Genomic DNA, 60,948 nt, shown 5'->3' with positions numbered 1-60,948 from the left:
ATACTCATCATATGTTGAAAAATTATCTTCAAATCTGTGCTCTGACCCAAATTTGGCACAATTAAATCATACATAGGTCAGACACAAATAGTCACACCTCAGCATATGACAAGATCCTGAAAGTAGCATAGCAAGTTAGCTATGACATCATTTATTAAACTCTCACACTGAATTGTAATCTGAAGTTACACACACCACAATACACCTTTGCACAGGTAATTTTATTCTCTCCTGTGGGTGTCAACAGTGCTCACAGATTGTAATTTGAAACATTCAGAAAGCACATACCTGAATATCGTCACATTTCTTTACATCACGATTCAGTAACTATGAAACAATTACGTTTACTACATACAGTGAACAAAATGGTATAAGTGTTTACACCATTCCCTTGTAAACAAGGCTTTTGTGCACAATAGGTAACAAATGGAATTAATGCATATCACAATATCAATGAGGAAAGACCTTCTCTTTAAATAAACTATTCTGTTTATAAATAAACTCTGATTTTTTTAGTACACATTTACAGACCTGATCAATAAAAACAATCAATATATATATTTTCTTTAAAAAGAAAACACTGACATATGGACCACTGTGGGAGAACTCACTAGGGACGGGTGGGAGCAAGCAAAGGACAAGAGTTAAAAGTATTATGAGACTGCAGCCTGGTTCTGCTAGCACACACCAACAAGCACAGGGCTGTATGAAGGGCTGTAGTTTTACTTGAATTCCAGCAAGTTGCAATCAATCTTGTAGTACACATAGGGGTAGTATTCCTGCTGGCTCAGGTTTAAGCCAGGAATATCCATGGGAGCCTATGGAAAAAAAAAAAACAAAGACCAGGCATGTTCTTACAGAACTCGGAAAACAAAAAGTACTACCCTTCACCTTTTACTGAAAGACTGTTAGTGCATTTATGTTAATTCAATCAGAGTTAGGGGCACTCTCCATTCTGCAAATGAGGAAGCAGTCTCTAAGAGGCTGACTCAGGAACAGTGCGTCCTAGAAAAGCCAGGGTCAAATGCTGCCTCCGAAGCCCGTGTGTCTACCAGCCCACCATCCTTTTCCATGCATGCTGCAAAAGTGACTTTTTATATCTCAGGCTTAGGATAAGGGCTTATGAGAAAATGCTGTACAAAAATGAATGAAGTAAGTCTTGAAAGGTATCACCTATGTGTAAGAATTTACTGCTAGAAAATTATGTATCAGTTAGACCTCACATTTTATCCACCATTCCATGAAAATGTAGCAAGTCATTTCCCCCTTTCCTTTTGTCAAGAAAAAACTGCTTTTTCATAGTTTTAACTAGTACACATATAGTATACTACCATCCTAAACTAAAGAGAAAAAAAAATCAGCAAGATACATGAAATCAAATATCTAAAACAAAAGCCCACTAAAAGGTTAAACAACTGTTTACACTAAAGAAAAAAAAAAAAAAGGTTAAACAACAACAAAACACACCCATACTTTATATCTTCTTCTGGTTTAAACCATTATAGAAAACTGATAGTTCCCTTTAAAAAGGTTATCTATTGACTCCATTTCTTCTACCAAATAAAACAACTACTTATTTTCTTCCTCTCCACAATTTATAGTTCTAGCAAACAAGTAGCAAGGTTATTTCTGTATTTCTGCAGCTATAAACAGCTGATATTCAGCCAGATAATGACTGGCTTTTAGAAATATCAAAAAGCAAAGCACGGTTCTAACTAACAGAGAACAGGGTAAACACCTAAATTACTTGCTTTGTTTGTCTAACAAACTGAGAACATCAAAGTAATAAAAAGTGATTATCATGATACATATTTACCTCCCCTTTTCTATCTTCTAATAATGTTTTTTCGTCATTCCAATTTCCACTCTGCCAAGCTATCTAGTAAGTACTTACATCAATAATAGCTGCTGCACTGCTGTCTAGATGTTTATACAATTCATATAATACTTCTCTCAGTTTCTTCATTGTCTTCTTATTAGGCTGAAGTAGCATTGCTTGGAAGTTCACTGGCAAACCATACCTTGTAAAAAAGAAATACAGTGTGCAACACAAGTTCATAGATTTCCTTTATAGAGTAAATATCCTACTACTACCCTTCAATCATCATTAATGGGTAGAGGGCATCTCATTTTAATGACTCCCTTCACAAGTTCGAATAATAGTCACAGAAATTTTTGTTATATTTTTATTTTGGGGTACTGGTAATTGAACCCAGAGGAGCTCTATCACTGAGCCACATCCCCAACACTTTATATTTTGAGACAAAGTCTTGCTAAGTTGCTTAGGGCCTCACTAAGTTGCTGAGGCTGGTCTTGAACTTGTGGTCCTCTTGACTCAGTCTTCTGAGTCTCTGGGATTATAGAAGTGTGTACACAGCAGTCACAGAAACTTTTACATAGAAACACAAACCTCCTCTGGTCCTCAATGCCCACTAGAAACTTCTATTTTAAAAATGAGTCAATTACTTGGAACTACTTCAATACTATTCCATTTTTAAGGTAATCTATGAATACTCTCAGGAAGTAAAGATAACATGTAAGGCTACCAGATATTTTTATAATAAACAATGAGATTACCCACATATACTTTGAAAAATTTAAGGAACCTAAAAATAGTGAGTATGGCTACAGATAAGTTTTTTAAAAATATATATATATTTCTAATCTGAGTAACATGTATAGAGGATCACAAAATGAAATTTTAAATATCTCAAAATAATAGAGTATTTCAGGTTAATATGAAATGATTTCAATAAATCATTAATATACTATGTACCCAAACTACATGTAAAATAACTGAAGTATCTTCCTTTTAAACAAACATTGGCTAATATTTTATAATCTACTTTTAACTAAAGTCAAGTGCTGCAGATTGATGCTTTTCACCAGTGACAGCATGTATGCTGTAGTCACATAAGATTACAATGTAGCTGAAAAATTCCCATCACCTAGTGATGTCACAGTCACTGTAATGCACGACTCATGTCTGTGATGATGCTGGTGCAAACAAACCTGTGCTGCCAGTCATATAAAAGTACAGCACATGCAAGCATGTACAGTAAACAAGATGCGATAATAAATGACTGCTACGGTTTAGTGTTTATTATACTTCTTATCACTATTTTAGGAAGAAGTACTTCTCATCAGAAGTTAAAAGGAAGTTTACTATACCACAGTATGCCCTGTACAAGCAACAGCGCTTGGTTACTGGATCTCTGGCCCGCATCAAGGGGCCATGTCATGTGACTGACCCGTACCACCTAGGCCTGTGTAAGGGCATTCTGTGGTGTTTGGACAAGAATGAAATCAAGAATTTTTCAGAATTAAGCTTGTTGTTAAGCAGTGTGTGATACACCTAGAAAAAGAGCCAAGGAGTAGAGCAGCATGTGTCACTTTTTCTAAACCTGGTATTAAAGGACGAAACGACATGCACTTAAAACTGTGTAACCCTGACAGTATTCCCTCAAGACTGGCTTTTTGGTTTTTCCGAATCAATGTCATGGTGCTGGACTGTGTTATAACAAAAAGGTTCAAAGTACCCTTCAGCATCTATGAACTCTTCAGTTCCAAGTTTCCCAACTTTCTTTACCTTAAAACAGACTCAACAAAAACCCTTAATGCTTTCACATGAATCCACGCAATAAACGCCTCACTGAAATTCACTTTCAGCCACCGCACAAGTGGTCCCTTTAAAAAGAAAAAAAAAACACAAAGTTTGATCTTACAATTAGATTTTTTTTTTTTTTTTTAAACTCAGGGGTGCTTTACCACTGAGCCACAACTCCAGCCCTTTTTATTTTGAGGCAGGGTCTCACTAAGATGTTTAGGGCCTCCCTAAATTGCTGAGGCTAACCTCAAACTTGTGATCCTGCCTCAGCCTCCCCAGTCACTGGGATTACAGGTATGCACCGCCACACCCAGCTAGATAAAATATTTTTAGACTTAACTAGCTACTGAGAATCTATAGGAGAATTAAGTAATGTAATTCACTTTTTAAAAGTTTAAGTATTATTTTAGTTATACTGGATATCAAATTATCTTATGTCACTATCCTAAATTAGATTAAAAGGCTAGCCAGCACTGAGTAATCTCAATAGACACTAAAATGAATTGAAACAACTCCCTAATATAGTAAGTGACCCTCTATTCTGTACCAGTTTAGACTACTTTCATAAACATATAAAAATATAAATATTTTGTGAAAGTAGTCTGAACTGGTACAGAATAGAGGGGTACTCTGGATGTGAACACCAAAACATAAAAAAATCTGAATTTACTATTCAATACTCTACAATATTTAATATATTTATATAGAATTTAACTTACAAAGAACTTAGGTTATTAATAAAGATAAACAATTATGTAGGCAAGTCATTCAATATCCAGAGCTCTTAATTTTCCCTAATAAGGGAATTCACCTAGCTCTCTGAAACCTCTTCAAGTTCTAAATTTTCAATGATTCTATGATGTAGTAAATTTCTTTTTGAACTTAAAATATTTATTATGATTAAATGTCTCTTTAAAGAAAAAAATTTCAAATACCAAAACCTCTTCTCCACACTCCAGCTAACAAATACTTGGATAACATCAGGAAGCTCATTGGGATATACCAATCAATTAATTTAAGCAATGAGGACAAGAAAAAAATGAGATCTTTGGTCAAGACATCTATTCTTTAAGGAGGGTCAGGATCTTCCCTAACAAGTTGGTTATGCTGGACATCGCCTGGTCAAGGATGGTTTTCTCCCATTCGAGAAGGTGTGGTTTATGAAGCACTAGGAAATAATTTTCAATGAGATCTGCTTCTATTTCTCCTCACTTTACCAGAGCAACACACTTTTTAACTCATCATGCTTCCCTCTTCTTGTAAGTTTTTAGTATTCAAAATAATCCTGCCCTTGAAGATGGCAAGAAAGTTGGTGCCATCTTTATTTTCCAAATCCAATCGTCTCTGTTCTCTGTTATACCTAGAACATACCAGCTCTTAACAGTTTAAATACAAATTGCTTCATAAAAAGACTGAAGCACTGAAAACACTTCCCTTAAGAAAATGAATATTCTTACTGAAAACAGAACTTCATTACTTAAGAATCATCCTTCTCTACAAATACATTAACCAAAACACTTATATATAAAATTAATTTCTGACATGAACATAGTTGGAGTATTTTGTTTTTGGTAAGTATTTTACGATAACTACAGATCTAAGCCTATTTAGAGGAAATTCATTCTGATTATTCAACAGAAAAATAACTAAAAATGTCTTTAAAACAAAATCAAAGAACTTTTGCTTTTTTATTTTAAGTAAAAGAAAACAGAACACATACAAACTGCTTTTTCTTGTCAGTAGAAAGCCTATTCATTTCTTCTTTATCTGCTTTCATCTCCTCTTCATTATACTGGAAGTCACGAACGATGAATCTAAATGTGGGGATGGAAAAAACTTGTTCATACCATATACAGCTAATCTAACAAATTAAATAAAACAAAAAATAATCTTACTTGTTTTCCCTGGCTTTATGTCTGAAGTCATCAACTGCCTTCCTAAACAGGGTGACATTACAAAGGTAACTGTCTTGGTCCTCTGAGAGAACACTAAGAAAAAAAAGAAGTTCACAGTTTATTTGAAGTTTGACACTTTCTGCTCGCTTTCATACCAAGGGCAGAATTCAGAAACAGGAGGAAGAGGAGCGGCAGTGGGGGAAATGGCCCTTCCCAAACCACCTGCATGCTCTTATCTGTACCACCTCAAAACACAGAGGACATTGTACGTTTGCTTTCTGGTTATGATGCCTTCACATCCTGTATTTCATTTACTTCCTTTTAACCAACAGAATTAAACATTAATTCAATAAAGCATCCAAACTCTAAGAAGCACAATCTTCAGTCTGTCAGGAGGGCTGGTTAGGACATCTCTTTGCCGAACATACTCATCATTTCTGGAAACCTAATTCTCTCCTCTCTTCAACACAACCCAGTCAGCCCCACAGAGGCCTGGCCCAGCCTCTCTGCATGACCACTACCTCATACCTCAGATTCTTTCCTTTTCTACCATCACGACCCAAGTCAAAACCATAAACACAACTGTCTAAATAACCTGTGAATAAAAGCATCTGGGTGCATCTGAGGCTCCACTTCAGGCTTTAAAGATACTCCTGAGGTGGAGCTTCTATTTAGTCACAGCTCGGTGGACATCACTGGGAAAACCTTTCAACACAAGTGCCAGGAAATTTTAACTGTCATATAAATTTGTAATGCGGTGGGGCAAAGTCCACTATTTGGAAGGCCAACCTGTATGACTCACCCGACATGTAATTTGGCTTTCAAAAACTACCAGCAGAAAAAAAAAATTATTGTTGATAGCTCCTTCGCACAGAACCCCCACATGTAAGGTCTATGAAACGGTACACTCGACCGTTCAGCAGTGATGACCCGGGGGCAGGGGAATGTTACAAGAGGCAAGGGGCTCCTTTTCGTTCCTGTATTGAGGGTTTACTAATGTTTATGTCTTTTCTTAAAAAAGGTGCAACACGGGGCTGGGGAGATAGCTCAGTCGGTAGAGTGCTTGCCTTGTAAGCACAAGGCCCTGGGTTCGATCCCCAGCACCAAAAAAAAAAAAAAAAAAGGTGCAACACATAAGAAAACTGTACGTATTCAGTGTGTACCATATGAAGCCTGGACATCTACACATGACCAGGAAACCAACACCACAGTCAAGGTGATAAGCACATCCATCATTTCCAAAAGTTTCCTTGGACCTTTTGTTATTTTAATGTTTAGTTTTTATGGTACTCTGGAAATCAAAAAACTGTCTCACAAAACGAAGGGAATGCTTATGGAATTTAAAGACGACTTATTAAATTTTATTTTTTAAAAAAGCAAGTTTTGGGGGCTGGGGAGATAGCTCAGTTGGTAGAGGGCTTGCCTCGCAAGCTCAAGGCCCTGGGTTCAATCTCCAGCACCACACACACACACAAAAAAGCAAGTTTCATTTTTCCCAGATGCCTTCGAACTGCCTGGTTAGCTGAGTAAATTTAGGCAGCAACTACAGTGCTTAACTAAAGAATGGCTTTCAGATCTGAACCCTTGCTGGCTCTTGGTGGGCCAGTCAGCAGGGGCCACCTCCCAAGAGTAAGACCAGAAGACACTGTGATCACTGATATGCTGAGGAACTCAATTATACTGGATTTAAGTCCTTTAAAATTTTAAACTATAATTTAAAACTGTTATCCTTAGTTCTTGCTCCTAAGTGCCTTTTAACCCCAAAGCAGGGCAGCTACCAAGTGGACAGAACTCAATTTAAAAAAAGTTTTTAATGATCTTTTGGTTTGCCAACATTGACTTGGTGATGTGCAAACTGGTTGAGATCAAAACAAATCCAAATCTAACTTGACAGGCTATTTCAGAGCCATAAAAAATATTCCACCATTAACACATCAATCTTATGCAATACTTTGCAAACTGAAGGCCCCTTCTAAAACATCTGATGCTTGACAACCAGCAGAGTTATACTTCTTACTCAAAATCCTGACAGAAAAACCAAGATAAAAACCCAATCTTGTTTTATGATGAAATCCTACTGTGTCACCTTATCAAGAAAAAAGTAAATAAAAATGACCTGGCTTTCCCTCTCTCCTCCAGGAAGGGTATTTCTTAAAGCCTTATAAAAAATAAACAATGAGTCCTTAACATAAGGAACTTTTTAGTTGTTAAGCATGTACTGGAGTACTATACTGTACCAAGCTCTGATGAGCTACTAGGAGTAAAACCAATTAAGACCCCATTCCCTGATCTCAAGGGAAGGGTTCAATGAAGGAAAGAGACGTAAAGAGTAAGTACGACACAGCTGTAAGTGCTATAATAGAGAATGTGCATGGGATTTGGGGAATGATACTTTTATCTGGGTGAATATAAGAGATTCACAGAAGTGGTGCCAAGCAGAAATCTGGAGAACAGGCAAGAGAATATTCCATGGGTCAATGAACACAGGTGGAGAACAGCACAGTGCACTTGGGGAACTGCCAGAAATAAGCATAGCTGAAACACCACATTGGTGGTGAGGGGGAATGTTGAGTAGGGGCAGTAAAAGCAGGGAGGAATAAGCAGAGATTTAAAAGGGCAGCAGGGAGTGGAAGGGTAGTTCAGTAGTGGAGCATTTGCCTTGTATGTGGGAGGCCCTTGGTTGGATCCCCAGCATTGCAAAAAATAAACAGGGCAGTAACAGATTTACATATCACAAGGCAAAAATGGCAGTATGTGTGAGAGGGAAAAAGGAGAACAGCTGATGGCCATTAGAGTGTCCACGATGGAGATAAGAGGAGTCTGAACTGAAGCAGCAGCAGGGGGAAGAGTTGAAGTAGAATAAACCATATGAAATTGGAGATGTTTGGCCATTTTGATTTACTGAACAAATTTCATATGGTTCAACCAACTACCACAGAAAGTAGAAAGGACATGATTGACTGGATTAGGGAAGCGGGTGAGGGAGAAGAGTCCATACTTTTTTGTCTGAATCAATTGGGGAGATCATGTTGTTTTCTTATACAACATCACATGGGTACCAGTGGGGACCCTGTATGTGAGTCTGAAGCTACAGGGTTCATGCAGGATACAGGTGGAGCTTTAAAAATTCTTAAGTTACAGTGAAGATAAGCGCTATGGAAGAAGACTGCCCTGACACAGAACAGCCTGAGTCTGGAGTGGCTACCAGAGTCTCTTCAGCTCACTCAAGCAACCCCAGTACCGAAGCCACTGGACTGCATTAAAGATTAATTTAGGGTGTGAGTTTGCAGAGCTGAAGGCTGAAGGCTCTGCAGATGAATGGCTAATGTGATCAGCAGAGTCCAGGCTAACCAGGAGACAAAGCCTGATCAGAGGAAATCAAAGTCAATGCAAACCCAGGGTTAGGGGTTGAGGAGGTGAACAAGGTAAAAAAGCAGGAGGAGGAGGTCAGAGAAGGTCTGGTAAAGAGCTGGATAAAAGATCTGACTCCAGAGGTAAACTTTTCTAGATGTCAAGGGTGAGGCAAGAGAACAGTTTGCAGAAACCAAGCGGAAGTGATGAGAGCATCAGAGAGTCAGCAGATGACAAATGGATTTCAAACCAAGGTAAATACCATAAAAATCTTAAGTGATACGTGAAACCAAAGTAAAGTAACAAAATGAAAGCCACAATGAGAGAAAAAAGGTAAGAAAATCGCATTTCTTCATGAGTCAACATAAACCTGAAGTATCCCCAGATACAATGTTGGACAGGAGGCTCAGTCTAACTCACCTTGAAAACGCCCTACCAGATTCAAATAAACGAGTAAACTCACTCCCTCCTGAGGCTTGGACCTGTCATGCTCTCTGCTCCCTGACCAACCCACCTGTTTCTTCCCTGCTCCATACTTCATACAAACCCCCAAAAAGAGAAATGTCTCTGCATAATGGCTGGTGTAATTCTTTCTTCACTTCTTAGCAAGGTTCTTCTGCAACTCTAGCTCACTGAACAAATCCTCTGTGAAGCTCCACTGACTGTGTGGTGGTTTCCAAGGAAAGGCAAATGTTAACCCCTGATCTGACCCAATCAGACAGTGCCCCGACCCCCAGTGCTGGGTGTCACACCCAGAGCTCTGTGCACATGAGCCAAGTGCTCCACCCCAAACTTTACTCCCAACCTTCAATCAGAAGGCTGTTATTTTTGTAATAAGCAAAAGTAGGCAGAAAAAAAGGAAAGTGGTAATTCTGAAAGTACAAATAAAAAGCACCCCTCTCTGAAATATTCCAACAAAAAGAAGCAGAACAGCAACCCAGCCTCTACTTCCTGGCCATGGCCTTGACAAGCATTCATATACATCCTGTTTTTCACCACACAACAAAAGCAATATTTCAAATTGTTCAATCTTTTATGATTCATGTAAAATAACTTATAAATACCTAGATTTATAGCCTCCTTATTGGTACTGGGGATTGAATCCAGGGCAATTTACCCACTGAGTTACATCCTCAGCACTTTTTTGAGATAGAGTCTTGCTAAATTGCCCAGGCTGGCCTCAAATTTGCAATCCTCCTGCCTCAGTCTCTCAACTCACTGGAATAGCTAGATTTTAAGCACTTTAAAAATGAAATCATTTCTTTCAGAGTTGAGGATGATATTTTTTTAATCTATTCTTATACCTCAAAATTTCACTTTCATCTTCACTGCTTCCAAGACTTATCATCATTCAGGTACCATGATAAAAAGTATCAAGTGAAAGTGTCACCACATATAATTATTTGACTTAATTTGTGGAAAGCACTCAAAAATGTTAGTTTTCATGAAAAAAAATAAAAAATCAGCATCAATCCTAAGGTTGTTCCTACACAGTGGAAGAATGTCGAGTTGACCCTGCAGCCTATCTGCTCTACCTAAGCTACAGCTCTTCCTGCTGCTACCTGAGCTCGTGCCCTGTTCTTTATGATGATATTTAAACAGCTAGGTTTTTGAGCCAGTGAATCCATTTGTACTTTGGACTGAGAAATAGGTAGAACAGATGTTTGCAACAAGAGAGGAAGGGCTGGGGACTCAGGTCGCCATTGTGCACTTAGAAGTTTCTCAGAGGCCTGCATTAAACTCTTCTTGCCTGGCGTTTTTTCCTTTAAACTACTATGGTGATTTGCAAGAGGTAAATTTCTGAAGTAATATGTTTAGTTCCCCTTTCAGAGTAAATTTGAAGCTACTTAGCTAGCCTACACACCAACCCCTGGAAACCTGGCTGGTATGTGTCCACTTGGAAGGCAGTCTGTGCATCAAGTCCTCACCCTCCTCCTTCACTGACTCCTGGGCACAGTCAACCCCTACAGTTTGAATCCTCTGTAGATAAGAAGGCGTTATCTGTCAGGATAGCCAAAATTGAATCTAATACCAAGACACCACTGTAGACTCTAGTTAGCATGTGAAGGGGCTGGTTTGCATAAAAGGTATTCCCTCCAGTAGGAAAAAAACTCATGACAGGCGCAAGTTTGTGGTTTAGTTCTCAAAAGATCAATATTTGTGAAATGACTGCAGTACTATCTTATATATCCTATCAAGCTCTAAACTAACTTACTTCATAACATATACAAAGAAGGTGCTATGCTCATTTTACAAAGAAAATGAGGCCCAGAGAAGTTAAAAGACTTACCCCAGGTCACACAGCAAGTTGGTAGCAGAACCAGCAATAGAACTCAGATCCCTGGGTCCAGGACTCTTTCCAAAATACTAAGCTACCTCCCATATGACACAATGAAACTGGAAAAGAAAATATTTCATGGGCCTGACCTTACTAATTCCAAATTTTTTTTTTTTTTTCCTTGCAGTACTGGGGATCAAACCCAGGGCCTTTTTTGCACTCTACCAACTAAGCTAATCTCCCCAGCCCTTCACTATCTCCTACACCTTTTTTTCAAAAGGTTATCTCCTCTTCAAGCATTTACATACAAGGAATTCTTTGGGTGTATATACACTATATTGAGTATTTTCTCAAAGAATGTCTTGAGTGATAATGGCAGAATATAGGGAATATGACATGGAATGGTGTAAGAGAATATGGGACCTAGAGTTCAAAGATCTGAGTTCTGGTCCTAACTCTGCCACTGTACACTTACACAGCCTATGCTCTGGGCAACAATGTATCTTCCTCATCACTGAGAAAAAAGGGTGACTGCCCAAACTGCTTCACAGAATGAGTTTAAATATCAAATTAGACAAAGTAAACTTAAAAGAATTTAATAAAAAGAATTTTTTACCCAGTAGTGGAGATTGAACCCAGGGCTACATGCTAGGCAAGTGCTCTACACACCCAGCCCTTCCTTTTTATTTTGAGATGGGGTCTCACCAAGATGCTTAGGCTGATTTCGAACTTGTGATCCTCTCATCTCAACCTCCTGAGTGGCTGGGATTACAGGCATGCATCATTGCACCTGGCTTCAGTTTTTTGTTTTTTAAGAAATGTACAGATTTGGCAAAATCCATGCTCAAAGTGATGATGAACATATGGAGATCAACAGCACTCTAAAAGTCACCTGGAAGGTTTTCTTTGCAAGGTAAAATGAGGAATTACAGTCACACAGTGAATGAGGACTGTTACAGCAGAAAAAGCACCACACCAGAGACCTGGTTCCAGTTCCAGTCTGCCACTAATGACATGTGTGACTCTGGGCAAACTACTTCACTTCACTGGCCTCAAATTTCTACGTCTATAAACATGAGTGGGTGAAACAGACTGTGCCAAGTCCCTTCCAAGTCTGACATTATGATAGCTACTGCTAATATATTTCACTTATAAGCTAAAAATGATCATTTTAAAATTATAAATCTACCATAAAGGAAAGATGCAAAGATATTTCCTAATCTAATAACCAAGCTCTCAGAGGAATTCTAGGAAATAAAGTTTTACAAAGACTGCTACTTACTTGCTAGACCTTGGAACTACCATTTCAGCTAGAGTTTCATACTGCTTGATCCAGTCATTGTGGTTTAACCTGCAGAAAAGATGCAATAAGCACTGGAAAAGAAAAACAAGTCCTACTTCCTGCCACATCCAGGAAGAGAAAAAATTATGAGACAAATAGGAAATGTAGCTACAGTGAAATACATCAAATATACGTAACAAAAAATTTCAAGTTTCCTACTGAGAATGAATTTCAGATACACTGAGTGATGCAGGAAGTAGGGATCACTACCCTTTTATATCCAGTAACTACTGCAAAAGCAGCACACCCTAGAGCTAAGTATGGGAAGGAAGCAAAGCACCATAAACATTCTATATTACTTTCAAACTATATGGTTTCTAAGTATTATGCCTCATTTAAAAAACAAGAAAAAGGCCATATTGAAATCACTGTCATTTCTATTCAGTGGCCATTATATATGACTGAATAAAACTACAGTGAGCAAAGAATACCAGGAAGTAGCAAGTAAATGAAGTGACAGTAAATTATGTCACCACAGAACATTGTGCAACCACCTTCTCTAGAGGCCACTGGCTTCTGGAGGTGTGCAGAGAGACAACTATGCTGGAAACTTAAAATAATTATAGTGTTTGTAGGCCAGGATAGAGACTAATTCATTACGTAAAGTGTCCTATGTAAGTTTAGTGTTTCAAATATAAGGTATGGAAAACTATAAAAAGTTCTGGTTTCAAACACAAAATTTAAATAAAGGATGAGAGAAATATATAGGCAAAGGTTATTTTCTTACATAGTATAAATTTTTCTAGACAGTGTAAAAACACAGATACACAGAAATTTACTACAAATAACAGAGCTCCAATATAGCAGGGGAGTTATATAACTAAAACATGAAATTAAACGTTTGAAGCCAAATCCCCTTAGTTTTAAGCTTTTCTCCGCGTGTAAAGCAAAGTCCAAAAGCCTAGTTACTGCAGTAACAGGGAAAAAGTGTACAAGAAAGGTTAAGGTAGCCACTGTGAATTCCATGGAGGTGCTTTGTCTCTCTTTTCTAGGATCCATTATTGTGTCTGTGGCTGCTTCAGCTATCACCACAAAGGTGACATGGTAAAGCTGAGTAGTTGTGACAGATCAGACAGCTGGCAAAGCCCAAACACCTACTATCTGACCCTTGACAGAAAAAAAAAATTTTTGCAGATCTAACCATTTTGCTGTTGCAAGCTACTATTGTTAACTGCTATTGTCTATACTGTTATGTGTAAGAGTATAAATATATTTATTATGTTTGTAAAATTCATTCTGTATAACTGCAGATCAAGAATACTCTTCTATGATATACAGGTTGTTATGTTTTAAAGACTATCTTAAAATACAATTAGAGAACTTAGTATGTTCATGTACTAAGATCTATTTTAAGTTTGATATTTTAACTGCAAAAACTTTAGAGTTTCTTCTTTTATTTCTTTCTTTCTTTTTTCTTTTTTTTTTTTTTTTTTTTTGTGGTGCTGGGGATCGAACCCAGGGCCTTGAGCTTGCAAGGCAAGCACTCTACCAACTGAGCTATCTCCCCAGCCCTAACTGCAAAAACTTTAAAGATGTTATTTTAAAAAGTAAAACAAAAAAATTTTGCTCACCCCAATCTAACTCACTCTTTGCTTCCTACAGGGTTTAAATTCATCCTAACTAGTCATATAGATTTTTTGGAAAAATAAATCCAAAGACTTATTTTGAAAAAAATATATAATCTGCATTCTTAAAAATCCAATAACTTGGCGTTAATTTTTTGATGATTCAACTATACCAATCTCAGTTTATAATTGGTATCTCTATAACCAGGTTATAAATGAAATTCAACTTTATGAGAAAATGTTGGTGGACAGAATGAATACCAAGGTTATACTTGTTTTACACTTGGGTTTTAAGGAAAACTTCATATTGCAATACCAGATACTAATCTTGTATTTTAACAAGTAAAATCCTTTATAATAGAAAAACATACTTGGGAACTACAACCAGTAATGTGACGAGATATTCTGAATCAAGGACAAAGTCGTCCTTCTTCACAATTTCTGCCAGACTTCGAGTTAGCAAACTTCCCCTAAAGAAAAAAGAAGCATTAGGTGGATAATTATGTGCTTCTGTAGTACAACAGCAGACTGGTCACATTCACATTTGCTACATATATATCTCAAGAGAAATTAGTCTTAGCATTTTTGCTTTATAAGAAGTCAACAGTTAGACAAATATATCCCAACCTTACAACCAAAGAAATGGCAACATTTATCAAAATTCCTCTCCAGTGTCTACGTTTGTGTTTGCTTTAATTATCCTAACCCAGCTTTTCTCTTGATTACATCTTGACTGGTAAGGGGCTATTCTAAAGTCTATTTCATCATAATTATGAAATCATGCCATTTAAGCCTGGCCTTTGGTTTTCTTCCCTCTCTCTATGCTTCATTTGATACCAGGCAATTTTGGTTATTAAACCAATAATCAACTTTTGGTCATTTGGTATTCTAGTAACGAAGAAAATATCTTGTCCTATTTGCATCACTGATGGTCTCCCAACCAAACTTTCCTTCCGGTCTATGAACATACAAGTTCAATAGTTATATATGCTTAAAACTACCCTTGTCTGTATGGTCATAGTACAAGGAAATCAACCAAAACAAGGGTGTCCTATTTTAAGAAAACCTAATGTGTAAAAAAATCTAAACTCAGAAAACAGAAAAATCAGAGAATTATTATTACATCATAAATGGATTCTTCTATAGAATTAAGCAGTTTATTGCTAAGCAATGACTACAAACGATTTAAAACAATTAATTTTAGAATTTTTCTGAGAAGTAGCAAATGGATAAAGAGATAAACCAGAACCCAATTCACAAATCATATTAATGAAACAAATGTAATAAATCAGCCTCACATCCATTTTCAAAGTTAAACTTAATCAACTTTGTGATATTAAAAAAACACCATTTGATTATAGAAACAGCTTACACTGGAACTTGCTAAACCCCAGCCACCCCTCATTAGTGCACGCTAGCATGCTGCCCTATGCTTAATATTCACATATACTTGCTATGCTTACGCATTCTTTCGCTCCAAATTCTGAAGATTTCCTTTCAGGTTATTATACGCAGATGCTCGAGATTTCAGGTCATTGTCAATCTGAGTTACTCCCTTCAAAAAAGAGAAGAAAAATAGTCAAAATTTTCCTAAGCCTGCTTCTACTAATAAAATTAAAGTAGCTGAACTTAACTTCCACAAAATACATTAGTTTCTGATGTAAGAATATCTTATTATTTTAAAAGCACAAGCTTAGGGTAATTTTTTAAACAACCAATTTCATTTTTAATAGGATAATTTCCATATGAACCTTTTTTATTAATGTTTTAATCTTCATGTGTATCAGCTTATTACTATATTACTTTGTAAACTATGTAAATGAATCTAGGCCACTGGATTTGAAGATTACTAATTATAAGGCTTCAATTCGCAAGGCTAAAGAATTTTATGGAGTTTTGTTGTCAAAAATTCCACTAAATTACCACAAAATGTTTTCTCAATGAAATTAATTTAGTTAAATTTATAAATGTTACAAAAGCTGATTTTTCCAAAAAGGACTAAAATTATTAACTACTTAGGGAGAAAATACAAAGTAGGTTAGTATCTGAAGAACTGGTTCTGACTCAGCTCTACCTTGTGTAGCACTAGGTTAAGTCACTTCACCTCTCTACAATATCTATAATAGTATCAGGAAGCAGATTATATTCTTGATAAGGATCCAAAGAGAGTAAAAGTTCAATCCTGTAAGAGAATCACTTTCTTTAAATTATATAATGACTTTAGCAGGGCATGGTGGTGCAACCCTGAAATCCCAGCTGTTTGGGAGGCTAAGGCAGGAGCAAAACAACTTTGAGGCCAGCCTCAGCAATTTAGCAAGACCCTATCTCAATATTACAACAACAACAAGAAAAAAAAAAAAAACTGGCAAAGTGCTTGCCAAGCACCTACAAGGCCCTGGGTTCAATTCCCACTATTGCATTAAAAAAAAAAATTAGTAAATGATAAAATCTTTGATAGTCAATTCATTTTCATTTAACTCTACAGCAATACTGTATAACTAAAGTCAGTGGGAGCCAAGGCATATCTGCCCAATAATTTAAACCATACTTTCCCTCCAACCAGGTCATTAAGAATATTGGCAAATTTAACAGGTCCTTGTCTACATGTTTCATTAAGGTCTGTGCTAAGACTTTTACAAATTCTCTCAAGCTCAAGGACATTTCAATACAAAGGGGCTCTTGGTGAGTTAATGGATGGGCTTCAGTGTCCATGTGCTCTCTGAAAACTGTACATAAAATCATGTGGTACATGAACATAGGCACTTGGGGGCACAGGGTCAATACCATTAGTCAGAAGGAGTCAAAGAACCCATAAAATTTAATGTTTGAAAAAGTACTGCATACATACATACCTAAGTGGCAATTATCATTTATTTGGATAACCCATAAATCTTTACTAGATTCCAATTCCTTACTCTACATGATTTAAATTATCCTTAAAAAAAATAAAAATAAAATAAATAAATAAATTTAAAAAAATTAATTATCCTTAATATTTGTATAAATAGTAATTACATAATTTTAAAGTTTCTTATTGAAACCCTGTTTGTGCCATATTTAAGTTAGCCATGTAAATAAACTATCCAACTTAGATAATTTATATACTTACATTACTGACATTATACTTTATAACATCTTTAAAATTTAAATGCCTTGCCTCATGAATGTGAGATCCTAGATTCAATCCCCAGGATCACAAAAATAGAATGTATTTTAACATCTCGCACTGTAATAGGTATACATCTGGTTTATTTGTGACATATAAGTTAACTGCTTATTAAAAGCCTAAACAGTATTTCATAGCTAAATTATAAAAGCCACTATAAAACAGTATGTACCACCTGTTCTAATTTTTATCTTACCTTAGCAATTATTTCAGAAATATTTTTCAGGGACTGCTTGATAGGGTATTTGGCCATATCCCACTGGAACCTGGTTATATAAGTAACCAAATCAACTGAAATAAGGGAATACATTAATTACTAAAGAGAAGCAACAATTTTTTTTTTTACAGGTTTTTCATACAGCAATACATTTTAAAGCTGAATTGAACACCAAGAACATCGGCAAAGACGTCGTTTCTGAAGTCCTGATTAAATAAATGTGGAACTAGATTAAGCAACATGGGTTAATCAAAATTTACCTTCTAGTCTCTTCTTCTGACTCAAAATTCAACATATATAAAGATGCTCCTAATTTGACAACTTAATAAGTGGAATATGTACATATCCATGATGTGCCTCATATGTAGGTAAGACGAAGATTAAGAAACGACTTTGAATTGTCTCCTTGATAAGCTTGATTTGACAAAAGGATTCTTTGACAACATCCCCAAATTGAAAATAAACTTGTCTGTAAAACCATGTGATGACTGTTTCTAAGTCTACAAATCAACAAACTTTGAAACATGAAGCCTTTCACTTTCAAATGAAGGAATAAAAAATATAAAACCAAAGAGACACTTAACAACTGTTGAGTTAGTAATCAAAATAAATTTACCTCTCAAGTTCAACAGAAAAGCAGTGTGGAGATTCCTTAGAAAACTTGGAATGGACCCTCCATTTGACCCAGCTATCCCACTCCTTGGCCTATACCCAAAGGACTTAAAATCAGCATACTACAGAGATACAGCCACATCAATGTTCATAGCTGCTCAATTCACAATAGCCAGACTGTGGAACCAACCTAGATGCCCTTCAATTGATGAGTGGATAAAGAAGCTGTGGTATATATATATACAATGGAATATTACTCAGCCATAAAGAATGATAAAATTATGGCATTTGCAGGCAAATGGATGAAATTGGACAATATCATGCTAAGTGAGATAAGCCAATCTCAAAAAGCCAAAGGAAGAATGATATCGCTAATAAGTGGATGATGACACATAATGGGGGGAGGGAAGGGTTAGTGTTAGGGTTAGAGTTAGGGTTAGGGAGGGGGGCAAGTATGGAGGAAGGAAGCACTGTAAAGAGGGAAAAGAGGGGTGGGAGGGGTGGGGGAAGGGAAAAAATAAGAGAATGAATCAAACAACATTACTCTATGTAAATTTATGATTACACAAATGGTATGCCTTTACGCCATGTACAAACATGTATCCCATTTGTTTACAATAAAATAAAATTAAAAAAAAAAAAGAATGCACTGAGTGCTACAACAAAAGGACAAAGAAATGGTGGAGAGATCATGTCACCCAGTGACCTCCCAGACCCCTAGGTGGAAAAAAAAAAAAAAAAAAAATGTTCAACAGAATCAAGGCTAGGAGAAATAAATGTCAAGAGTGACAAAGCTAACTGACAAAAGTAATTCATATCAAAGTATCTCTCTCCTCAACAGCTCTTTACATAATGCCAAGGAGTCAACAGCAGGGATTGTCAGCTGCCATTCCATCTACTAAAGATCAATGAAGGTGCCATAAGTTAACATATCTACCTTCTATTCTGTTCTAAAAGATTAACAGAAATAACAAGCAATTGGATTAAGATAATTACAATAACAAAAATCTAGAATAAGTTACTATATTGTAACTGATTAAATATTTATTGAGCATCTATTACTTATAAGGAGAATAAGACTACAGGAACAACAGATTAAAAAACCAGTATTCTTATCATTGAGGGCAATATATAGTTTAGAATTCAAGTAAAAATATCAACAAGGAGGTCAAAGCTGTCTGTATGAAGTCATTATTATACAAAGCAAACTGTGTAAATATTAGCTTGTAGCTAGAGAGATGCCAGTACACTATTTTATGGGTACTAAGAAGTCATACTCAAATTTGAGGGGAAGAGGCATTGCTCTGCAATAAAAATTAATAATTTCTATTCTGGGGCCTGAGCAGTTAGATACTATTAAATATAAAAAGCTAGGGAAGGGCTGGGGATATAGCTCTGTTGGTAGAGTGCCTGCCTCGCAAGCACAAGGCCCTGGGTTCAATCCCTAGCACCGCAAAAAAAAAAAAAAAAAAAAGCTAGGGAAGACAGCAGGTAACCAGAGCACAATGCTGCCATATATAATGTGGAAACCTACTTATAAACACAAGTTAGCAAACATTCCAGAAAGAGTTAAGATACAAATTTGTAATACTGCTTTTGCAGAAAAAATCAACATCATATCATAGATTCTATATTATGTAAGATTATCTTATGTGAGATTGTATTTCAGGGGACAGGATATAACTGGCAATATCACCAAATTCAGTAGTAACAACTGTATTTTAATGGCTTTCTGTTGTATTTAACATCCTTATCTATAGATTGTTTTTACATTTTTTTGTTTTTGTAGCTATGTCATTCATTTTACCTAAGTTAATAATTACAGAATCATGAAACATTAACTTACCTCCATTAGCCAACAGATTCTCCTGTACTTTGTCTTTACTGTCCTCCAATACATCAGCCATGTACTGAGCCACTTTCTTAACCACCCTGGGGAATAAAAAAAACCAACACCACCATTTTCAGGAAAAAAAAACTATAATCCATGCTATACAATGAACACATTACACAAAGACATGAATTTAACTGTATATATGTTCCCATTACATACATCTATATAACAGAGAAGAAATGGTTGTACTTTACACGTAGTAGTTTAAGGATAAAACAGACCAAGATTTTGTTGCATGCAAATATCAATTAAGTAAGTGTAGGGTTTTAAGGAGACTATGGGCAGTGGTTATTAATCTGGAAAGGAAGTAGGGGAAAACTAGAGAAAAATAGTCTGTAAATAGCCATAAATTATATGCTGAGAAAATGAACAACGGATCTGACTGCAAGGGTCAAGAACAAAAGAGGAGGCAGGGAATTGGCATTAACTGACAATCTACTATGCGCCAGACGCTGTACGTTCACTCAGAATGAAACGACTATGTGAAGAAGGCTGGGGTCCTACATTTACTTATTCAGAGCAACTACTATTTGCAAGGAGTTACACAACAGAAGAAACCATACTGCCAATGTCACAAAGGCACATAGATCTGACCTTGTCAATCTCTTTTAAGAAAGATATTGAAGAATAAAGAAAATAAGTGACTTGTCCAAAGTCACAAGACCCATGTTTCCATTGGTCCCTTGACTCTTGGGGTTCTTTTTTCCTTTCCTTGGCAGCTTCTAGATCCTGGTAGAATTCAAAATTACAAAATCACTACTTCCACAGTGCTTAAAATCTAACTGGAGAGATACAAAGATACATAAATGACAATTTGAGTTAAGTGCCAGTTGAGGTTACAGACAGAGAAGCATTAAAAAGGGGGATCAGTTCCAGTTACTATAATCAAGAAAGACTAGCAGTTCAGGATATGGGCAAGGAAGGAAAGGATGGCTGCCTGGGAACAAAGAGCATCATTGTCACAGGGTATCATCTGCATCAAGACAAGAAGCGGTGAAAAGCATGGGCATTCAGAGAATGGTGAGGGTAAGACTGACCAGAGCAACATGCTGAGGAGGTGGGGGCTTATGCTAGGAAGTAGGAGAAGAGTGCAGATAGCTCTCCTCAATGCAAACTCCAGACAGGGAAACGACATGATCAAAACAGATCTTAGGATACACACTAAGCTCAACTGCTGGGAGAGGAAACTGGAAGACTTGTAATGGTATAAACATGAACCAGTAAGGGCCAGGAAAATATGACAAAAGGACTAAACTTCAATGACAACCCTATACTGAGTGATCTTCAAACTTAAGTAGAACAATTTCAGAAACAATGAAGCAAGCCCCAAGTCTTCAATATGCTGAAGGTAGGGCTTGTATATACATTTGGCTATGTCTCCATGATCGCCCTATGCATCTCTAAAAGAGTATGCCAATGCATGCAGTCACCTTTAAAAAAAAATCTAATGATTAGATTACTGAGAAAGTATAGACTATGGCTTGCTCAACATATCACCATGTTCTGACTTAAAAGCTGAAACATTTGGGTCACTGAGCTACCATCTGTCAATGCCACCAAGGTCTAACAACCATAGGATCTTTAAGATTCTCATATCTTTCAGGTAGAATAAAAAAGATGGTATTTGCAGAGCAGCATAGAAAAGAAGAGCTGACAAACACTGCAGGTAACTTTCAATTCTACTGACCAAGCTCACTACATTTGCCCCATGTTGACTTTTCAGATCCCTTTTCTAAAAGCTTTTGGCAAACTTTAAACTATACTTAGGATACCATTGACAAGACCTATATAAAACCATCAAGGTCAGCCAGGTATAATGGCAGATGCCTATCCCAGCAACTCAGAAGGCTGAGGCAGGAGTATGTCAAATTCAAGGCCAGCCTTCATAACTTAGTGAGACTTTATCTCAACATAAAAAATAAAGAGTTGGGAATGTAGCTTAGTGGTAGAGCACTCCTGGGTTCAATCCCCATAACCAATTAAAAAAAAAAAGTCATCAAGGTGATAAATATAGTTCCATATATAATGTTTATAATTATATTACCAGGAACTTCCTTTCTCAGTGCCTCTGGTTGTCATAACCTGAAACTACAATGAATGAGGTAGATGGAACCTCAAGGAAGACAACTGCCTCAGGGATAGCAACTAAAAATAAGTTTCCTCATGCTCTTTTTTAATTAAAAACCTGTAATTGGTCTAGGGGTACAGCTCAGTGGTGGAGTACATGCTTAGCATGCTCAAGGTCCTGGGTTCCATCCCCAGCACCAAAAAATAAATAAATAAATAAAAAAGAGAGCACTTATAATCCAGAAATCAAGAGACTATTTTCTTCCCATCAGTTTGTCCTTTGAGTATATCATCCATAAGTATTTTCATATTTACAATAATTCATAAATTTACTCTGTATGAATATATGGAATTAAAACCCTAAATGTAATCTGCTACTTTTTAACCTCTCTTTTCCATTTTATAACCAAGAGCCTGGCCTCATTTAAGGCTTTTAATATCTCCTGACTAATCTACTGTAAATCTGTCTCCTACAGGACTTTCTTGCCTCCAATATTAAAGACCATCTCTTAAACATTAGGTCTGTTTACCTCCTTAGGTGAGGTTAAAAGATTCTCTCTGCAACCCTGATGTTAGCCTCTATGGCCAGAGCGGTTGCTCTATGATGATTCTAATTAATTCAGAAAAGTATTAACAGCATAAATGAGAAAATTGCCTGCACAGAGTTCTAGGAAATATTCCTTCTATTCAAGTCTATTCCTTAAAAATTCAATCAAATGATTCTCCAAAATTCTGAATTTTACAAATGACAAAATTTACCTAAGCCATATGTATCTAAATGATCTGTCAAAGGAATTCTTATTGATTCCATCAATTAGTCAAAATGCAAAAAGTTATACCCATGCTAAAATACAGTTTAGAAAACCTCTACTCATAAGTCTCCCCACTATTTCACTACATAGATGAATTTACTCTTTCAGCTGCTTGTGAGTAGTTCAACTGGTTTCAGAGTTCTTAGTTTAAGTTCTTTATGTGAAGGTCTGGTTAATTCATTATGCTGTTTTGTGCTTTTGTACCTTTTATCCTTCCCTTATGGTATTGTCTCAATAGCTCCAGTAAATAATTTCTATCTCCTACATTTTTATTGGGTACAAATGTTTTGACAATTATAGTACTGGAATTTATAAGGTTGGTGGGCTAGGATCAGTTCAAAATGTTCAAATTATCTTGTTCCTAGTGACTACACCCAGTATATTGCAGGGTCTTAATAAATACATGTTAAATGAACAGACCAAGATAACAAAGTTTTTCCTTCACTTTAGGCATCCCATTACTGAGACTGAGATCTAGCCACATCTCTGTACTGTTTCTTTACCCCAGCAAGAAGCCACAGATGTTGACTTCATCTAGCATTCCTGACCCACCCCTTCCCTGGTCTTTGGTTTGGATTGTGTCCCTCCTTAGCAGCTCTTCTGGCATGCCACTGTCATCCATTCTCAGCACATGGCTGACCCAGCATCTGTTCTGTTCTTATTGAATGTTGTGTGAGGGAGAAAGGCAGGCAGGAAATGTACTATTTCCACTCTATCACAGGGTTACCTTTAGGGAGTGACTGAGTGGGTATCTAGAGGAAGGTAAAGAATGAAGTGGGTAGAGGTGTTTGAGTTGTTTGTATGAAAGACTGAGCAGATCCAGCAGTGACTGCCAATGGGAGTCACAGTTATGCACCACAGTGTCCCCCTGAGTTTTTAAGATCAGAGGGCACCATCTACTAAAATATCAAAAAATGAAGTGTTCCTCCCATGGGGACTTTTATACTTTGAGAATAACTGTTCTCATTCGTGGGTAACATGTAGTGTGGAAATGAAGAAGTCAGTTTCAGCAGTGGCATCTCTGGATTAGTTTCTTTTGCACTTCTAGGATTGTAGCCTATGTTAGTAAAACCAGCACAAAGATGTCTATACTGGTGAACACTTGCCAGTTCAGATCATTTTAATTTTTTTCCTGGAGCTGTACAGAAGGTAGTTAGAGGGTGAAATTAACTTCTGTCTCATTCGATTTTTTTTTTTTTTTGGTATGTGTGTGTGTTGGGGATTGAACCAGGGATACTTTATCACTGAACTACATCCCTAGCCCATTTTATTTTTAATTTTGAGATAGGTTCTCACCAAGTTGCCAAGACTGACCTCAATCTTGGAATCCTCCTGTCTCAGCCTCCCAATTAGCTGGCATTAGAGGCATGTACCACCATGCCTAGCTTGAGACTGACTTTTTTGAAAGAACTTACAAACTGAATTTTGGAAAAAGAAGTTTGGGTTTGTTATTTTGTTTCAGTTACACAAACTTAAAGTATGGTTTCAGGTAAGCATTCTACCCCTCCCCCGAAAAAGTAGAGGAGAAAAAAATGAAAATATGACTTTCAGATGTTGTGTTATATCCTTTTAAGCATTCTGATTTCACTGATGGTATTTATTGGGTTATTGACAAGATAGGTTTACTAAATGGGGTATGTTGATTGCTATTGTAAATGGAGTTTAGATAAATAATGGTATAAACATAACAGAAGCATATTTCTTGTTCATGTAACATTTGTGGAGATGTGAACAGGTCAGCAGACAACTCTCCTCCAGTCATTTGGACACCCCAGCAGCAGAGACTCTGCCATATATAGACTTCCAAGGTGGCCTGGTTTTTCCTTTTTCTTTTTTTTCCCCTTTTTAGATAGTTCTTCTATAGGAAAGAGAAGAGCTGAGCATGACAGAAATTTTATGAGCCAAGTTTGGAAGCAGTATGCATAATTTCTATGTATATTCCATTGATTAGAATTGAGTTGCATGGTCATATCTAAATGCAAAAGAGTCGAGATAAGGTAGTTGTTTAACTTGGATTCCTTAGAAAATAGAATTAGAGGCAAGGATTAAATGTTAATGATTTACTTGAGAGATATAAGTGTGCCAAATAGGGGCAGCAAGAATGAGAGAAAAGAGAGGTGAGGCAGGAAGTAGGGTAAGTAATGCAAGGTAGCATGCTCACTATTCCTTCACAACAAGCTAAAAGAGATAGCATGTTACTCAGCAGGCCAACTTACCTGGACAGGCTGCATGGTAAAATCATGATTCAGATCATTCGATTGGAATGAGGAAGGGTCCTATGATCTGAATGTCCCCCCATTCATGTGTTGAAACTTAACTGACAATGTGATAGTACTAGGTCATGGGGCCTCAAGAGGTGATTAAGAGGGCTTTGCCCTTATGAATGGATTAGTGACCTTATAAAAGGGCTTGAGGAACTAGCTCGTCCCTTTTACCCTTCTCTCTTCCACCATGTGAAGACCCAGGACTTACGCCCTCCAGAGGAAGCAGTGTTCAAGACATCATCCTGGTAGCAGAGACTAGTGCACTGAGACTAGACACTGAACTTTCTGGAACTTTGATCTCGGGCTTCTCAACCTCTAAAATTGTGATAAATAAAATTTTCTTCTTTATAAATTATTCCGCCAGTATCAAGTATTTTGTTAAAGCAGCATGAGCCAACAAAGGCAAAGAGAAATAGAATTTATCTATTTTACTTCCTCATCTTTTATTTCTTTGTATTGAAAATGGATTTTCTTTATTGAATGAATAAAAACAATTTTTTGTCAAAAAAAAAAATGTTCAAATCATGTGAAATCTTCCAGGTGTAGGCTGGGTACTTTAAATTAAGCCATATTTTGGTTATTCCAAACACACTCTCTCCAGTAGGTTTACCTTATTATAACTTATCTCTTCTTATATTAATAAAATTATATTTTTAGTTTGTAATATTTGAGGAGGGTGACAGGTGGTGTGTATGAGCTTTATATCCCTACTTACTTAGGCTCTCTATTCTTACTACTAAATCTGCCTTTGACTCTTGGATTTTATAAGAGCTATTTTGAAATGTTCTAAGATAGAAAATGTAGCCCCTTTCTTTCCACCTTACAGTCTCCACCTTGATTTAACATTTTTATGTATATAACTGTGCTTAAAGTTAAGATCTTATTAGAGTTTACTGAAGATGGTGGTACCTAGGCTAATACTGCACAAAGTGCTGGGATGAGTCTGGGTTTACTACTTATAGAACAGGTTCCTCTAAAGGGATGTAAAGTACCATCAAGCACTTTGAGTTTTAGGCTGCAGCCAATAGTTTGTACTCTGGTGAGTAGTTTTGTTATTTAAGTATTTGTTTATGGCTAAGCATAGTAAGGTATCTAATTCCAGTTTGTGTCTTAGCTATTGTGTGTTCACATATATTAAGGTTACTCTTATAGTTTTATTTTAACCAAAGTTTTTCACAGCTTACTTAGGACTTAACTTTACCGTGATACATTTAAAGCACATTTTATGCCAAGTTGTATTAATTTGGGTTAATTGTATAACTGCAGGAGCTAGCACAGTTTACCACCCTATTATAGTATGACTTAGTTGAACTTTTGTTCATATTGCTTAATCTTAACCACTGCTGTATCCTGTGAGGGTGTGATTCAGCAAGGTGTTATGAGCTACTACAATAGTGGACTTGAAACCTGCTCATTTTGATATAGAGAAAATTCTTATTGAGGTGAGAATATTTGCATGTATAATCCTACTATAAATTAATAAAAAGTCCAGGACCAAAATTTTATGGAGTTAAAATACTCATCTAAACGTTTTCATGCTTTACTTTATGAATTAAGCTATTTTAACTATCATATGGTTGTCATGAAGTTTTAAATAATCTTATTTGAGTGCTACGTAAGTATTGGGGTAATAGTTGGTAAGACTATATATAAAAAAGGGTATGTTCTATTTCACTAAACCTAAAAATCTTGGGAGATTTTGCAATTTGTAAAGTTGCTTTCAGAGTAATACTAGAAACTGCATTATAGTTGAAGTTATAATTAAATTAGAGGGTACTGGTTCACTCCCCCAACAGAGGGTTTGAGTTCAAGTACTATGTAAGTATTGGGGCAATAGGTGGTAAACATACACACACACACACACACACAATTACACATATACAAAGAGGGTATGTTCTACTTCACTAAGCCTAAAAATTTTTAAATTTTGCAGTTTTCACCTTATTCTAATTGAGGGTTAGACTAGAAACTATATTATAATTGAAGTTATAATTAACTATAAGCTCTTCAAATAGTTAACATGTAAAAGTTCTTGTTTTAGGGATTTGACAAGCATATAGCTTACATGTATCATATATTATTTATATACATTAATGTCACTTTAAGTATTGTAAGTAGTATATGAAACTAGACATTAAGTAGTAAGGAGGGGTACAGGGTTTATGGAATAAGCATTCTATTAAATAGTTATAACTTAATTTTGAAGAAAAAAGTATCAGCATCTTCAAATAAAATGAATGACATCTCAAGTTCATGGATCAAAGACAACAATGTTAGGATGACAATACTCCCCCAAACTGAATTACAGACTAAACACAATTCCCATCAGAATTCCAGATGACTTCACAGAAACTTGATGTGGCAATCCTAAGATTCATATGAAAATGCAAGAAACCCAGAATGAACAATTTTGAAAAGAAAAATGAAGTTAGTGATTCACACTTTTGGATTTCAAAACTTACTATGCAGCTACAATAATCAAGATAATGCAGTATTGGCAAAGGATAAAAACAAATGATCAATAAAACAGAATTGAGAGTTCAGAAATAAGCCCTCATAATTATGTTCAACTGATTTTCAGTAAGCGTGCCAAAACAGTTTAATAAACAATAGCAATTTTCTTTTTTGTTTTCTTCTTGGGTGGGGTGGGGAGGTTACTGGGGATTGAACTCAGGGGCACTCGACCACTGAGCCACATTCCCAGCCCTATTTTGTTTTATTTAGAGACAGGGTCTCACTGAGTTACTTAGTGCCTCACTTTTACTGAAGCTGGCTAGGAACTTGTGTTCCTCCTGCCTCAGCCTCCTGAGCTGCTGGCATTACAGCCATGCATCACCGCGCCTGGCTAATAGCCTTTTAACACAAGGAGCTTGGACAACTATCACAGAGATACACATTAGCCCTTATACTTTTTTTCTTCCTTGCACTGCTGGGGATCAAATCTAGGACATGCTAAGCAAACACTCTACCACTGTTGGACAACAGATGTTCACAAACCAAAGAATGAACTTGGACCTCTATCTCATACAATATACACAAATGAAATCAAAATGGAAAGACCTCAATTCAAAATCTTTAACTATAAAACTCTCGAAGAAAATACAGATGTACACTGTGACTGTTTTCTAGATACAATATCAAAAACACAAGCGACAAAGGTAGACAAATTAGACTTCATTAAAAACTTTTGTGCTTTCTAGGGCAAATTCAACAAAGTAAAGACAAGGTAGGTGCAGTGGTGTACACCTGTAATCCCAGTCACTCAGGAAACAGAGGCAGGAGGATTACAAGTTTGAGGTCAACCTGGGCAACTTAGTAAGACCCGGTCTGTAAATTAAAAATATAAAGGGGCTAGATGTGGTGGAACACACCTGTAATCCCAGAGACTCAGGAGGCTGAGTTAGGAAGATCTCAAGTTCAAGACCATCCTCAGGAACTTAGCAAAGCCCTAAGCAACTTATTGAAACCCTGTCTCAAAATAAAAAATAAAAAGGGCTAGGAATGTGGCTCAGTGGTAAGGCAACCTTGGGTTCAATCCTTAGTACCAAAAAATAAAAAGTAAAAATGAAATAAAAAGGACTAGGGATATGGCTCAGTGGTAGAGCATCACTGTGTTCAATCTCCAGTACAGACAAAGAAGGGGTGGGGGAGGAGGGGAAGAAGGGGGAAGATAAGGAAGGAAAAGGGGAAGAAGAAAAAAAAGAAAAAGAAAAAGAAAATGAAGACAACCCACATAGTGGGAGAAATTATTTGCAAATCATATCTCATAAAGGACTTGTAGCTAGAATATGTACAGAAAACTTACAACTCAATAATAAAAAGAAAAATAAACCAATTAAATATGGGCAAAGGATCCAAATAGACATTTCTCCAAAGAAGAAAAAAATATGGCCAATAAACACATGAAAAGATACTCAATATCATTAGTCATCAGGGAAGTGCAAATCAAAAACACAGTGAGACACTACTTCATATCCACTAGGAAGGGTATAATCAAAAAGACTGATAGTAGCAATATGGAGGAATTACAACCCTTAAACACTGATGGTGAAAGTACAAAATAGTGTAGCCACTTTGGAAAATAGTATGGCAGTTCTTCAAAAAGGAACCAAGTGACACAGAAATTCCACTCCTAGGTATATACCCAAGAGAAAAGAAAACATATAAGCACATAAAAACACTGCATGCAAATGTTCATAGCAATATTGTCCATATAAATCAAAAAGAAGAAACAAACTGTCCACTTAGCTGATGAGTGGATTAAAATCAAATGGATTATTTGATAATATTATTTGATGATAATGGAATAGTTTTATTTGTTAATAAAAAGAAATGAGATGCTGATATGTGCTATAGCATGGCTAAGATTTAAAAACATTATGGTAACCAATAAAGCCAGTCACAGCCAGGTACAGTGGTACATACTGTAACCCCAGACTTGGAAGGCTGTAGCAGGAAGACAAGAGATTCAAGGCCATCCTGGTCAACTTTGGCAAGATCCTATCTCAAAATAAAAAAAAAAAAAATGTTTAAAAGGACCAGGGGTACTGGGGATGTAGCTTAACGGTAAAATGCCTGCCTAGCATGTACAAGGTCCTGGGTTCAATCCCCTGTACCATCCCCCACCAAGAAAAAAAAAGTGGGAGTGGGTGGGGAACAGCACCATGGGGCTATAGTTGAATAGTAGAGTGCCCCCAAGTTCAATCCCTAGTACTACCAAGAAACAAACAAATAAACACAATCACAACAGACCAGGCAAATCTATAGTGTCAAAAAGGAGATCAGTGGGTGGTGGGGGACAGAGAATGAGTACTGATGGGAACAGGAACATGTTTTACTGAAGGAGAGAGTGATAAAAATGTTTTAAAACTGATTGGGATAATAGTTGCATACCTCTGTGAATATATTTAACAAAACTGAAATGTACACTTTAAAAAGGTAAACTATATGACATGTAAATTACCTCAATAAAGATATTAAAATATTATTATTTTCATTTTTCAACAGGTATATTTTCTTGTATATAAACTTCACCTTCAAAAAATTGTTTTATAAAGGGAAAAAGTCATTACTTTCTAAAACCATTTCTATAAACCAAGTACACATGTGATGACAAATCCAACATCCAGGGAGTCTGATAATAATGTCTCTCCTTTTGCTCTACTACATGCATATAAGTACATTACCCTTCTACGAATGCATCCAGTTTGGCCAGTTCGTCTGACAAGCCAACTAAAACATCCAGTGTGCCAACCTGGAAAGGAAAGATGGCATTTTGTTATTTAGCTTTCATCCCTCCCCACCTTTTTTACAAGATTATACAATATCTTGATTTGGAGGGTCCACAAATCTTAAATTCTTTATGTTTTATTTTAAAACATGCAAGTGTAGTAAAAAGATGTTTGTCAGACATTTCAAATCTATTTATATGTATAAACTAATACTTGGATTCATGGGTACAAGTACCATTTAGAATGTGAAGACTTTTTGAGGCAGCCTATACTGGTGACAATGGGTCATTCGAAGTCCTGCTCTACAACATGGATCTTTAAGCAGGAGGTCCATGGATGCAAGTCAGAGGGTCTGTAGTGGAACCTCTATGCAAAATTGCATGCAAAAGATCCTATCTTGGAGGAAATATCCTATTCAAATGGAATGCAAACTCCAAAAAACTCAAACACTGAACACATTCAGTATGTCTTCGATGAATTCTGTATATGATTGCTTCACTTGGTTAACTAGCAAACTGTAAATATCACCATCTTTTCCATTCTTTACAAAAGTTCATTAAACTAATTACCAGCAACTTGATCAACTGACTACTGGCAGCCTGTTTCACATTGAAGTTGCTAGATTACTGCTCTAGCATCAGTAGATCAAATCAGATCAGAATAGAATTATAAACAGATTAAATAATGAGGTTAAATTTGGTTAATTAGTATGATTAAGTAGGTACCATAGTAACACATTTACAGTGTTAGCAGAATATCAATTTATTAACAAAAAAATTAATTCACTGGGTTATTTAAAAATATATATTACTGGACTGGGGCTGAAGCTCAGTGGCAGAGTGCTTGCCTAGCATGTGTGAGGCACTGGGTTCCATCCTTAACATCACATAAAAATAAATAAAATAAAGGCATTCTGTCCATCTACAATTACAAAAAAAAAAATTTAAATGTACATATTACTGAGATTTTCATTTCTGAAAATCATATTTTAAAAAGCACAAAAAAGTCTAGGAAGAAAAAACTGTTCTTTAGTTTTGGTAGTTAGAACATCTCAAAGAAAAAGAAACACTTTAAACTATGTCAATAACTAGAGATGAGAGAGTTTTTTCCTGAAGGAACTGGGTATCTCATTTCTACCAAAAAAAAAAAAAAAGAACTGGCCCCTCCTGATTACAAACTATTTGATTACACTACTGATTACATTTGCACAGTGCAGCTTTACCTTTAAGTCAGGAATGTTGAACTTGGAAGAAATAGCAAGATTATTGTTCTTTGAAGTCGCCGCATGCAGTTTCTCCCATGTTTGCTGACAGGTTTTCTCCCCAGGAGCTGATATAAGCCAGAATTCAGTCATGTTTGTTACCAGGTACTTCTTTGGAAATCAAGAAAAAAAGCTATAATGTAAAATAAAGCAAACAAACAAAAATCCTTTAGTATCGTTCATTTCTAAAATGTTTCAGTCACAGGATAAATGATAAAATGTACCCCACAGACTACAGCCCATGGTGCTACTGGGAGGTGATGGAACCCTTTAAGAGGTAAGGCCTAGGGGCTGGGGTTGTGGCGGCTCAGTGGCAGCACACCTGCCTAGCATGTGTGAGACACTGGGTTTGATTCTCAGCACCACATATAAATAAACAAAAAAAAATAAAGGTCCAATGTCAATTAAAAAAAAAAAAAAAAAAAAAGAGGTAGGGCCTAAATGGAGGAAGTTATATCACTAGTGTAGTGCCCCTGAAGGGAGTGTTGGAAGTGTGGCCCCTCCCTCCCTTTCTCGCTCTCCTCCCCATTAAAATGGCAGATAATGAAGTCAAGTGTTACAATTCTTCCTGACAACAATATTAAATTATTTAAACTGCAGTTTCTTCAAAGACTGTAATAAGCAGGGCAGAGGGGCAAAATCCTGTAATCCCAGCAATTTGGGGGAGTTGAGCCAGGATGGTAAGCTCAAGGTCAACCTAGTGAAATCCTGTCTCAAAATTAAAAAAAAGAGAAGAGCTAGGGATGTAGCTCAGTGGTACAAGACACATGGGTTAAATTCCCAGTACCACCACCACAACCAAAAAAAAAAAAAGGGTGCCCCTATGTTTGGTACTGTGCTACACACTTCTCATACATCGCCTTAGTTAATTCTTATAACCACCCTATGAGACACTCAGAGATTAGTAATTTATCTAAGGCCACACAACCGGCAGATGGGATTCAAATCCAGCTGTGTTTGACTATAAAGGCCACATTGTCTTTATTGTGTCAGGCTAGGAAAGAAGAATGCTCTGCAGTCACACATGCCTGAAGTCTTCCATTTGAAGAGAGATCTACAAGCAAGGTGGAACCTCTTCACTCTATGTTTAGCTCCAAGTTCAGAGCACCCTGGAAGTCTAATGAATTCTGCTACATAAAATGTTTCCAACTCCTTTCCCTTTTATTTTCACCCAGGAGCATCAAAAGTTCTAAAATAATCCAGAACCTGGCATCCAAAACTATCATACCTCCTAAAAGGAACACAACAGTTACTCCACACAAAAAGACAAAAAAATTTAGAGATTCAAGGGACCTAAACTAAGATCACAGAACAACACAAACTTTGGAGTCTCACAAGAGTTAAAACCCTAACTCTACCCCTTAAAAAGTTCTCTCATGTGCAAATGGAAATCCCACAAACCTCTTCGCAAAACTGTTGGAATAAATAAAATGATGATTAGATCTTTCTGGAGGTAACTGTATTAACTGTGTCCCTACCCCATTCTCCCTCTCAAGCTCTCCCCAGTGCCCCAAGAGGAAAACATCCTGTTTACTTACACCTTATAAATGTCACTATTGTGCACTTATCACATATCCCCCCACTGAGCTTTTTTTTTTTTTTTTTTTTTTTTGGTGCTGCCATGGAACCAACCCAGGGCCTCACACTTGCCAAGCACATGCTCTATGACTCGGCTCCAACCCCAGCCCTCTCCTCGTTTTTTATAAAGCACTTTTCTACATGACTGGAAAATGCTAAAAGGTCATCAGCATATCTTTTTCTTTGAAACCCAAAGAGCCAGTAAACACAATTCTGGCCATGATGAAATACTGTGGACCTATTTGCTGCCCTCCTGTCATCTTGTTGAATGAATAAATAAAATGCAAATATAACAAAGACTCTGAATCGATTAAAACATCTGATTAGCCAAAGAATAAAGGCCAAGAAAAATATTCAAATCATATATTTTTAAGAGGAGTTTCTATTTTTATTTGAAGTCTTTTAAAAAACAAATTCTTTTAGTTTCTAAATTTAAAAAATATAAAGCTGCGGGTTCCTAAGTCTTTGTCTCCCCCTAACCCAAGGATGAATGTAGTCAAATATATAAAAGAAAGGGTCTGAAGAAAAAATTATCGGTACTTCAGGCAAAGTCCATGGCCTCAGTTCTTAGGCATTTAAGTGCCTAAGGATGAATGATACAAGAACTGCCCAACACAATAGCATCCCTAACTCTTGCAAAAAAATATTTTTTTGGTTAGGTTTTGTTTTTCTTTTTCTTTCTTTTTTTTTTTTTTTTTGTTTTTGTTTTTGTTTTTGGTACTGGGAATTGAACCCAGGGGCGCTTAACCACTGAGCCACATCTCCACCCCTTTTTATATTTTACTTAGAGACAAGGTCTTACCGAATTGCTTAGGGCCTTGCTAAATTGTTGAGGCTGGCTTTGAACTCAAAATCCTCCTGCCCCAACCTCCTGAGCCACTGGGGTTACAGGCATGCACCATGCCCATCTGAGAGTCTTACTAAATTGCTTAGAGCATCAGCAAGCTGCAGAGGCTGGCCTCAAACTTGCAATCTTCTGCCTCAGCCTTGGGAGACACTTGGATTAAAGGTGTGTGCCATAGCGCCCAGCTTTATTTATTTTCTGTTTTTAAGCAATGCCCATGGTTAAACTCTTAACATGAGTTGCATTTTTAAAAAATTCTTGAAATTTAAGAACAATTTAGGGCTTGGGTTGTGGCTCAGTGGTAGAGCGCTTGCCTGGCATGTGTGAGGCACCGGTTCAATTCTCAGCACCACATATAAATACATAAATAAAGGTGAAAAAAATTTAAAAAGAACAATTTAACTAGGTTGCAAATAAAATTTATCTCTGTAGATACATTTTACTATTTGGGAATACATTTTACTATTTGGAGGTACACTGAACTATTTGGGGAGAAGGGGTGTCAGACAATAAAATCTATGTTGCCAAACATATTTCCCTTTTTCTCTCAGACGCAAGGAGAGAGTCAAAATAGATGGTCACTGGTTAACAACTCACAAGACCTGAACACCTCCACTGTTTCAAATGACTTGTTTTTATTAATAATTATTTCCTTTTGTCTCATCTTGCATACTGGAAATCAAGCATAAATGCACATCATATGCTAAACAGAGGAAAAAATTATCAAATAGGCACAATGATGACAGGTTGGAGTTCTCAAGACTCAGACCCAAGTCTACATTCCTCTCCTGTGTACGTGTATGTGTATAAATGTGTTTATCTCCTGTTGGTTTTCTCAACACTCTAGGCAATTCCAGGCTAAATGCCGGAAACTTCCAAACTGTATCTTCCACCTGGGCTCTCCTGTAACACAAAGAACTGTACCCCACCAATATCAGTCACTGACTACCTTTACACTCTGATGTCTCAAAGCACCTAAAGCAACATTTCTAGTGAGCTCATCATTCTTTTCCCCAAACCTAGTCCTAATCCAGAGGTCCCTGAGCTAGCACAGGTGTACCTCTGTAACATCAGACAATTAAGATTGTCAAATATTCTAAGTGGACGCTGTGGCATGCTCCTATAATCCTGATGGCTTGTAAATCTGAGGCAGGAGGATCGTGAATTCAAAGCCAGCCTAAGCAAAAGCAAGGCACTAAGCAACTGAGTGAGACCCTGCCTCTAAATAAAATACAAAATAGGGCTGGGGATGTGGTTCAGTGGTTGGGTGCTCTTTGGTTCAATCCCCAGTACAAAAAAAAAAAAAAAAAAAAAAGACTGTCAAATATTCTAAAGGCAGCAGCCAAGACTGATCAGACACTTCCTATCTACCCGCAACAAAGTACTTCTCATATATTAACTCATTATTTAAACAACCCCATGAGATGGGTAGTAATTACAAGAAACCAAGACACAGAAAGTACCTCAGATGAAATATATTATGTAGCATTTTATATATTATGTAGCAAGTTATATACTTAGATGAGAGCATATATTATATGCACATTCTCTATAGACCACTTTTTACTAATATCTGTCTTCTAAATAAACTGCCTGAGAAGGTAAGTAGAAATCATGGTAGTTTTTGCTCACTATGGTATCCTATGGCACAGAGGCTGGCACAGCAGAATTTCAAAGTCTTTACTGAATATTCTTGAATAAACAAATAATTGTGAGACTTAAGAAAACATAAATTACTTAACTCATAACTGGTGGGCTTCTCAATTTATTTCTTAAATCAACTTTATTGAAATATAATCTGTATACAATCATACATACCCATTTTAAGAGTTCGATGAGTTTTTGGCATACATATAGATCTGTGTAACCACTGCTAAAACTAAGATTAAGAACATTTCGAACTGGGGTTGTGGCTCGGTGGTAGAGCATTTGCCTGGCTTGTGTTAGGCACTGGGTTTGATTCTCACACATAAATAAATAAATAAAATAAAGGTACATCAACAACCAAAAATTAAAATTAAAAAGAACATTTCTAAAGGAGGCCCTGGGTTCAATCCCCAGTATTGAAAGAAAAATAAAATCTATCATTTCTATCAACTTAAAACCTTCCTTCACATCCAGTCTCTGCTCAACTGCCAGCTCTAGACAATGCTGATCTGCTTTCTGTCACCACAGATTAGTTTTACATGATCTAAAATTTCACTGTTAATGGAAGCATACATCATATACTCTTTTCTATCTAGCTTTTTCTGCTGGGCATGTCCTTGATGTTTGTCCATGTTGTATATATCAGCACTTTATTCTGTTTGATTGCTTAGAACAGCACTGCATGAATATACTACAATTTATCTGTTCAGTTACTGATGGACAGCTGGATCATTACTAACTTGATACCATTAAAGAAAATGACACTGCCAGACACGGTGGTGCACACCTGTAATCCCAGTAGCTCAGAAAGTTGAGGCAGGAGGATTGCCAAGTTCAAAGCCAACTTTAGCAACGTAGTGAATCCCTGTATCTAAACAAAATACAAAAAAAGGGCTGGGCAAAGAAAAAGAAAAAAAAAAAAAAAAAAAGGCCAGGGTTGTGGCTTGGCTCAGTGGATAAGAGTTCCTGGGTTCAACCCCTGGTACAAAAGAAAAAAAAGAAAGGCACTATGAATATTCCTCTACAAAGTTTTTTTGTAAAGATATGTTTCCATTTCTCCTGAGTAAACTTCTAGGAACAGAATTTTTAAGTAGAATGATCACGGTGTATTTAACTTTATAAGAAGCTGCCAAACTGTTTTCCGGAGTAAATATAACATTCTATATTCCTATTAGCAAGGTATGCAAGCTCCAGATGTTCCACTTATATTTAGGGTTCTCAGTCTTTTTGTATTTAGCCATTCCAGTGGCTGTAGAGGTATCTTGCATTTTCATTGTAATAATTAAGTTCAGTACCTTTCCATGTTTTCAGCCAGTTGCAGATCTTCTTTTGTGAAGTCTCTTTTCAAGTCTTTTGCTCAATTTTTTTAAAAATGGGTTGACTTATTACTGAGTTGTAGAAATTGCATATTGATACAGTTTCTTTGTGATATACATACATGGTATTAGTAAGCTTTATGCCATTATTACAAATACCTGTGGGCTGGGAGTATTGCTCAGTAGTACAGCACTTGTCCAGCAGGTGCAAGGCCCTGGGTTTCAATCCCCAGTACTTCAAAACAAACAAACAAACAAACAAAAAACTGAGATAATCAATTTAGAAAAACAAAAGGTTTATTTGGGCTCACTTTTGGAGGTGCCAGTCTATGATCACTGGTTGGCCACATTGCTTTTAGGCCTGTGATGACACAATGGATCATGGTGGGAGCATGTGGTGGAGCAAAACCACTCACCTTGTGGCCAGCAACAGAAAAAGAGAAAAAAGAAGGGAGGAAAAGGGCATCATTTTTCACAGCTATACCCCACAAGCTAAAAGCCTCTCACAAAGCAGCACCTCTTAAATTTTCTACCACCTCCCAACAGTGCCACACTGGGACCAAGTCTGTCCACATGGAATGTTGTGGGGCCCTAAATATCCAAACTATACAGCACACACAGACATTTACATATTTTCCTCTCAATCTGCGGCTTGCCTTTACTTAATGGCGCTTTTGAATAGAAATTTTCAATTCTGCCAGTGTCTAATGTATCCATTTTTTAAAATAATAGATGCTTTCTGTGGTAGATGAAAAATTTGTCTACCCCAAAGTAACAATTATTTGTCCTGCCTGAAATGTGTCGAGCTTCCTGGGTCTGTATTTATAGCTTTCATCAAATTTGAAATTTTTTTAGCCGTTCTTTTCTTCAAGTATTTCTTCCTGTTCCCCCTCCCTTGAGATAAAATCACTTGTTAAACAACTTGGTATTATTCAACATGTCACTGAGCTTCAACTTTTTGTTTTTTTTCTCCAGTGTTTCTCTCTGCATCGTTTGGATAGTCTCTTGCTCTCTCTTTCATTTTGCTGAACTTTTCTTTACAGTCTCTAATCTGTCATTCATCTCATGCAGTGCGTATTTCACTTCAGGTGCATTTTTCTGTATTATAAGTTCCATTTTTAAAGATCTTCCATTTCTTTCTTCCTTATGTTCATGTCAAGTCATTGAGCATACTTATAATTCACAGTATTATATGGCTGTTCACTGGATCTTGCCGTCTTCCTTTTAAGAGTGTTGTATTTTGTTCTGGCAGGCAGTTAAGTGACATGAGGATCAAGCTTGATCTACTCAAGGTTTGTTCTTAAACTCTGTTAAAATAAGTACATGGCTTTACTAATTTAGTTTTATTATTGACCTTTGGGGATTTTATTGAATGTCTCAAACCTGTGAGGTCTAGCAATTGTTCAGTTTAAAGCTCTGTAGTCATTCTTTGTTGACCCTCCTCAAGAGAGACCTATATCACTTTCTGGTGTTTTTATGCCCTCTGACAATCTGACTTGCAAATTCTAGCCAGATAAGCCTTCCCCAAACCTAATCTCCTTAAATCGGCAAGACTGACATGCTCTTCTTGAGTTTTGCCCTTGCTGACTATGGTGCAGAGTATGTACAGGAGGGATTGCAGAGCTCACATCACTTGTTTCCTTTCTCCCAGTTCCTCTACTGCTTGCTGCCCACAATCTAAAAGCAGTTTCTTCGTAAGTCTTGTCCACATTTGCAGTCATGGTGGGAAATCACATCTGGTATCAGTTACTCCACTGCAGTTGGAAATTGAAGCCTCAGCCAGTTGTATTAAATGTATTATTCATGAAGGCTTGGTTTTGCTCTCTAATTGCTATTTATTTCTGAGTGGGAATTCTGCCTCAAACTCCCAGCCTCTCTCAGTCCTATGTTTTATATTTAATAGAAAACAAAATTAATAACAATGAACACCAAAAATTTAACAAGTTTAGGCCGAAAGACTGAATATTGTGTGTGTGAAAAATGGAACAAAACAACGAACATGTATTACTTTGGTAATAAGGGGAGAAATACTCAATTTTGTTTAAAAAACAACAATGGATGCTGCCTGAATAGATGTCACTCATACTCATATATGTCTTTAATTTGCAAACATATGGCAAGATATTTTGACTGGCATTCATAAAGCAGGGTGCAGTGACACATGCCTGTGATCCCAGCGACTCAGGAGGCTAAGGCAGGAGGATTACAAGTTCAAGGACAGCCTCAGCAACTTAGTGAGGCCCTAAACAACTTACTAAAACCCTGTCTCAAAATAAAAAATTTTCAAAAGTACTAACAATATAGTTCAGTAATAAAGTACCCCTGGGTTCAATCCCCAGTACCTAAATAAATAATAAATAAAAGTATTAATGAAGCTATAATACTTTGACATCATTAATAAAAGATCAAAAATGTGTTTCAGAACATACTGTATCATCACTATCTAAAAATGTGCATATCCTTTGACTTAGTTATATCAACTTTAACAAAATAAATAAGGATACAGATAAGCAAAAAACATTAATTTATATATTAAAAAAGTTGTTAATGATTACCTTTTGGGAGTGGCTCATGAATGTTTTTATTTTCATTCTTTGTGCATATTCCTGTTTCCCAATTTTTAAATGACTTATTATATGTAAAAACACACACATAAAATTAACAACAAAGAAAAAAAAAACCCTTATGAGGGCATTACTCTCATACCTGAAAACAGTGAAAAGTTTAGAAATTATTACATGGCATTATAACAAAGAAATCTGATGATGATACAAACCAGAAAGATAAAGCTGGTTAACAGCAGCTACATCTCAAGCATGAGATCAAGGTTAGTCAACAATCTTTTTATCTCATTAGGAATTATAGCCAGAGAAACCCCAAATGCTAAACTCAGAAAGCACAGTGTAATGGCCAGAGTACTGCACTGAGAAACTGAAGCCTTGGAATCTAATCCTAGTTCTGAATATTATTGTCTGCAGAAATTTCCTCATTTGTAAAGCAAAAGGATTAGATTACACTATCCAAGATCCTTTTCTGTTCCTATACTCATTCCCTGAATCTACACTGTTAGGCCCAGGACTTTCCTTTTTTCTATTTTCTTATTAAATCCTTCAGGTAAATCAGATGATCAGTCAGGTTTCCAAACCACTACACCAAAACAAGCATTTCCATTATTACATAGTGAGTTCAGTGTGACAAGAAATGGCAATATGCCTTAATAAAATATTAAAATAATAAAATATTATAAAATATGCCTTAATAAATGTCCTACCATCATGAAGAATCACACAACAGGAGCTGGCACTGCTGTGGACTAGTGGCAAAGCACTTGCCTAGCATGTGTGAGGCACTGGGTACGATCCTTAGCACCACATAAAAATAAATACATAAAACAATCATTTAAAAAAAAAAAAGAATCAGGGCTGGGGATATAGCTCAGTTGGTAGCGTGTTTGCCTCTTGAGCACAAGGCCCTGGGTTCAATCCCCAGCACTGCAAAAAAAAAAAAAAAAATTCATGCAACATCATTAGTTCCATAACACATAAATGATTTTTGTGTTATGAAGTTGAGAAACCATAAACACACACACACACACACACACACACACACACACTCCAACATATATCAACCCACTCTGTGCTTTTGAAGCTGCAAAAAAAAAATAAGTCAACAACAATACGTGAAATCAAGTATAGAACAAAATGAAATCTGGGTAAAGTCTTGCTTTGCTCAAGAATGTATAACTTAGCCAGGAACAGTAGTGCAAGCCCATAATTCCAGCCACTTGGGAGGCTGAGGCACGAGGATCACAAGTGTGAGTCCATCCTTTGTAATTTAGTGAGACCCTCAAAAACTTAGTGAGACCCTGACTCAAAATTTAAAAAAATAAAATTAAAAAAAAAAAAAAAAAAAAAAAGGAACGGGGATGTCACTCAGTGGTAAAACATCCCTGAGTTTAAGCCCCAGTACCAGAAAAAGGAAGAATATACAATTTAGCTGAGTGTAGTGACACACTGACTATCATCCTTGCTATTTGGGACGCTGAGGCAAGAGGATCACAGTTCAAAGTCAATATGGGTAACTTAACATCTCAAAATTTAAAAATAAATAAAATTTCTTAAAAGCATATAGAATTTATCAGAGAGCAGAATACAAAGGATTTTAAAAGCCCTACATACAATATCAGGAGGGTTTGTGACCACAGTGTTTCCTCTCCAAGGGACAGATGACTGAATAACACAAAAACATATGCCCCTAGCCCTACTTCTTAGAAATAAAACACAAATCCGCCAGTCTGCACTGTCATCACCACTAGTCCTTGTCGGGGTTGTTATGCTTTATCCTTACAATCTTCCTGGACTCTTTATCCATGGGAAGGAGAAAAGAAAGGTAAACCTGGGTCCAAACCTCAGGGACTGCTTATTTACTGTATCTCTCACTTTAGGGAGTTGAAGGCAGTGAATTATTTTCCTACCACAAATGATTAAAATGTAAAATAAAAACAGTAATGTAGTAACTCACTCAGCAACACAAAAGGGGGGGATTCTAAGCCTGAACAGATCTGCCAGCACTGCTTCTGTGAATGGAAGGTACAAGCCTAATTCAAGACAGAGGCAACTGCAGAAAACAGCAGCACCCTAGAAAGTACCCAACCCTTGACTGATTTTAATGCTTCAAGAATACTGCAGTCTCTGAAATGCAGTCATATTGCACAATAAATTAAATTTCACAGTAAAGTAAGCCTACGGAGTGCCCAATATGCAAACAACATCCTTTCCAGTCCTTTAAAATAGTTAGCCCTCCATATCCACAGAGGCCACATCTCATGCACTGACCAACCATTGAATGAAAATATTTTGGGAAAAAAAATTCTGTCTGTGCTGAATATGTTACAGACACATCATTATACTACCTAGGACAGTTAACCTAGAAATAAAGCATATGGGAAAGTATGTGTACCTTGTATGCAGACACTACACCATTTTAGACAAAGGACTTGAGCATCCTTGGATTTTGGTATCCACCAGGGAGTCAAGGAGAGGTTCCTGGAACCAAGTTCCCTCATACACCAAGGGGCAACTGTACCAAGTTTACTAAAGCAGTTTATTTCAACAAGCACAAGGAAAAGGCATGACTCAGATAACAGTAAAATATCACATTGCCTTCCAAATATATACTTCAACTTTAAATGAAACTGATTAGTATGAAACATTTAACACAAAATACGTATTCATTTAGGTACTGAGGAATGAACCCAGGGACGCTAACACTGAGCAACGCTGTCAGCCCTATTTATGCATATATGTATGTATGTATGTATGTATGTATATATTTAGGTACTGGAGATTGAACCCAGGTGCACTTTTCCACTGAGCTATATCCCCAGTCCTTTTTATTTTTTTATTGTGAGACAGGGTCTCATTAAGTTGCTGAGGCTGATCTCAAACTTGTGATCCTCCTGCCTCAGCTCCCAATCACTAGGATTACAAGCATGCACTACCACACCCAGCCCTATTTATTTATTTTTTTTGACATAGAGTCTGGCCAAATTGTCCAGGCTGACTAAACCTGCAATTATCCTTCCTCAGCCTCCCAGATCATTGGGATTACAGATAAGAGCCACCATGCCCAGCCAAGCCATTCATTTTAAAATTTGGTTGCCATATCCTATCCTAGAAATCACTTACATATATAAATGAAAGTAAGAATAAACATTTCCTCCCTAAAAGTAAAAATTTCACCCTTCAAAACAAGCATTTTAAATGGGATTGTGGGAGAGGCTTGTTTTTACTGTAACTTGCTTAAATGTTTCCAATAACTAAAAGGGGAATTTTACCTTTCAGGGAATATTTCCATGATTCATATGGAATGAGATTTTAAAATTGACACAACATATATTTGCATTAAACAAATTTTAATTCCTATATATTTTGTTTTCAGCTGTAACAGTATTTATAAATACTCTATTTCCTACTAAAGACTACCTCAAGATCACTCAATAAATATACTTAAACATGAAAGAAAACTTAATCTTTAATAGATACATTTTATAAACAACTACAATCTTTTCATACCACAGTTAAGAAGAAATAAACTTGTAAAAGGAAAGCCCCACTTTCACACAAAATGCCTACCATAAAAACTGGAGCCGGATGTGGTGGCTCACATCTGTCTCAGTGACCTGGGAGGCTGTTCAGTCAGCCTCAGCAATGGCAAGACGCTAAGCAACTCAGTGAGACCCTGTCTCTAGATAAAATACAAAATACAGCAGGGGATGTGGCTCAGTGGTCGAGTGCCCCTGAGTTCAAAAAAAAAAAAGAAGAAAAAAAAAAAAGGGGGGGGGACAAGAGCTAGGGATGTAGTCCAATGGCAGAGCAGCTGCTTGCATATATGAGGCCCTGGGCTCCATTTCCAGTACAGAAAAAAGAAAAAAGAAAAAAGAAAAAAAAACAAAAACAAAAACACCTGAAACATGTTCAGGGAGTAATTACACAAAATACAGTGTTGGAGTTTCTAGTAATTTCTGGCAAAGCTGGTTGAAATGGCAGATACAGCCAACAGGGAAGAGTTGTATAGCTATTACTGAAAGTCATCATCAGAATCTTCTCAGCTCCCAGAAACTCCCTCTCTGTACAGGCAACTCAGAATGACCCAGGGAGCAGACAGTTCCTTCTGTGCCAGGGGATTCCCTGAATCTACATTCATGACTCCCCAATTATTACTTCCCTTTTCTTTTGGGTTGGTCATGTATAATCTTGACGGAACCACAGTACCACACTCTGTGAGAAGGTGCTGGTGTCTCTGTTACAATGTATTTGGGTCTGAAATTTATCAAGTTAAAGAGTTAAAATAAATTTTCCCCTATTCTTAACTCCAGTAAGCTTGAGATTCTGTTAAAAGGTTAAGGACAATCACTTATTGAATATGTACTATGTGCAGTGCCCAGTGACAAGCATTTTAATGTTAAGCTTTTTACTTAATTCCTTTAAAGCAGATGTAACTGCCCCCACTTGCAAAAAAAAAGGGAAGAGTTAATGAAATTGCTTACCCAAGGTCACACAGCTAGTGACTACATTATTTCGGGACTGAAGGGAACATATTGAGTTATTCAAGCAGCTTTTGAAACAGACAAGTTTCTCAAAAAAATATCAGACTAGTTTCTGTAGTTTCATACTAAAGGGGTTACAGTAAAGTATCAAGAACTGGGCTGGGGATATAGCTCAGTTCCTCACATGCTTGTGTGTCAAGTCAAGGCCCTGGGTTCAATCCCCAGCACCACACACACACACAAAGTCAAGAACTGAATCTATTAAAATATTACTCTTAGCCTCTGTATTTTCAACACTCAATATTGTTCAACAAGTAAATGATGGAACCAAATGCATGTATCCATCTGCAACCAAATGGTAACCCTCTCCTCCAGAAGTCTGGAAGTAAATGGGAGCATTTTGGGTTGTTCCAATGTGAGGATCATTAATCAGCATTTGGTGGATGACATGAGCTACTACTGTCCAAAATGCCAAGAGCACCATGCAAAAACACTGAACTATAAGCTGGTTCAAGAAGATAACCTTTCATGGTAAGGTTTATCCATCTACTAATTAGTTTAATACACAAACAACTTCCCTGTTCACTGATAAGTCTGCTTAAAATACCTCAGAAGTTGTATCAATCTCTTTCTATAAAATAGCACTTCTGCATTCACCTGGCAAGACACGCCTCACTTTTTAGATACCCAGCTATTATTCTGTCTTTTATCTCATGATATAACCAAAGCACCTAACCTCCTGTCTACCTGGCTCATTTTTAAACTCAATAAATGTATAACACACGTACATATTCACATATCAGAAGCAGTTTTTTCCCCACTGGAAAAGAATTTTGTTTCATTATCAAAAATATAAACTTAAATTCCTAATTCCAAGAACCACTCATGTCAATAGGAAATTTTACACTTCCTGAGCTCTTTCCACTATTTTCACTTTTTTTTTTTTTTCAGTTGTAGATGGACACAATACCTTTATTTTATTTATTTTTATGTGGCGCTGAAGATCAAAACTAGTGCCTCTCACATGCTAGGCAAGCACATTACAACTAATCTACAACCACAGCTCATTTTCATTGTCTTAAAAAACACTGATGACATGAAATGTAGAGCTAGGGATGTATTTCAGTGTTGGAGTGCTTGCCTAACAAGCAGGAGACCCTGGGTTCAACTCCCAATACTGAAAAAAATAAAAAGAGAGAAAGACAATTGAACAGGAATTGACTTATAACTAAAATCACATATATTTCTACATCCAAAAGGTAAAAAAGAGCCGGGCACAGTGGTGCACACCTATAATCCCAGCAACTCCGGAGGCTGAGGCAAGAAGACTGCAAGTTCAAACCCAGCCTCAGCAACTTAGGGAGACCCCCTAAGCAACTGCTTAGTTGCTCAGCCCTAAGCAACTCAGGGAGGCCCCAAGCAACTCAGGGAGACCCTGTCTCTAATAAGATATTTTTTAAAAAGGGCTCTAAGTGAGATAAGCCAATCTCAAAAAACCAAAGGACGAATGATCTCGCTGATAAGCGGATGACACATAATGGGGGGGGGGGGGGACAAGAATGGAGGAAGGAAGGACTGTATAGAGGGAAAAGAGGGGTGGGAGGCTTGGGGGGGGAGGGAAAAAGAATGAATCAAACACCATTACCCTATATAAATGTATGATTACACAAATGGTATGCGCCTCTACTTCATGTACAAACAGAGAAACAAGATTATCCCATTTGTTTACAATAAAAATAAATTAAAAAAGAAAAGAAAAGAAAACCGAGCCAAAAAAAGGGGCTAGTTAAGAGCCCCTGAGTTCAATCCCTGATAAAAAAGTGGGGGCGAAACAGAAAAGTTGTATCCTTCAGAGAGATCAGAATATGTTCAAGAGGGTTGGGGATATAGCTCAGTTGGTAGAGTGCTTGCCTCATAAGCACAAGGCCCAGGGTTCAATCACCAGCACAGGGGGAAAAAAGAGAGAAAAAAAAAAAAAAAGAATATGTCCAAGAACAAAATTTAACTAGGAGGTGCTCAGTCAAAACTGTTTTCAGTCAAAACTGTTACTCCTAAGCAAAATCAAGTTCAAAGGAACACTTATGCTAAGGACAGGTTGGCTGCAAGAAGACCCTTTTGCAAATGTTTATATTTGCAGTTTTGTTGTGGGGCCAGTTTTGTCCTTTGGCCAACAAAATTATTTCACAAGTTGTGGAAATCACAATCATGACGCCCAAAAGCTTCTTTCTGGATTGCAAAAATGTAAATGATGTTCCTAAGACTTATACACCAAAAAATGAGTATTTCCTGTCCAGTTTTAAAAGCACTTAGTCTAGCCACAAAGCTCTCAACATTTAGTTAGATCCCAAGTACTAACTAAATATTTTGGTTTCTTGAAATTTTATATAGTCTCTGTAAAATATAGCAAAAAGGGAAAGAAATCCCAGAGTTCTGCAATACAACCCTGAGGCTCCATCTTCAGTACAATTTGAGACTCACTTGTTGCCAAAGAACTGAGATTGACAAATTGAGCACTTTCAGCTTACCTTGCTGCTTATTATCTCCCCCAACTGGATTGTAAATGATAGTGCTTTCCCTAAGCTCCTAGAGATGCAGTTTCTAAAGTACAGACTGACAAATCCCTTGAAGCTGTTCTAGAGAAAACTTCACCCAAAATGCTGAATCAAAGATTAGAACGCACTTCAAAACACTCACTCTGCTCTCTTGATGTTGAATCATAGTAAGTACTGGGTAGGTAATCAGCAGGAATAATCTATCAGTAATAAGTCTGTGGAAGTTATGCCAGGCTTAGACAAATCACTTTACTTCTGTTTTTAGTTCCAAGAATCTAGACAGGTCCCTATCCACCCAATGACAGCATGTTCAACTACCATCCCTCAAAGACCTATAAGAACAAAATAAAATGAAAGATTAACTGATTCCTTCCTGTGACTATATTTCAATAAAAGTTATTCTGAAACAGATGACATTACTAAGGGACAAATTTTAAAGGTCAAAATAAATTTCTACAAAGAAGTCTCCCATCAATTCCAAAACGATCCAGCCCTCCCTGTGTATTTCAGGACTACTTAGGAGGTAGTTACAACTACCTTCAGGGAAAGAGGCAAAAAGAACTATCATTCTTTCTCTTTCCCAACTCCTTAACCCTCTCAAGGTGAGTGTTAAAAGTTCTCCTTAAATTCCCAGTGAAGAGAGAACTATTCCCTCAAATCCTTCAGTGGACTACAACAAAGTTTTCCTGAGTTGGCTTGTCTCATTCACTTTTGCCACTCTCCACATTCTTCACAAAATTATCTCTTCAAAAGCCACAATCTGACTCATTCTACTGCTTATAATCATTACTGGCTTCTTTGCTTTTAGGGTAAAAGCCCTGCTGGGGCTCTCATAAGCACTACCCACTTTTCAGCCACTTACCTCTCCAACAACTTTTCAAAAGCTTTATTCCTCCTCACATCTCAGGGCCTTAACATATATTGTTCTCTGTCTAATGTTCTTCATATATATATATATATATATATATATATATATATATATATACACCCCCCCACACACATATATAGTATTAGTTGTTAATGAGCCGTTTTATTCATTTATTTATATGCATTGCTGAGAATTGAACCCAGTGCCTCACACATGCTAGGCAAGCACTCTACCACTGAGCCACAACTCCAGTCCTCAGTCTGTAATGTTATTGCCACTGGTAATATCACATCCCCTTTTCAGTCTCTTTGCAGAGGGCAGGTCAAGTCACATTCTCAGCAAAGTCTTCCTTGAATCTTCTTCCATAAAGGTCATATTCCTGGGTGGGGTGGTAGCTCAGTGGAAAAGCATTTGCCTAGCATGTGTGAGGCACTGGGTTTGATTCTCAGCACCATACATAAATAAATAAAGGTCCATTGACAACTAAAATATATATATTTTTAAAAAGGTCATATTCCTGGTAAACTCTTTCACACCACGGTGTTACTCCTTCAAAGCACATTTCACCCTTGTGTGATCATCATTAAAATCCATCCCAATTTGACTGTTAAGTTCTATGTAGGCAGAAATCCTACTTTCTGAACCTCTGAATCACCACAATGCATAGCACACAGCACACACTCAATACCTTAGTTGAATAAGTAAATAAAAGTCATTCAAAGTCCTCATTACTTGACCCCCAATTTTATTTCCCACTGTTCCACAACACAACCCACCATAAATCTGGTCTTTGTCCTCCACCACCCCCCACCCCAGAAACTTTTCCCTTCATTTTCAGGTCTTCAAATCCTGTGGCTTTCCACGCCTAGAAAGTTATCACCATTTTCCTCAACCTGTCCAAATCCCACTGGCTTGACAAGACCTAACTCAAGTTCCCTTGCCTCCAAGGTATTTTCCCATAGCTCTAGTTCATACATTTGCCCCTGCTCCACACTTTCAAAACACTCTGCATTCTTTCTGACAATTATATATAACCTTATAGTACTTTAATGTGTTACATGTGTGACTTTTCTTCCCAATATTATTAGTTCCAATTCCTAAGGTTGGACTATTTAAACCCATTGCACTCTCGGGACAGAACTTACTTTTTTCCCCTGACGTATCAGATTTTTCCTCTGAAAATAATACTAGCTTCCCTCTTACTCCTGTTTCTCAGGTGATTCAAAATGCCTTAAGAGACTCCAAGCAAGTTCCCTTTCGGAGATTTTTGCCTACCCTTCCCCCATTCTAATAGCAACAACAGAAAGGTTTGAGTTCCCTGGATTTCTGTTCTTTGTCCTGCCTAGATCGACCCTGTTGTCCCGTGACGATGCCCTGCGTGCAGAGAGGGGCTGTTAGGCCCTTTAAACTGCCATCCCCCTACTCACACACAAGTCCGTACACCCAGTGAAGGGCTCTAGCGCTGGCTGTGACCTCCCACAAACTACCCCGGATCCTCACTTGAATCTGTCACCGTCCACCCTCCATCAGACCGCGTGGATTCTCTATAACCCTTGCCTAAGCAGAAAGGTCCTGAGTCCGCAGTGCCTCTCCTTTCGGCCTCTGCCACTGAGTAGCCCCTCAGGTCGTTTCTTTTTCCTTCCTTCCTCCTCCTTAGCGACTGAACCTAGGCCCAAAGCAGTGACCAACCGACGCCGAGCAGACACAGGCGCCAGGCCTGCCTGCTCCAGCTCCAACGCCAACGCTACGGTCTCGGCCCCGCAGGCGCCCCCATCCCTCCCAAGCGGCGACAGCAGAGCAAGCTTCGGCCAGGCCCGGGACCCCGGCCGGATAGCCATCCTCACTGACCCAGGAAGGTACCAAAGGAGGAAGCGGCGGCGGTAACAGGTGCGGAGGCAGGCAGCCTGGCAGACGTTAACGGCTCAGCGCTCCATCGCTCCCGGACCTAAGCTCCGGCCTCACAGCTTCCTCGACCCCAGCGCCCACAGAACAAGTCACGTGCCAATCGGAGCAGTCAGCTGACCGCCGCGCGCGCCACTGCGCAGCCGCGGCCGCGGCCGCGCCGCCGGAGAGGGCGGGGCCTGGAGGCTCGGGGAAGCCTGGGAGCCGGGTGGGTGGGGCTTGCCGCGGCCAGGCCGGGTGGGTGGGGCTTGCCGCTGCTGCGGGTGTTGCGGGCGGCGTCGCGCGGGCCGCCTGGGAACGTCGTGAATCCCATCCCTCAAGTTGTCCCACTTGAGGTTTCTGGGGGTCGGAATTTATCTCCAGCCCTCTGCACAGGCTTCAGCCCTCTGCACAGGCTTCTTTACTCGGGGTTTTCTTCGACAGGCCAGTTTTCTGAGTAATATCCTGAATAGTTCACTGCAACCGATTCATAGTTTCCATGCAGTCCAATTCCCCTTAGTTCCATAAATGTCCATATACTGTGCGCCAGGCATTGCTCTGGTTGGTTTTTTGTTTCTTTTCGTTTTGTTTTGTTTTGTTTTGTTTTGTTTGGATTATGTACTGCAGCCAATCACCCCTTACCTCGAGCTTCTTATCAATTTGGGGAGGGGGAGGGTATGTGGTGTGTGGTAATTATAAATGGTTCAAACCACTTTAGATAAGGAAAAGCAAGCAAGGCATCAGGATGGGCATGGACAGAGGAAAGTATTCCCATTTGGGGGGAAGATAGCAAGCTACTCTTCCTACCCATGCATATTTCATTAGCTTGGGTTCTAAATTATTCTAATTTAGAACACAGAGTTTTAGAAGCAGTAGAGGATTTTGAGGTTTTTACTAAGTTAATCCTTTTAGATTTACGGTTAAGGAAAGTGAAGAACTAAAGGGCACAGAGCTGTATAGCACAATAAACACCTGGTGGTAAATCCCGGACTTCTTCCTTACTAGCAATGTGACCTTCCACCTCTAAACTTAAGCTTCTTCATCTGCAGAGTAGTGATTAACACATACACCAGATAGCCGGGTGTAGTGGCTCACCCTTGTAACACCCCCCTACACTTCACCGCCACCCCCACCACCCACTCCACCCTGGCTTGGGAGGCTGAGGCGGAAGGATCAGAAGTTCAAAGCCAGCCTCAGCAATTTAGCGAGGTCCTAAGCAACTCAATGCTACCCTGTCTCTAAATAAAATATTAAAAAGGGCTGGAGATGTGGCTCTGCGGTTAAGCGCCCCTGGGTTCAAGTCTCAGTACAAAAATAAATAAATACCCGATAGAGCTATCCTGTGGGTTATATGAAGTTGCATTTAGCATGGTGCTTGGCACATAGGAAATGCCGGTGGCATAGGTTTTCAGACCCGTCTTATGCATTTTCCGTTATGTATCCCTGCAGAAATTCACCACAGAATTTCTTAGAATTACAGAATGAAGTTGAACAGAAAGTAAAAACATAATTTTGGATGAATTTCAGTTCATATCACAGCTTTGGAAACTTGTCAGAAATTCCAAAGACTTTCTGGCATCACAAGGTGAACCTAAGGCAATTTTTCGTTAGTTCCACGTCGTCAAAACTTCCAGTGATGATGGAAATGTTATTCTATGCTTGCTATTCATACAGTACCCCTAACTCCATGGGTTATTGCGTACTTGAAAAGTGACTAATGTGACTTGGGAATTGAATTTTAAAAGTTTTTCGCTTCAGTTAAAATTTAAATAGCTACATGAGGCTGGTGATAGTAACTTTAGACCCTGAAATTTTAAGGCCTGCATTTGAAACCTCTTGGTTTCTTCTTGTTGTGTGTGGTCCTAGGCAGACTAATTATCTTGGATTCTTGAGTTTTAAATTCAAGTGCATTTACTTCTGACCTTGCTGCATTTTCCAACGTTTTAAAATCCATGTAATACATAGAGACTGAATAATGCTCAATAAAAATTAGGTCTAATCATTATTGGCCTAGAATATCTCACTTAAAAAGCTAGCAAGTGTGTTAACAAAACCAGGACATAATTGCTTTTCATCGGTTTATAATAGTAAGAGAATGTGTTTTTACAAAGACAAGAGGAGGCTCACTTCTCTATGCTGTTAATAGAAGCATCCATAGTTATCTGAGAATGTTACAGCTATGCCACACATTTTCCTCTATTCCAACTCTAAATACTACCAAGATGGAAGCGCTTTTTAAACTTAAAACAGGAGGCATAGAGTCAAGTGAGTGGCACAACTCTGTAACCTCAGCTACTCCAAAGGTTGAGGCAGGAGAACTACAAGTTGGAGACCAACCTGAGCAATTTAGCAAGAGCCTGTCTGAAAAAAAAAAAAAAAAAAAAAAAAAAAAAAACTGACATGTAAAGATTATTTTTTTCCTAACGACATTTTTAAAGGAAAAAAATAAAATTTTATCTATTATCCATGTCTGACCACTGCTGCTATTATGTCCTATCATAACATTCCTTACATTAAAACTAAACAAAGAGTGGAGCTCCATCTTTAAAACCTAAACTGGCATTTTAGATGACACTTTCTTGGCAATGGAACCTGAACAACATTTATCAAACATGGTAGAGAAAGTTCTCTCTGCATTCTAAAGAGGACAGCCGGATATCAACTGTTACAGAAATAAGACAGAAAAATTTCCTCCACTTTTGTACTGGGGATTGGAGTGCTTTACCACTTAACTACATCCCCAGGCCCTTTTTTTAATTTTGAGGACAGGTTTCCCTACATTGCTAAGGCTGACCTTGAACTTGCCATCCTCCTACCTCAACCTCCTAAATAGCTGAGATTATAATTCTGGACCATCACATTGGGAACGACAAAATAATTTAAACTGTTTAAACTATTTTCTTAAAAAGACTTCTACAGCCAGAGATTTTGAATAGTCTCTGGTTGGTCATACAGAAGCAATCTGTCACGTAATAGATTAACCTGTTTGTGAAAAAAACCAACTTTTTCTTTTTTTTATTTAGCTTTTAATTTTTTACAGGCTGCATTTTGATTCATTGTACACAAATGGGGTACATCATTTCCTTTCTAAGGTTGAACACAATGTAGATTCATACCATTCGTGAAATCATACATGTACATAGGGTGATGATGTCTTAAGGGTAGGGAAAAATGAGAACAGGAAAGGTGTGCTCACAGACCCTGTCATACTGCCTTGTCTGATACTACCACTTGCCCAGGCAGCAGATGATCTCTGGAAGAACAAACTTTTTCTATTCTCACTTGCACATTATCTTTGTCTTCTTCAGAATTATGTCCTTTGCTGTTTTAGTCATTCTTTTAGTCATTGTTGTTTTTTTTTTTTTTTTAAAGATTCTTTTGATCTTATTGCTAATTTTGAGTCTTTCCTACCCTGGCTTTATTTTTGTGCATTTTTGACTAGAATATCTGATATCTCATATAGATTTCTTCACTGGAGTTTTTTCTTCACTTGTATACTCAATGAAATCATATTCTTCATCTTCATCAACAGCAAATTTTACTTTTGTTATTTGAAAATGCTACCACTTCCAGCAGCAGGTCAATTTCCAGATAAACTTAAGAGTTTTACATTCTCCTCCTCTTCATCTTCCGACTCTGCATCTTTCTCCACAGTTGTCAAGTACTGTCACTGATGGGCCTGGGCCCTGAATCATGCTTTAACCATAAGGCCACACACAGTGTTATATTAAAGCCCCCAAGGGAAACCCTTGGCTGTACAGACTACTTCAAAGTTGCCAGCATGACTTTAATCAGACTGCCTTTATAACTTATTGCCTCTACTTCAACAATGTGCAATTTGTCCTTTGCACCAGCCCCTAAACTGATCGTTTTTGGTACACATTTTCATCATTATCCACTATAAAGTGATAATCTCTATCAACCTTTAGTTCACAATGGAAAAGATAGTTCCGGGATCTCCGGAAGCTCATGTTCCTGTCTATTAACTCTTCCATGGAGTGATGGCATGCACTTAAATGGAACAGAAGGAGGATGGAGATAAACAACCACATTCCAGAAAATTTCCTTGCAGAATGAAATGAAATGTTTTATCCACAATAAAATGTTTAAATCAAAGTGGGGAGAACACTTGAAGCAAATAGAACAATCAAATTCATAACTTTTTTTTTTAACTGTCCTGCAATGTTAAAGATATTGGTACTGGTATTCCCCTTAGAAAAGGAAGTGTCCTTGTTTAGGAAAGTACCTTGATAAACTTCTAGGGCAGAAGATAAACTACTTAGGTAAAAAGAGACAAAGAAACCAAGGAGATACCTAAACTGGTCTCCGACGGAGAGGAATAGGAATCAGGGACCAGGGGTGGAGAGGTGGAAAGAAGGAATAGGGAAGAGAAGGAAAGAGAAAGGAGAAAGACAAAAGAAAGATGACCAAGGACTTGTAAAAAGATGAATGTTTAGAACTTCATTGGAAAATCTTCAATTGCAATAATGTAAATCCTTTGCCATCTGTTCAACCTTTAATAAAGTCTCAACTTAGATGCTTTATGTGAGCTGTTTTGTGGATAAACTTATGACATCCGCATTAAATTAATAAAGACCTCTGCAAATTGATGAGAATAATACAGAGACCCCAACAAAGGAGAAATAAGTATGAATAACTGAGGAAAGAAGATATACACTGGCTAAAATATATGAGGAAATGTTCATGCTTACTAGAGCTCAAAAATATAAATAAGAACTGGGCACAGTGGCGCATGCCTGTAATCCCAGTGGCTCAGGAGGCTGAGGCAGGAGGATTGAGAGTTCAAAGCCAGTCTCAGCAACTTAGCAAGGCCCTAAGCAATTTGGAGAGACTCTGTCTCTAAATAAGATATTTTAAAAAGTCCGGAGATGTGGCTTAGTGGTTAAGCGCCCCTAGGTTCAATCCCCAGTACAGAACACACACACACACACACACACACACACACACACACACACATAAGAACAATATATTTATACACACACACACACACACATATATAAGAACAATATATTTATATATAATTTAAGAATTTATATTAGCAAAGATACAAACATACACATACAATGTTGGTGAGGGTGTGCTCAGCTAGACTCCCAGGGCAGGTCAGTGGTACAGCATATGCTGAGCAAGGCCCAGGGTTCACAATCACAATAAGGAAACAATTGCTAATGGAAATGGAAATTTATACAACATTTGTTGTCATCAATTTGACAAGAAGCCTGAAAAATGTTGATTCCATTTGATCCTTCTGAGAGTGGAAATAATACAGAAGATAGGGAACAATAATTTTACACAAAATACATTAAATGCATCACTATGAACAAAGTTGCTGTATCATCATGTGTTAAAGATTTAGTCGGAGAACTAAGCCCCTTGTGAAGGTTAAGTATTGAAAATGGTATGAGGTTCGTATCTTGAATTTTTATAGTTTAATGTACAGGGTTAACGAATAGAAATACTAGACCAGTGGTTCTCAACCAGGGATCATTTGGCAATACCTGGAGACATTTTTGGTTAGCACAGCCTGGAGGGAGGGATACTATTACTATTTGCAGGGTGGAAGCTAACACACAGGAAGCCTCAAAAGAGAATTAACTGATCCAACAGCAGTCAGGCATTGCTCCCAGCTGCAGTCACCTCTTCCTCGCTGCACTCCAACTTGGCAAAAATGTCCCACCCCACAGAGACGAAGTGGTGCCTGGAGTCCCTGGCTGCTGTTTTCCAGAAGTATGCTGGACAGGTTGGTAACAGCTGCACTCTCCCCAAGAGGGGATCCTAAGCTTCATGAGTACAGAACTGGCTGCCTTCACAAAGAAGCAGAAGGATCCTGATGTCCTCAACTACATGCTGAAGAAGCTGGACTTCAACAGTGATGGACAACTAGATTTCCAAGAATTTCTTAATCTTAGCCGTAGCTTGCCATGACTCCTCATGAAAGTTACCCATTGCTAGAAGCATATCTGAGGCCCCCGGGTGCCTGGCCTCAAAACCTCACTCTTCCCTTTGGCCACCAAGTCATTCCAGCCCACACATACTCTGAGCCCAGCATGCCCACCACACCATGCAGCAGCTCCTGCTGGTATTAATGAAGCAGTACCTTTAAAAAATAAAAAAAGAATTAACTGATCCAAAGCATCAATAATGCCAAGACTGGGAACACTGGTACTAGACCCATGATATTCTGATTCTCAAATTCTTGATTACCACAGTCATATATAATACCTTCAGCTTTTTTTTTTTCCTGTAAAATTGAGACCATACTATCTCCTGCTATTGTTACTCATAAAATGTAATCATGTAATAAACGATGGTCACTTTGACACTTTGAGAGATCACCCAGGCTCACTCAAAAGGCTAAGGAATTAGCTTCTACATGCCAGCCGCATAGTAAAATCCTGGCTTGTCACAGTGACAAATTTCCACATATCATGGCCCTTGCTTGAGAAGAACAGAAACAAATGTTTCTATCAATAAATGTAAATTACTTAGTAAATAACAGCTTTTTGAAACATGGTGTTTGTTTATTCCTGTTATTACAGTTAATACTTATTATTTAATAATTTGAAAGTATAGGTAAGTAAAAAAGAAGAAAGTAAGCATCACACATCATTTTGCCACTCAAAGAAAATCACCTGAGGCCATTTTTTGAGAATATGTCTATTTATATGGTTGCACTATATATGACCTGTGCCACAGGCCCAGGAAGTTAGCAAGCCCCAGATGTGATTTGTTTTTTCATTGCTGAGAATCAAACAAGGCCTCATTCATGCTAGACAAGTGCCCTACCACTGAGCTACACCCCAGCCGCAGATGTGGATTCTGAACATAGACTACCTAGCTCCTGACTTCCAGGCTTTTAATACAGACCCATGACCTTCGCAGTGTAAAACCTCTGCTTGTGCTGTCTCTTTATACTCTGAGTTCTCATGGCACTCTCAGGGCATTCAGCTAATTTCATTTGTGTTATTTTTTATTTTTGGTACAAGGGATCAAACCCAGGGGTGCTTTGTAACTGAGCTACATCCCCATCCCTTTTTTATTTTTTATTTTGAGACACAGTCTTGCTAAATTGCCTAGGCTAACCTGGGACTTGCAATCCTCTTGTCCCAGCCTACACCGTAGCTGGGATTATAAGTGTGCACCACCAAACCTGTCACAAATATACGCCTTCCAAAACAGTTAATAATACATAATAGTTAAAAATACAAAAATTATCAACTGAAACAATGACCCATTCATTTTGGATCTGGAATGTACTCCCAAAGGTCCATGTGTTAAAGGCTTGCTCTTGGGGAGATAGCTCAATTTGGTAGAGTGCTTGCTTGTCAAGCACAAGGCCCTGGGTTCAATCCCCAGCACTGCAAAAAAAAAAAAAAAAAGGCTTGTTCCCACTTGGGTGTGGTAGCTCACACGAGTGATACCAGCTACTTAGGAGGCTGAGGCAGGAGGATCATAAATTCGAGGCCATCCTGGCAATTTAACAAGATGTCTCAAATAAAAAAATCAAAAAGGGCTAGGGGGCTGGGGTTGTGGCTCAGTGGTAGAGTGCTTTCCTAGCATGCATGAGGCACTGGGTTCAATCCTCAGCACCTCATATAAATAAAGAAAATAAAGGTCCATCAACAACATATATATATAAATGGGGCTTGGGGTGTAACTCAGTGGTAGAGCACTTGGCTAACATATGCAAGGTCCTGAGTTCAATCCCCAGTTAAAAAAAAAAAAAAAACAGAAAAAAAAAGAAGTAAATAAAAATCTTATTCCCTAGCATGGTACTATAGGAAGATGGTGTATTTCTTTTTTTATTATTATTTGAGGGGTGGTCAGATAGTGGGGTTCTACCCAGAATATGGACATGGCAAGATGGTGGAAATTTTTAAGAGGTGGGGCATAGTGCAAAGTTTTTTGGTCACTGGGGACATTCCCCAAAAGGGGATTGTGGCGGGGCACAATGGCTCACACCTGTAATCCCAGCAGCTCAGGAGGCTGAGGCAGGAGGATTGTGCGTTCAAAACCAGCCTCAGCAATTTAGCAAGGCCCTCAGTAACTTAGTGAGACCCTGTCTCAAAAAAAAAAAAAAAAAAACAAAAAAACAAAATGGGCTGGGGATATGGCTCAGTGGTTAAGCGCCCCTGGGTTCAATCTCAGGTACAAAAACAAAACAAAAAACAACAACAACAAAAAGGGAGGGATCGTTTGTGGAACTCCAGTCTCTTGCCTTCTCCCTCTCTCTCTCCTTCCCACCCACCATGAGGTTAACAGATTGCTCCACTACATACTCCCTATCCTGATGTCTGCCTGACCACAGGCCCCAAAGCTTTGGGGCCAACTGACCTCCAAGTCTGTGAGCCAAAATAAACCTTTTATTGTCATAATTTAATGTATCTCAGGTATTCGTTAGAGTGACAGCTGACTACCAGTCGGGTCAATCAGAGTGGTGAGCAGAGTGGGAAAATTCACCAGAAGCCAAGACAGTGCAGACAGAGAGTAGACGTTATTGGGAGACAAGTACACTATGAAGAGCTCACGTTTCTGCTTTCATTCTGGGCCCACTTCTCATGAATGTTTGTATAACAAGCAGTGCTAGAAGATAGAGATGGAATCTCCCTTCAGAACAAAGGGCAAATAAGCTTCTTACAAACTTACACAGATTTATTTTAGAATAGTTTTAGATTTATAGGAAAATTAGGAAGGTAGCAGAGTTCTCATATATCCCACATTCACTTTCCAGTATTATTACCATCTTACATCAGTTTAGGTAAAATTCAGGTTCCCTAAACTCAGAGTTTCTTTCTTGTACTACAACCCACTGTGTCCAGGTATCTGCCCAAGTCTGTCTACACCACACCTAAGGGGCTGGAAGGAAGGGCAGCTGAGGTGAATATGCTGATGCTCATGCTGCTTGACATGCCATGAGAATTAAGGTCCTTTTCTCTGACAGACTTGTGTCTTAAACCCATATCCATTAAAATATGGCAAACTAACTTGCTAGCTTACAAGCAGGGTAAAAATCCCAACTCTTCACCTTTTTAACAATCACTCCACCAGCACCACCAACAACAATAATTCCCCAGATGACTGTAAGCTCCTTGAAGACATGGAACACATTCCTGTTTGATAAGTACATATTGAACTGAACTGAACTAAAACAGGCCAATAATTTAATAACGTACAGAATGAATTTGAGCCTAGAGAGGTCAGGTGATTTCTGCATAGAACTTGGTCATATCAACAAGTCTTTATCAATTGAAAGAAAATATCCAAACCCAAAGAAGCAAGGCTACCATTGTAGGGACGAAGATGAAAGAAAAATGGAGAGTTGAGGGAATTGGACTGGTAAGAACTACAAGGTCTGAAAGACATCCAGACCAATTCATACAACATGGTGTCCAGAGGATGTAGGAAACAGACCTCAGGTTTTGCAGGAGAGAATGTGAAGGACTGCAAATGGAAGTAAGTCACTCCAGCAGAGCATAGTGAAAGGATATTCCAGAAACTGAGTCATTAGAAGGTCCCTGGCTCCTGACTTGAAGTTCAGCAATAGGAATCGAGTCCTGAACTGATCAGCAGCAAAAGGCATGCAGGATGTAGGCCTGGAATCTATGGTAAGGGCTCTCAAACAGTCAAGGGATGGATGTATTCTGAAAAGTAAAATTAATATTATGATGTCTTTTTGGATGAGGGTGACATGGGTGAATTGACACTGTTTAATACAATTTATAGAAATTAACAACTGATGAGATATTCTTGGCATAAGTGATTGTCAGGGGGATGAGAGTTTTCTGATTATACGAGGGAGCATGAACTCGGGAACTCAGAAAGACTGTTGACATGACTCTAGAGTGGCAGGGACATGGACTCATACACAAGTTGGGTGGGCCTGGCTCTGTCAACTTGCTAATGTGTATGAAGCTCAATTTTCTCAACTGTGAACCCTCCAGTGGGCTTATTAGGAGGAGTAAGTAAGATAATGCATACAATGCATTTAAGCAAACATCTGGCATAAGATGACTCCTCATAAAACGCTAGTTATAGTGTTCATTATCATTTGGGAGTTGGGGGAATGCTTAACCCCTGAGCCACCTCCCCAGTCCTTTTTATTTTTTATTTAGAGACAGGGGGGTCTCTCTAAGTTACTTAGGGCCTTGCTAAATTGCTGAGGCTGGCTTTGAACTCACAATCCTCCCACCTCCCGAGCCACTGGGATTACAGGCATGCATCACCCCTCCCAGCACAGTATTATTTTTATGACTAGAATTAAAATACAACAAAGAGAATTTTAAAAACATATATTTTCAGTTGTAGATAGGCACAATACCTTTATTTTACTTATTTTTAATGTGGTGGTGCTGAGAATGGAACCCAGTACCTCACACATGGCAGGCAAGCATGCTACCACTAAGCTACAACCCCAGCCCGTAAGAAAGGGAATCGAGTCTCAAAAAAGTAGTAACCAAGTTATCTGAACAGAGGCACCTGGTCAGTTAGGTCCGAGGATGATGATCATGCGTCTTAGCTTAGCAAGCTAGAGGGCCTCACTTCTCTGCTCCATCAGGGTAAGCTTCAGAGATGGCAGCAAACCCTGAGCCTTACGGGAAAAACCGCTGCAGATCCTGTACACAAGTTGTGTCTGAAGAGCAATCACAACCTGTTTTCTGTTAATACACACACTTTTAAGAATTTTTAAATGTGTGCAACTATAATGCACCAATTAAAAATGTGGGGAAAACACACACACAAACACACACAAAGGAAACCTTTTTATTTAACTGTAGTTTTAAAAAACTGATGCTGAAGCTTAACACCAGATCTCACTAAAACAATCCCTGATATTAGTAACACCTTCAAAGTATCAACTCAGAGTGTCAAGATACAGTTCATACTGTTAAAAAAGCATATAGCTGATAATTTTTTAAAATCCCACAGATTAATCATTTATATAACACTACCAAATCCACAATTGTATAAATAAATTAATTAACCAATTAATTAATTCCATAGTTTCTCTATTTACTAGTCCTATGAACCTAAGAAAATATCAAGTACTAGCCTGTTAAATGGGATTAATGTCAGCACCTCCCAAGTTTTAAGGTTAGAGATAATGAGGGGAGAGTGTTTTGAAATCATAGTTACTACATAGTTTTAATTATGATAATGATCATAAGATACATTTCCCAGTTAGACTTTATAATACCCAGTCCTAAATGATTTATTAATTCCAGTGGATTCATTGAGAAAATACATTGAGAAAATACAGCACTCTCGAAGCAAAGGGAGTGACTTCAACCTAGAAGGAAAAGGCTGAATTAAGAGCGAGAGAGAGAGAGAGAGAGAGAGAGAGAGAGAGAGAGAGAGAAATAGTAATGGGAAAATTACTATAACTGGTGACATGAAAGCAAGCATGCATAAATCTTATAGTTGGAATTTAGACTCTATTCTTAATTTTGGACAGCTAAATAAGAAGTATGGAAAACTCAAGTTCCTTCCTCCCTTCCTTTCCTCCCTTCCTTTCCTTCCTTCTTCCCTCCCTCCCTCCCTCCCTCCCTCCCTCCCTTCCTTCCTTCCTTCCTTCCTTCCTTCCTTCCTTCCTTCCTTCCTTCCTTCCTTCCTTCCTTCCTTCCTTCCTTCCTT

The 60,948-nt window shown here is 37.8% G+C and overlaps 1 protein-coding gene across 1 annotated transcript; it reads right to left on the bottom strand.

Annotated features, from left to right (window-relative positions):
* Positions 1-202: 202 nt before the first annotated feature.
* ATP6V1C1 (ATPase H+ transporting V1 subunit C1) lies at positions 203-31,656 on the bottom strand. Its single transcript, XM_079107956.1, has 12 exons — positions 31,524-31,656; positions 30,257-30,324; positions 19,880-19,965; positions 17,401-17,495; positions 15,502-15,593; positions 14,410-14,508; positions 12,414-12,482; positions 5,503-5,595; positions 5,328-5,421; positions 3,590-3,687; positions 1,895-2,021; positions 203-818 (listed from the first exon to the last, which is right to left on the bottom strand). Exons 1-12 carry the CDS (start codon positions 31,653-31,655, stop codon positions 723-725), a joined length of 1,149 nt encoding a protein of 382 aa, XP_078964082.1. The 5' UTR covers position 31,656; the 3' UTR covers positions 203-722.
* Positions 31,657-60,948: the final 29,292 nt, after the last annotated feature.

Source organism: Sciurus vulgaris (genome assembly GCF_902686455.1).
Source record: "Sciurus vulgaris genome assembly, chromosome: 1".
Lineage (NCBI taxonomy): Eukaryota > Metazoa > Chordata > Mammalia > Rodentia > Sciuridae > Sciurus > Sciurus vulgaris.
The sequence above is the reverse complement of the archived record's forward strand: the minus strand, read 5'-3'. Positions and strand labels throughout refer to the sequence as shown.

Coding starts and splice junctions, on each gene's coding strand:
- ATP6V1C1 (XM_079107956.1), bottom strand. CDS start 31,655: ATGACTGAATTCTGGCTTATATCAGCTCCTGGGGAGAAAACCTGTCAG. Junction 12,483..14,409: donor TTACTGGTTGTAGTTCCCAA/GTATGTTTTTCT, acceptor TCTTTTCTGCAG/GTTAAACCACAATGACTGGA. Junction 819..1,894: donor GTGCAGCAGCTATTATTGAT/GTAAGTACTTAC, acceptor TTTTTTCCATAG/GCTCCCATGGATATTCCTGG.